The sequence below is a fragment of the Cryptomeria japonica genome, chromosome 3 (genome assembly GCF_030272615.1).
Source record: "Cryptomeria japonica chromosome 3, Sugi_1.0, whole genome shotgun sequence".
Taxonomy (NCBI): domain Eukaryota; kingdom Viridiplantae; phylum Streptophyta; class Pinopsida; order Cupressales; family Cupressaceae; genus Cryptomeria; species Cryptomeria japonica.
In genome coordinates, this window is record NC_081407.1 from 644,091,119 (window position 1) to 644,163,207 (window position 72,089).

Below are 72,089 nucleotides of genomic sequence, written 5' to 3' on the forward strand. Positions count from 1 at the left end.
CTATTTCTGCAACTGCTCACACTTTAACTCTCTTTGTCTATACTAAACAATGGTGCACTTACTTTAACACATCACATTTCCCATACACTTCACTACAAGAGATTTCTTTTGTTTCACAAATATATCTTTCTCATCTACTCCCATTGAATCATATTAGATTGCTCTTCCTACTGTTGTCTCTCTTTTTCAACAAGATATTATTCTCTGTCTACAAAATGATTTTAGATTGGTTGCATACATTAAATGTATTTTATCTCTCTCCAGGTCAATCAGTACATAGATTACTAAACTTAGTAGTCTGAATCTTCTCTTCTTGAATATGGTCTGTAGTAGATTGGATTTGATCTTTTAAATCAACTAACTCTACTCTATTTTCTACCCCTTGAGGTTATGTTCAATTCACTTTTTATGACAGGGTTGCTATTTCTAGAAAACCTAATATGTACTACAAATTTGATCCTACCTTTGTTGAGCATCTCGATCTCATCCACAAACTACAAAAGGTTTGCCATTAATGAGATTAATATCCTCTTATCGATCTACCTAGACAGATATGATGACTATATGATCCACCTTCACCGACTATAGTAGATTTGATTTGTTCTATCTACCAAGGAGCCATATGTCCTCTTATTCGTCATCTGGTTCAGATGGTCAAGGTCAGTCAAGATCCATAGGGACAATCAGGTGGTAGAAATCAGTCAGTTTCCATGTTGTGACTAACCTTCGTGTTATGCAGTCTGCAAAAAAATGTTCATCGCTATAGCTAACCTGAAGTTGGTTTCTCAAAGCTCCTTCGGTATAGCTTTAACTATCAGGTTATCATCTTGTCTCTATTCCACCTTCAAAACTTATCCCGATGACCACTTGATGCCTTTGACCCCTCTCATCGACAGAGTTATTCCAATGAAAAACTCACCTATGATTTCACTTGTCACCATAGGCTATCCCGAACAAGGAACCTCTAAGCTAATCAACCATATATCAGAATAAGCATAACTATTGGCATAAGAAAATCATGTTAGATCGATAGTATTAAGTCATTTCGATAATCATACTGTCAACTCACCTTTATCAAAAGAGGCATCCCGATACTCAAACTCCGCAGTGACAGACTTCATCGGTATAGCTATTTTGAAATGAACATCCATTAGAACAACTAACACTATTGGCATAGAAATACTGTTTCAATCCGCCTTCAATAGCTACTCTAATACACTTCTTCGGTCTCCTTCTAGGCATAGCTATTTCTACACAAAGATATCAGAATATTTTACACTATCGGCATAACACAAACTCATTATGCCACCTTTGTCAGCTAACCCGATAAGTGGCTTTGCCTTTGTTTTCAGCATTGTTATTTGATAAGATCACTTCACCTACATAACACTTGATTGGTATAGCTATTCTCATCTAAAACCTGCAACACTTGTTTCTCTACACTCTTCAATTTGCAACCTCTCTAGCATCCACTCTGCAATACTTATTGACATCATTGATAATAATGCCAACAATCTCCCCCTTTGGCATTGATGTCAACACTTAGTAGCAACGTACACAGGCATCTCTTTTTCACATGGGCATTGATGTCAACACAAAGCAACAAAGTACATGAGAAAATATTTTTCACACAGGTAGAGGCAACCTTTTTTCTCCCCCTTTGACAACAATGGCAAAGGGACTTGCAAACAAGATGTTTTCTCTTTCTTCCCCAAAGATGTTTGGCCTTCACAAGGCCTGGCAATTGTTGTGTGTTGTAAATTTCATTAGATGAATCATTATTACAATATAAACAGCAGTGTTAAAACTACTCATAAAAATTTTAGAACTCCCCCTGAGACAAACATGAGGTTCAAGGAAGAAAAAGTAGTAAAACAGCATGCTCCCCTCAAACCACAGAACTCAGCAATACATTTAAGTGTTGAAAGAAGGTGGAACAACACTCAAATTATATCTTAGATACTCAAATGTATCCTTTGGAAGAGGCTTTGTGAAAATGTTAGCAACCTGCTCTCTTGTGGGAATAAATTCAACATTTACCTCCTTCTCTTCAACCTTCTCCCTAAGAAAAGGATATTTGATTGCAATGTGCTTTATCCTTGAGAGCATGATAGGGTTCTTGGAAATTTTAATGGCACTTGAATTGTCACACATAATAGCAATAAGATCTGAATACCTGAATGTGCTTTCAAGTCTGTTTCATCCACAAAACCTGTGGACAACATGTAGCAGCAATCATGTACTCTACTTTAGTCATAGACAAAGAAATAGAATCTTGCTTCTTGTTGTTCCATGAAACCAACCTCTCTCCAAAGAAGAAATCTCCACCACTAGTGCTCTTTCTGTCATCTATGCATCCTACCCAATCAACAGCAGCATATCCTTGCAAAGTGAAATCTCCTTTCTTTGGATACCACAAGTCATGAGTAAGTGTTCCTTGCAGATACCTGAAGATTCTTCTAACTGCATTGACATGAGATTGCTTAGGGGTTTCTTGAAATCTTGCAACCATGCATATTGCTTGAACTATATTAAGCCTTGAAGCTGTAAGATACAATAGGCTTCCAATCATGGATTTGTATAAGGTCTGATCCACACTAGGTGACTCGTCATCTTTTCTTAACTTCCATCTGGTCATTATGGAGGTACTAACAGGTTTGTTGTCTTACATCTAAAATTTCTTCAACATGTTTTTTGCATACTTGGTTTGTGATAAAAATATTCATTTATATAACTGAGAGATCTACAAACCAAGGAAATATGGCAGCTCTCCAAGCATTGACATTCCAAACTCTGACTATATCTGATCAGCAAATATTTTGCATGGAACATCTTTGTTTCCTCCAAAGATGGTGTCATCTACATATTCTACAACTTTGATCATGTGGTCTCCATCTACCTTGATATATAAGTTGTCAGCATTTCCTTTTCTAAAACCTTGATGATAGAGGTACTTATCCAACCTAGAATACCATTCTCTAGGTGCCTGCTTTAGACCATACAAAGCTTTTCTCAATCTGCATATGCAAAATTCTCATCTTCATGTAGTTAAAATCCTTCAGGTTGCTCAATATAGACTTTTTCTTCAAGATTCCCATTCAAGAATGCATATTTGACATCCATTTGATATACTTTATATCCTTTATGGCCTGAGAATGCCAAGAAGATCCTTATGGCTTCAAGCCTTGCAAGTAGTGCAAATGTTTCTTCAAAATATATTCCCTCTACTTGAGCATACCCCTTGCATACAAGCCTTGCTTTGTTATTTATTACTTTGCCTTCTTCATTCATCTTATTCCTATAGACCCATTTTTTCCCAATGACATTTTTGTCTACAAGTCTAGGGACCGATTCCCATGTTTTTCTCTTTTCTATCTGCTACAACTCTTCTTCCATAGCCTTTATCTATTTTTCACTCTTGTTGGCCTCAACATATGTCCTGGGTTCCTCTTAGTCATGAGGCAAAAGTTTACTTGTTCATTATTTCTTTCAAGTCTTCATCTAGTTTGTACACCCTCATTTTTGTTGCCTATGATCTTCTCTTCAGGGTGGTTCTTTTGCACATATCAATTTGGAGTTTTGTTGGGTACTTCTTGTTCACTTTCAGATTGCTCTTCATCTTCAACATGTGGCTCTTCAATCTAATTTGTTATTCTATGTTTTCCTTTATGTTGATCTTCATCCACTCTTGCATGTACACTCTCAATTACCTTCTTTATTCTTTTGTTGAAACACTTGTAGGCCTTGTTGTGAGTTGAGTATCCCAAGAAGATACTTCATCACTTCTTGAACCAAAGCTTCCTAATCCATCTTCATCTCTTTTGATGAAGTATTTGTTGCCAAACACCTTGAAGTATTTAACTAAGGGTTTCCTATCATACCATAACTCATAAGGTGTCATTTTGTTGTTCACAAAAAAATTGCACTTTGTTTAGTGTATATGCAGTAGTGTGAATTGCCTCTTTCCAATAAACATTAGATAGATTGGCTCCATTCAGCATTGTCCTTGCCATCTCTTTGATTGTTCTATTTTTCCTCTCCACAACACCATTTTGTTGTGGTGTTCTAGGAGCTGAAAATTATCTTCTAATTCCATGCCTTTCATAGTAGTCTCCAAAGTCATTTGATGTGAATTCACCTCCATAATTTGATCTTGAACACTTCAGCTTGTATCCACTTTCTTTCTCACCCATCCTCCTAAAAATTTTGAATCTTTCAAAAGTTTTTGATTTGTCTTGAAAGAAGGTGACCTATGTCATCCTTGAGAAATCATCTATGAGCAACATGAAGTATCTTTCTCCATTGAGGGCTCTTGTTATTGTAGTCCCACACAAATCTATATGCACAAGTTCTAAAGGCCTTGTGGTAGAATATTCTTTTGTTTTGAATCTGACCTTGGTTTGTTTTCCTCTTTGACATTCATCATAGAAAATGCTTGCTAGTTTGATAATCTAAGGTATGTGCCTAACATACCCTCTCTTGCTTACTTTAACAAGATTATCAAAATTGATGTGACTGATAGTTCTGATACTTAATATAAGTATAGATCCAATAGCCAACAAGATGAGAGGGGGGGGGTGAATCATACAAACTTAATCATCCATAAAAACATCAAATTCAACCTCGGTAACATATATCAATCATATAATCAAAAACTGTCAAACATGCAAACTCAAAAGCATATAAACAATATAAACCTCATAACACCAGATTTAACGTGGAAACCCAAATAGGAAAAAACCACTATGGGATTTCGGACCCACTAAGAAATATACTCTTCTAGAGTATGCTCGGTTAAAAGCAAATCCTGTTAAAGATTACAAAACACATTGCTAGATGTGACCCGGTTAAAGGATTTCCCTCAGATCTATTATGACCTTCACTTTGTTAGAAGTGACCTTGTCAAAGGATTTCAAACACTCAATCAGAATGTCACCTTGTTAGAGGATTTACATATAAGACTGTTAATTCCACTCGGTTAAGAGATTTCCTGTCACTTTCACAAAATAACAGTAATACAATCTATCTGCAACTTCACATCTAAAATGCTAAAGCAGATTCCTATTTGTTCAATACAATCTAGACATAGAACTAATCTTGTCTATCTGATGGGCATCAATACTCTATTATTCTAATAGATCTTCAAGCTTATGTGCTCAGTAATCACTATGTAGCATCCCTGTGCATACACTTGCTCGCATTCATTGTTTATCAACAGTTCCTTATTTATAAACAATCTTCTAACCACTTAATCTCCTTGATCATATTTCCCATGATCAATCATAGCCATCAGATCTTCAATCTTGTCCAGGTTCATTGTATCTTTCGATCTGAAAGTGTTTTACCCCACCTTGGAACTTGCACATTCACCTTGGAACTTGTGTTAGGGTAATGCGGTTTAATTTGAGTTGTAGATCTTCTTGCTGACTTTCCATTGTCGTAGATTCGTTAACAAACTTCTTCTACGGCTTGCCAATCATTGATCCACTCCAGCTCATCAGCATCTTTCATTAAATATCACATGTAAACATTTAATGCATTTTGTTATAGGTCGGTTACAACTCGGTGAATACTAAACTTTACTCGGTAGACATTTTGTCTTCATTAACCGACTGTGACAACCTTAGGGTTTACCGACTAGGTTCCTTAGGGTTTACTGACTAGGGTCTTTGCTTGATAACATAGTATAGTATTAACCTTTGCATTTTACAACATATGTATGATGTTAAAACAATCTAAAACATCAAGATCTCATCATTGCCTGACTCGGTAGAGTTTCCCATTGAATAACTTATCCCCTTATTCATCATATTCTTTCCTATGTCTTTACCAACTTCTTTATAATCTTCATATCATATTTCTTAAGATATGGCAACATCATACTAAATTAGAAAATCAATTTCTTGACATCAATGACAAAATAATAATATCAAGATAGTAAAACATCTTTAATCAGTTATGTCCATAATCATCAACAACCTTCTCAATATCCTTGAAATATTGCCAACAATCTCCCCCTTTGGCATTGATGGCAAAACCACTTGATTTAACCTTTAAAAAAAAAAAAAATTGGATTGTTGTGATTCTGAAATGCTGAAATGCTCTCCCCCATACATCAGACTTCTCTTCTGTTTTCAGTCTTTACTTCAATCTATAGTCTTCTCTTAGTCTTCTCAAGTCTTCTCCCCTTTTGGTAGATCTTCTCCTTCTAGTTTCTTCTTCTTGTCAGTCTTCTCAGGTCTTCTCCCCTTTTGGTAGATCTTCTCCTTCTAGTTTCTTCTTCTTGGTCTTCTCCCCCTTTGACAACAATGCCAAAAAGAATAGAACTAAAACATAATTTCTTGTTGTAAGAAGTTATTTCCTACTGTTGTGTATCAACTGAGTCTCGGTTAGAGCATTTGTTTACAATTCCTATTCCCTGTATCATTTTCTATATTATCCCAGTATATTTCTAGTACACTTTCAGAAAAACATTCTAAAGTGTATCACTCTAGCATCAACTCCCCAAAAGATATTCAATAGAGTCATCGAAGTGATGCTTTCACCGAACTCGGTCAGTGAGTAAAAGATAGGGGTAGGACTCCTAACTTACTTCTGAGATATTCAAAAGTGTCCTTTGGTAGTGGCTTGGTGAAGATATCAGCTATTTGTTCCTTTGTGTTAACATATTCCAACACCACTTTCTTCTCTTGAGCTTCTTCTCTAAGATAATGATATTTGATAGATATGTGCTTTGTCTTAGAGTGCATAACAGGGTTCTTTGAAATATTAATCACACTAGTATTGTCACAGAATATAGTTACTGGCTCAGTAACTTTCTCATTTATACCTTCCAACAATTGTTTGATCCATGCAATGTTGGTACAATTCAGTGATGCAGCAACATATTCAGCTTCGGCTATTGACTGAGAAACACATCCTTGTTTCTAGCTAAGCCAACTCACTAGTCTTTCTCTTAAGAAGAAAACTCCTCCACTTGTGCTTTTTCTGTCATCAATGTTGCCTGCCCAATCAGCATCAGTATAAACTTTTAAATCAAAATCATTTCCTTTCTGATATACTAAGCCATAATCTTTAGTGCCTTTCAAGTATCTAAAAATTATTTTGATTGTTGTCATGTGTATTTCCTTAGGATCTGCAGAGAATCTTGCAACAATACCTACTGCATGTGCTATATCTGGCCTGCTGTGAACAACATATTGTAGTTTTCCAATCATGGATCGGTAGATCTTTGATAGTTTGCAATTTGTAGTCATAGGAGTACTTACTGGCTTTGAATCCTCCATCCAAATTTCTTCAAGGTTTCCTTTATGTATTTGGATTGAGTAATGAAAATTTCATTTTTCATTTGCAGTATCTGTAAGCCTATAAAATACTTTATCTCATCGATTAATGACATCTCAAATTCTTTGCTCATTTCATTTCCAAAGTTCTTGCATAAAGAGTCATTTACACAAAATATAATATCATCAACAAATATGGCTGAGATTAGTATTCCATTTTCATCATTCTTCATGTACATGTCACTTGTCCTTATAAAACCAATCTTAATCAAATAAGAGTGCAATCTTTCATACCATGCTCTAGGTGCTTGTTTCAGACCATATAAAGCTTTGTTCAATTTACATACTTGATCTTTATTATTGTCTTCAACAAATCCTTCAGGTTGTTCAATGACAACTTCTTCTAATATTCCATTCAGAAATGCAGATTTGACATCCATTTGATACTTTGAAGTTTTTGAAAGCAGCATATGCCAACAATGTTCTAACTCCTTCAAGTTTAGCAACAGGTGCAAAAGTCTCACCATAATCAATTCCTTCTTCTTGGGCATAACCTTTGCAAACCAATCTTGCTTTGTTTCGAATGACCTCACCTTTCTCATTTAGCTTGTTTCTGAAGATCCACTTTGTACCGATTACATTTTTGTCCTTCGGTCTTGGAACCAATGTCCATGTGTCATTCTTCTTGATTTGATCAATTTCTTCAGTCATAGCATTTATCCAATCTTCACTGTTGAATGCCTCTTTTACTATTCTTGGTTCAAATTCAGATATCACACGTGTTCTGTCTTAGTTTGTTTCTTGTCATCACTGGATCATCTTTATCTCCTATAATCTGACTTGGTGCATGGTGTCTTCTAACATATTTGGCTAATACAGGCTCGGTAGGCTCTGTATGATCCTCTTCATCACTCGGTAACTGGATATCTTCCTCATTTCCTTCAACAGTTATCTCGGTAGGACTTCTCGGTTGCACATATTTCATCATAGTCTTTTAGTTCTTTGGAATTCCTTTCATCAATTCTTTCTACAATTTCATCAATTTTCACATTTGCACTTTCTACTATTTTGTTAGATGATTTGATCAGACATTTAAATGCTTTGCTTCTAGAAGAATATCCTAGAAATGTTCCTTCTTCACTTTTCTAATCAAACTTGCCATTTCTATCATCTTTATGAACATAGCATTTACTTCCAAAGATCTTAAAATAGCTTACATTAGGTTTCTTCCCATACCATATTTCATAAGGTGTCTTCAAAGTACCTTTCTTCAATAGAACTCGGTTCAAGGTGTAAACAGTTGTGCTTATTGCTTCTCTCCAAAATGTTTGTGGAACCTTCTTCTCAATCATCAGTGTTCTAGCACAATCCACAATAGATCTGTTTCTTCTTTCAGCTATTCCATTCTATTGTGGAGTTCTTGGTGCAAAGACTTGTCTTTTAATACCATGATCATTACAAAATACGTTGAACTCATCAGATGTGAACTCTCCTCCTCTATCTGATCTAAGACATTTCAGTTGTCTTCCTATTTCATTTTCAACTCTAGCCTTGTACCACTTAAACATTTGAAAAGCTTCATTTGAAAAGCTTCTGATTTTTCTTTTAAAAACATTACTAACATCATCCTTGAATAATCATCCACAAATAATATGAAATACTTATCACCATAATAACTTTGAACTTTCATAGGACCACAAAGATCAGTGTGCACAAGATCTAATATTCCCTTAGAAGTGTAGGACTTACTTGTAAAGCTAGATCTTGTCATCTTACCCATCTGGCATCCTTGGCACATAGCATTCTCAGGTTTTTCAAGACTAGGTAGACCTCTTACTCTGTGCTTCTTACTTATCTTGATCAGATTATCAAAATTAACATGACAAAACCTTTTATGCCATAACCAGGTGTTATCAATCTTTGCATGCAAACACTTGTTGTGAGTAGAGTCGAGGTGAAATGTATTACCTTTTGTTTGTGTCCCAATAGTAGCTAACTTTCCATTCTTGTCATGAACTTTGACAATTCCTTTCTGAAATTCTATTCGATAACTTGTGTTGTTTAGCTGTGCTACACTCAACAAATTATATTTCAAACCTTCAACCCAATAAACATCATTGCATCTTGCTTTATCAAGAAGTGTTATGGATCCTTTACCTCTTACCGGACATGATGCATCATTACCAAATCTAACATAGCCTCCATCATAATCTTCTAACATAACAAACTTGTGTTTATCTCCTATCATATGATGTGAGAATCCACTATCTATAATCCAAGAATCATTAGTGTTTATGTGAGATATTAGGGCTTTTTCTTCATACCTTTCTTCATCTGATCCATCCTTGATGGCCACATAAACAACTTCCTCTGTATCAGTCTCATCTGATTTATCATCTTCAGATTCCTCATCGGCAATTAAGCATGTCTTTCTATCTCTTCCTCTGAAGTCTCGGTGTCCTCTGTAATGATTATCTTTTTGTCTGTCATCTCGGTAATCTCTCTTTTCAGTGAAATCTTTGTCAGGATAGTTAGAAGCCATATGTCCAATCTTATCACAATTGAAACATTTCAAAGGTAGTTTCCTTTATACTTACCTTTGCCTCTCGATAACCTTTGGCCAATAGTGCTTCAAACTCTTCTTGCTTTCTGATTTCTTCATATAGTTTATGTACCTCCTCCATGGTCTTCTGAAATCTTTCACTTGCTCCACTTTGATCTCCTTCAGAGTACTTATACTTTCTCTCATTGTAATTATTAGATTCATTCAGATGAAAAGAACTAAATGCATATTCAACTTTATTTACCGATGACCCACTGTTATCAAAATTACTTAACTCAAATGCATGTAGCTTACTAATAGTAGCATCCAAGGAAACTGGCATATTAGGTACAAACCTCAATTCATTGATTGCAGAGACTCGGATTGCATAGGCTGGTAGAAGGATTCTTAACAATTTACTTGTCACATCCTTTTCTTCAATAGTTCCTCCTGCTCCTTTGATTTGATTTACAATCTCCTTTAGTCTTGTACTGTACTGGGTTATGTTCTCACCTTCATTCATCCTCATAGATTCAAGTTGTCATCTTAGACTATCAACTTTTGCTCTTTGAACATGTTCATCTCCTCCATATATAGATATGAGCTTAGTCCACATTGCCTTTGCATCATTGTAGCCTTCTAGATCATTAAACTCAGAATCGGTCAATGCAGATGTTATTTCAATCATTGCTTGAATATGTTCTTGCTTCGCCTTTATCTCTTCCATAGTCAATGGATAGGTGCTCGGTGCAACAAAATCATTCTCCAGATAGTATAAAGCATATTATCCAACTCCTAATAGATGTAGCTTCATCCTTTTCTTCCATGTAGAGAAACTTGACTTATTCAGCTTGGGTGCATCCCTCTTATACATCTTTGGATCTTTAACTCAAGTGTCTTTAAACTTTCCTTTCGGAGTCCAAAGCTTTGATACCAATTGATAGTTTTGATACTTAATATAAGTACAGATCCAGTAGCCAACAAGATGAGAGGGGGGGTGAATCATACAAACTTAATCATCCATAAAAACATCAGATTCAACCTCGGTAACATATATCAGTCATATAATCAAAAATTGTCAAACATGCAAACTCAAAAGCATATGAACAATATAAACCTCATAACATCAGATTTAATGTGGAAACCCAAATAGGGAAAAACCACTATGGGATTTCGGACCCACTAATAAATATACTCTTCTAGAGTATGCTTGGTTAAAAGCAAATCCTGTTAAAGATTACAAAACACATTGCTAGATGTGACCCGGTTAAGGGATTTCCCTCAGATTTGTTAGTATCTTCACTTTGTTAGAAGTGACCTTGTCAAAGGATTTCAAACACTCAATCAGAATGTCACCTTGTTAGAGGATTTACATATAAGACTGTTAAGTCCACTCGGTTAAGAGATTTCCTGTCACTTTCACAAAATAATAGTAATACAATCTATCTGCAACTTCATATCTAAAATGCTAAAGAAGATTCCTATTTGTTCAATACAATCTAGACATAGAACTAATCTTGTCTATCTACTGGGCATCAATACTCTGTTATTCTAATAGATCTTCAAGCTTATGTGCTCGGTAATCACTATGTAGCATCTATGTGCATACACTTGCCCACATTCATTGTTTATCAACGGTTCCTTATTTATAAACAATCTTCTAACCGCTTAATCTCCTTGATCACATTTCCCATGATCAATCATAGCCATCAGATCTTCAATCTTGTCCAGGTTCATTGTATCTTTCGATCTGAAAGCATTTTACCCTGCCTCGGAACTTGCACATTCACCTTGGAACTTGTGTTAGGGTAATGCAATTTAATCTGAGCTGTAGATCTTCTTGCTGACTTTCCATTGTCTAAGATTCGTTAACAAACTTCTTCTATGACTTGCCAATCATTGATCTGCTCCAACTCATCAGCATCTTTCATTAAATATCACATGTAAACATTTAATACATTCTGTTATAGCTCGGTTACAACTCAATGAATACTAAACTTTACTCAGTAGACATTTTGTCTTCATTAACTGACTACGACAACCTTAGGGTTTACCGACTAGGTTCCTTAGGGTTTACCAACTAGGTTATTTGCTTGATAACATAGTATAGTATTAACCTTTACATTTTACAACATATGTATGATGTTAAAACAATCTAAAACATCAAGATCTCATCATTGCTTAACTCGGTAGAGTTGCCCATTGAATAACTTATCCCCTTATTCATCATATTCTTTCCTATGTCTTTACCGACTTCTTTATAATCTTCATATCATATTTATTAAGATATGGCAACATCATACTAAATTAGAAAATCAATTTCTTGACATCAATGACAAAATAATAATATCAAGATAGTAAAACATCTTTAATCAGTTATGTCCATAATCATCAACAACCTTCTCAATGTCCTTGAAATATTGCCAACAATGACTCATAGCTAGCTCTCATCAACTTGTCCCATCATACATTGAGACTCAAAGAAATCCTTAAGATTATATACATTTCCATCTGTCTTTTTTCCTCCAGCAACAAGCTGTCTATTTCCTTCTTTTCTGATTCAGTATCATTTTGAATCAAATGTAAACATGTATCATTTGTCACACATTTTGACTCACATTGAGAATATTTTGTTTCAAACCTTCCACATAATATACATCATGAGCTTTTAGTTTGCCATCAATGTTTAGTGAACCTTTTCCCTTGATTTTGGTTGATGAGTTATCTCCAAACCTCATAGAACCACCATTCCAGTCTTCAAGCTTTATAAACTTTTTCTTATCACTAGTTATGTGGTTGGAGCAACCACTGTCCACCACCCACAAGTTTTTCCTTTCAACGTGTAGATCAGTTTGAACAATCAGACTTGACTCGGCCTTATCTTTATCCTTCTCCACGCATACTTGTTTTGATTCTTGCTTCTTCTTTACTGTCATATTTTGATCTGATTATATCTTTGGTTCCAAAGGTGACATTTTCTTCTTTTTCTTAGTTTTTCTAATTTTACAATGCTTTGCTATATGCCCAAGGTTTTGACAATGATAACATTTGACATTTCTATTGAATGATAAACTTAAGGGACTATCATAGGACTAAAAACTATATCTTCCACATTCATAACTTCTATTACCAATACCGTTACAATGGTAACAAATAAAATTTGCATCTCTAAAAGCATCAAAAGGATTTCTACTTTCATAACTAGGAGGGGACTTATGAATAAGTCTACATTCTGCAATTATATGACCATAAGTATTGCATTTATAATAGTAGCCATGGAACTGAGGTATATACCAATCATTGTTGAAGTTATTTCTCATTGGTCTCCTTGGAGCAACATAACTCAGTCTTCTTGAGCTCTTCCTCATATCCTTGACTCTTGTGAAACCTCCATCATCCATCTTGGTTTTTCCTTTTGGATCAGCATATTGGTTCCTTGACTGATTCTTTGTAGCAACAGCATATGTCTTCTTCTCGTTGGGCTTGCTAACTGTAAAGGTTTGTTTGACTTCACTTTAACTTGAAGAAGTGAAGAGTATTTCCTTGTCTGATGAATCTTTATTGTTAGAACGTTGACCAACCTCAAATCAAACACCCTTTCTGTCTTTGGAGTGATTTTTCTTGCACAACATTTTATGCAAAGCATTAGTGTTTCCCTCATACTTAATCCTCATGTTTAGTTCATCTTTCTTCTTTTCTGAGACTCGCAATCTCTTCCTCCAACTTTTGATACTCTTTATCCTTTCTTTCTAAATCTGACTTCGTTACTTCATACATCCTCTTTGCTTCTTCCAACTGAATCTTTAAATTAAAAATTGTTTTCTTTGATTCCTCAAGAGATTTTTTTAATAGATCTTGTTCTTTAGCAGCAACATTCTTGTACTTTAATATTATTTTCTTACTTTCCTAAGTTCCTCTAGTGCACTCACAAGTTCGCCTTCAAGGTTTACTTCATCTTCTATTTCATCTTCTTCATCATCAACAATATGTTCATCAGATAATTCTCATTGTGCCATAAATATATTAACTTTTCCTTCACCTTCATCGCAGCAATTTTCAGACACACTTTCTTCATCAGAGGCATCATCTTCAAAATTGTAAAAACTGCTCTCATTCTTAAAATTTCTTCTCCTTGGCATATAATAATTCTTCATCTTTTATTTTCCAAAAGACTTCATGTTTTTCTTTCCATCTTTATTATTTTCTCCATAAGGACATTTAGATGCAAAATGTTCAATCTTGCCACATTTGAAAGGCATCTTACCTTTGTACTTTCCTGAGCCTCTTTTGAGTTTCCTAACAAAGTTTTCTACAGCAGCATCTGAGTCATTATCATCTTCATTTGTACCTTGTTCCCTTCCTTTATGTGTGGTATTGATGGTAGCTTCTCTCTTTGAAGGTTCAACACTTATTTTTCTCATTTCACAAGCTGATAAGGAGTTGAATAATTCATCCATAGAGAAATTTTTTTAAGTCTTTAGCTTCCTTAATAGCTGAGACCTTTGTGTCATACTTTGAGGTTAATGATCTCATAACCTTCTTGAGAGTAACTTCATCTTTGACTTCTTCTTTGAGTCCTCTTATAGCACTCACAGTCTCATCCAGTCATTTTTTATAATCAGCTAGCTTCTCTTCTTCTTTCATTTTTTAGATTTTCAAAATGAGCTCTTAGATTCTGCAGTTTGGCTTCTTCCATTTTGGTATCTCCTTCATCCACACACTACAGCTTGTCCCATGTTTATTTTGCTAATGTGCAATGCATGATTTTGACAAACTCTATATCTGACAAACCACTTAAGATTGCATTCTTAGCTTTGGCATTGTTCTCATATTCCATTTTAACATCAGGATGGGTTGGAGGAACTTGAGGAATAGTATATCCATTTTTAACAAACATCCAGACATCAAATCCTAGGGAAGATAAGTAGGTTTTCATTCTTCTACTCTAGAAGGCATAGTTGGTATCATCAAAGATAGGTGCTTTAGAGGAGGATTCATTCCTAGCCATTGTGTTAACCAAAATCTACCCAAGATAGAGAAATCTTTTACTATAGGGGAACCTAGGGCTCTGATACCAATTGAAGAACATAAATGGACACTGAGAGGGGGATGAATCAGTGTATTTTAAAAAAATTTAAGTTCAGTGTGCAGATTCAAACATAAACATACACACACAAGAGCATATCACATAACACCAGATGTACGAGGAAAACCTCAGTGAGAATAGTTGTTGGAGTCTACTACTCCAATCCAACCTCACAAGTAAATAGCAGTTTACAAGATGCTTTAGAGCACCAACCCAAGGAGCACCAACCTTTGATATTTTTAGCAGCAACTCAAGGAGCACCAACCCCTAGTTTTATGAGCACTTACCCCTGCTCTGAGCACCCACTCAGAGAAAATATAATAAGATTCAGGTTTACAATGATAAAGCCAGGTTACAAATGAATTTTTTAACATTGCAGAATTTTCATATCTTGAGAATGACTCTCTTTGTTTTTTAGGATTACACTTTATGATTTCTCTACAAATAGTTCTTTGTTCTTCTTCTCTGCTCTATACTCTTTTGTCTTCTTTACTCTGCCTCAGCTTTACCTATCTTGGACTACTCTTAGTCCTCAATCTTCTATTGTTACAACAACCCTCACTACTTTGTTTTTGTAAGTGCTCGCACTCTAACTCTCTCTATCTATACTAAACAGCAGTGCACTTCACTTCAACACATCACTACAAGAGATGTCTCTTGTTTCACAAATATATATTTCTCATCTGCTCCCATCTAATCATATCAGATTGTTATACCTTTTGTCGGCTCTCTTTTTCAACAAGATCTTATTCTATGTCTACATAATGATTTCAAACTGGTAGCATACATTAAATGTGTTTTATCTATCTTTAGGTCGATCAGTACATATATAACTAAACTTAGTAATTTGAATCTTCCCTTCTTGAATACGGTCTACGGTAGATTGGATTTGATCTTTTCAATCGACTAACCCTACTTTATTTTCTACCCTTTGGGGTTATGTTCGATTCACTTTCTATCACAATGTTGCTATTTTTAGCAAACTTGATATGTACTGCAAATTTGATCCTGACTCTGTCAAACATCTCGAGCTCATCAACAGACTGCAAAAGGTTCGCAATTAATGAGATTATTGTCCTCTTATCGATTGACCCAGACATATATGATGACTATATGATCCACCTTCACCGACTACAAGAGATCTGATTTGTTCTATCCACCAAGGAGTCACATGTCCTCTTATTCTTCATCTAGTTCAGATGGTCAAGGTTATTCAAGATCCATATGGACAATCAGGTTGCATAGATAAGTCAGTTTCCATGTTGTGACTAACCTTTGTGTTATGCGATCTGCAAAAAAATGTTCATCACTATAGCTAACCCGAAGTCGGTTTCTCAAAGCTCCATCTATATAGCTTTAATTATCGAGTTATCATCTTATCTTTATTTCGCCTTCAAAACTTATCCTGACAACCACTTGATGTCTTTGATCCCTCTCATCTCTTGTCATTTTGCTTATTGTTCTTGTTTTATGTAATGCCCCGCCAATAACCCTAAAGGAAAACAACACAACTAGGCAACTAAAGGGTGAAATAATTATTATTTTTTTAAGATTAAGTGCATTAAGTATAACAATAGCACGTTTAATAACACAGTGGAAGTCTAACACATGATTTCCTAAGGGTTACCAACGAAGATTAATTCGTAGATTATATTAACACCATGTTTAATCCAATTGTTCATTTAATTAGGTAAATTAAATGCTTGAGATTTAAAACTACACATACATCTAAATTTCATAATGAAAGAACCAAAGTATTCCAATGCATTTATTTTTCCATATTTTATTTATACATAAGATCAAAGCAACTAAATTAACATACATTCCACTGACATAATATTACAATATCCATAAATACATGGCTTCCAATAATACCACGGATTACAAAGTTACAATATCAAGGTTACATAAAAGTTTGATACAATGACCACAAGGTCTCAACTGAACAAAGATCACGAACAAGAGCTAGTACATGAACCACGAACCAAGAAACACCAACGAAGCCTTTCCTCGCCTGAAGATACAATCCAGAACATCCAATGGAAAGTGGCACTACCACCCGACCATGTGATCCCGAAATGGAACCACCCCACCGTGCTAGGAGATAGTAGAAAACCCTCAAGCAAGCAAAATAAGACAAGTACGAAAGAACTACATGACTCCACAAACATCCATGTGGCTCAACTCACAAACACTAGTGACTCTAAGGAGAGAGTGTCATCGCATAGCTTACGGTGGTTACCATGGTAGGCCTCCATAGATCTCGGTCCCCATCCTGGGTTATCTTGGTAACCTCTCTCGAACCTCCGGCTCCATCTAAGTCTCATGCGGACCCTACCAATCCTTTCACGAAGACAAGGTGGTAAGTTTGTCATTCTAGGCCTTCTCGCAACATTATGAGCCCTGTAGTAGCACTCACCTATGCATGAGGTACATTATCTTAATTAATATTTATTCTACCCACCCCCTAATCAATTATTAGGTTATCACTTTTTAACTAACTTTCAAGGGGTAATTTTGCCATCCACTTCGAGTGCGGCCCCCGCTCGGAAGCCACTCTCTCATAGGACACTAACAAGAAAGGTCTCTCTATGAGAACTCTATGGTGAAACAGACAATCATATCTAATCCTGACAAACCACAGGTGAAGGATACTCAATCACTAACCCAAGATTGACCATTTGGACAAAACACACAATGGCTCACATCAACAAAGTTACACAACAACACCTAACCAAGGAGATATAATAACATATGACATAATGACAACTCAGCCAGAATTACAATGAAATTAAGCTTGACTGCAAACACCAATTACACAAGATCCTAATATAAGCAATCTTTTCTTAAAATAACCAAAAGCATAAATAACTTGCAATTAAAGATTTTCCAAGAAAATAAGAAAATACAACTATATTAATACAAAGAAATCAACGTTGTCATTTGTTCAATAAAGTTAAATAAAATCACATAAAAATTAACCCCCTAATTATATGTTCATGATTAATTTACAAATAAACCCGAATAGATTATATCAATAATCTAAATTAAATTTCAAATTAAAAACTATATATAATAATATAATATAATTACATAAATATATATATTCTACAAATATATTATTATATAATTATATCGCATTAAAATATATAATAAAAAGAAGATTTAATTTTGAAATATCTTTCATTTCCAAAATAACATAATTAAAACCACAGAAAATTATATATATATATATATATATTATTATATTATTATATTATTATATTATTATATTATTATTATTATTATATTATTATTATTATTTTATTTTATTATTATTATTATATATATTATTATTATTATTATTATTATTATTATTATTATTATTTTATTTTTATTTTTATTTTTATTATTTTTTAATTTAATTTAATTTAATATATATATATATATATATATATATATATATATAACATACAATAACCTAAAAACCAGTAAATTCTATTTTCAACCAAAATTTATTTCCAATCAAATTAAATTAATACATAATTTCTCCAAAATAATATAATAAAACAATTTCCTTTAACTTTTAATAACACAATAAATTTAATTAATGATTAAATTTATTTCTAAAATAACTAAATAATTCCACAGAGATACACAAATATTAAAAAGGACTGCCATAGCCAAGTATCGAAACAAAAATCAAACAAAAGGGAATGATTTATCTGGTAAATCTCATTCCTCCCAAATATTGCAATTTCCATGCACAATAAAAATCTTGGCAAAATTTGCCATAATAACTTTTTCAAATCTTCTCAAAATTTTAATCTAAAAACACCCGAAAAATAACTTTTTTCCATAAACCAAAAATTAACTTCAGGAATGGACTTTAGCCAAGAACAAGAAATAATCAGATATGATTTTAGATTTGACAAACATCTTAACACACACAGCATTCAGAAAGAAGAAAGAAATAAAATATTTTCTTTAAAACAAACAATTAAACGAAGCCACCCAACCTGGTATAGCTTTCGGGGAAGAAATTTGTAGAAGAGAACCAATCCTTCAACAAGCTTCCAAACCTATGTCTCCCTAAAATAAAGACCTATTCCCCCTTTTAAAATAAAATTTTAGGTTGAATATATTTTTCCCAAAAACCTAAATTTAGTAATAAAAACAATTTTCTTTTATTTTCTAATTTCCTAACAAAGGATAAGTTAACATGCAATAATTAAAAATCATTTTTTCTTTCTTTTCTTTTCTCAAGCAAATTAATTAATTTTCTAAATAAAGAAATGAAAGCAATACTTTAATTCTAAATAATTATTTTATTCATTTATTTATTTATTTATTCTTTTATTTATTTATTTTTTTATTCATTCTTTTATTCTTTTATTTATTTAAAATTCTAGGAAACAATAAATGAAATTAATCTAATTTATTTTTCACTAAAATTTAAATAAAATATATTTCCAATATCATGCAGCTTACAACTTAATTTAATAATTTATTTTTAATTAATTAAATTTATAATCTCAATGCATTAAATCCATAATTCAAAAATACCAACTATGAGATAACTCCATAAATTTAATTAATTAATTAAATACACTAAAACACACAAACTGAACAAACCTCAAGAAAATACTCATAAAAAGATCAAACGACAAAATACGAAGGCCGAACAAACCGATAGGACGACCAACTGACAACACTCACACGAGTGTAACTGAATAAAAATAGGGTCAACTACTACCTCCTCCACTTCCATCGAAAAATATAAGGCACACTCAGACCTATGAAGCCAGGTGGAGACGATACCCCGTACCTACCCAGTACTTGTACTTGCAATATCCTGCATCACCGAACCACACATGCATATATATAATATAGAAAACATGGCATACACACTGATGAAAGAGAATCGTGACGTTCCCTGTCTCAGCGAAATGAGTGAAGGAAAATCATCCCCTTGCATCCAATACACTTGCAGAAACACAACATATAATTTCACATTGCATAGATAAAGTAAAGTGTCAATACATAGCAATAATCCATAAAATGTCATAAATCACAAGTATTGAATTACTACAAACAAATTATGCATCTCATATCTAGATAAAGCATGAAATAATGTCATATAAGTCTGAATAACACATCATGGTAATGTATCCACTGAAAGTAAACAATAATAAAATATGAGTCTAATGAGTTCACACGAGGAAAGGTACTACATTTTCATTGTTCTTCATTGAGAGAAGTAAATAGTTCAATTGTTGTGAGGGAATAGGCTAGTTGCTATTATTGAATGCTTGGGAATTTTTATGCTAGTGGATAAGTTGTGAAGCTAGCATAATTGGAGGAAGGAATCGACATTGTGTGGTAGCTATATTATAGGCATGAGGATTCTTCCTTTCTTTTATATTGAGATATTATATGATATCGTGTGAGCTTATTTTAAGGAATGTCCAAAATTTTGTTACTTGTAGTATATGCATTCTTGTGTGATAGAAACTTGTTAATCTTTATGAGTATATTTATGTATGTGATAGCTAAGTTATTACTATTCTATGCTATGTTTCCAAGTATATAGGAATGATTGAATTGGTTAATCCTACGGTTAGGTCAATCTGTGGATGGAAATAACCTAGACAGTCATTCTATTATTAACTCATGGGATTGATATGGGTTTAATAAAAATTATCAGTTTACCAAATAGAGCAATGAAGTGGGTGGACATACAACTCTCACTCGAAGTACTGGGTGATGAATTCTTTGGCCAAAGTAGAGTAGGTTGCCATTGTCTACATTGTCAGTTCATTGTTATCCAAGTTTATATACTAGACAAGAAACATCGTACATGTAGGTTGTAGCCAATGTATGGTAGCTCTAGTTATGTAGGACACAACACTGCTCATAATGCTAATATTATTGTGAGGTCACCAAATCAAACTCTTCATCGAAGGGTCGAGCCACTTTAGTTAGAAGAGGCACGAGGGACTGTAAAGTCTTGGTTGGGTGGAAAAGTGCTTGAGTGATGCTCTTCCTCACGCAATTGACAGCTGATATTTGAGGATGTATGTCAGCAAGGACATCTGGACCATTTGTATTACTTATGTATCATTAAGCTCATAGAAGCTTTTATGTATTCAAATATTCCTAAAGTAAATGAAAACTTGAAGAGGGAAATGTAAATACTTTCATATGTTTATTAATATGATATTGTACATATTTTATGATGCAATGAAAATTTGAAATGAGTTTTATTTCAAATATGCACCTTGATAATTGATATGAAAGTTGGAAAAAAAATTATTAATGCATTTCCTTCACTTGTAGGTTAAAACTTTGTAAATCAAAAGGGTAGAACAATGGGCATGTTACAACCTCTTTTGAATTACAAGTCTATAAGAAAGGGGTATCATTTATCTTCTTCTTCTGTGTTCTTATTGTTGATGCCTTGGGATACCTGCCTCAAAAGTCTAATCAGATGAAGCTTATCGAAGGCATATCCATTCCTAGAGGCAAGGTGGTTATCAATTCTCACTTTGTTGATGATAGCATGTGTTTATTCAAAATTTCAAAAAAGAACTTGGCAATACCTTGAACATCCTAAATATGTATTGTGTTGTTTCTAGTTCTCAATTAGCTCATAAAAATAAATTTTTAATGTCCCAAAATTGTTCTATTCCTCAGTGGATATCTAAGGAGTGAAGACTTATTGAACACAGGGAGATAACAAGATATTTGGGCATTCCTTTTGGTTTAGGGGTCTCTCTTTATGAAATGTGGGGATGGTTTTTAAATATACTAAAAAGTAAATTGTTCGACTGGGGTAACTTTTTTTCTTTAGCAAAGAAGATTCAAGTGGCTACCAGGATCCTCATTGTTTCTAATGTTTATTTTGCATCTTGTTGGATGTCTACCAAGAAAGGATGTGAATAATTGAATAAAGTAATTCAAAAAAAAATTGGTCTAAGTGGAATGGTAATATTGGTTTTATTGCATCTTCTGGGTCCCATTGCATTCAACCAAGAGCTAGAGGTGGTCTTGGGCTCATAGACCCCAAAACTCAAGGACTTTGCCTTGTGGTAAAATGGATTATTCAAGCTTCTAGCAGAGATGAACCATGGAAAATTTAATTTGTCATTGATTCATGGAAGCTTCAATAAAAAAGAAGTGGAAATAAGTTGATTTGTTAGATAAAATGTTAATGTCTCATTTATTTAAATTAGAGCATATTTTCCTCTTTGTCTATTTGGAAAGATTGGCAACAAGTTTGTTATTTTCTAGATTGGAATAACTCTTCCTTGTAGCCTGGTTTCAATTTGCCTCAGCCTCAATTTGGTGGAATAGATTGATTAGTTATCATAATCAGTCACTTGCTCTTAGTTTCCCAAGACATGCTTACCATCTTTTTAAAAAAGGAGTTCACAAATTCAAAGACATTTGGGTTTTTAACACATTTGATCGGGCTTCTTGGCAACATATCAAATAGAAGCATGGTTTGAGTGAGAAATTTAAATATTTTTGAATCTTTGTGCAATAATTAGTCCCTCTTGATCTCTCTATGAAGTTGTGTACTTCTAGAGAATGTAAGTTTTTCAAAGATTGGAAATGCATATCATTTAGCCCATTCAACTATTTTCCTTTGAAGAAGATGAAAGGAATTTGGGTATCCCATAAAACCCTTCCAAGATCAATATGCACATCTAGCATCCAATGCAAACACACACTACTATGTCATAGAGCAGAATCTAGCACAATTTATTTCCCACATTAACCCTTAGAGGAAAGTGATTACAATTTATGACCTTGCTAGATCGAACAACAATTTCAACAGCATGCACAAATTAAGATTCAACAACACAAAATCATAAAACAGAAGAAAAAGCCAGAAGAATAGAAAACCTATTTGTTGTGGGGAAAACCATTTCAAGTAGAAAACCCCACACTCCAAAACTAAAGAGCCATTGTATTATCCAACAACAAAATATAGTTACAATACAATCTTCAGGCTCTAAGCCTTTACATGGAGATTTACATTCTTCTCCATCCTGAAGAAAATTCAATTGTTTAACTGCTATGAAATGAAATCCTCTCTTACAACAACAATCTCCCAAAATGCGTCCACATTTAATGTGTCTCTGAAAGTAATTAGAAACTTCCTTTTGCATAACTCTTGCATAAATAATATTTAAATACAAATATTATTTATTCCACAAATACAAGTTGTCCAAGATGAGATAAACAAGCCTTTTGCTAATTTAAAACTTTCCATTTCTCCAAGCCTATTTGGGTGGAAGATTTGGTCTGACTGAAAATCTTTCCAAATCCATATAAAGAATAGGAAGCAATTGTCACATGTCACTTCGGCTAAATTTTGAGGAGCTCCTAAGAACTTTAATTCTTTGAAGTTCACCCATTGTGACAAGTGTCACAATTTCCTTCTCTCCTCGAAAGCTTGTTGCACCCAGCTTGCCATCAAGCCACGCAACTAAACTTTGCACTTTGGAACCTTAATATATTTCATTAAATAAATAAAATCAGCACACAGAACCATTTAATAAATTAAATAATTATCCTCGAGACTCCTAAGGTTGAGGCACCTTAATCCCAATAGAAGGTATATTCTCAAATTCTCCCTTGTCAACCTCTTACTCCTCATCTTAATCATAAATGGAAATACATATTCAACTCCAAAATTTGGATTAAAATGAGTTCTCAAATATGTAAGTCAAAAGTTGATTTTGATATGCAAATGTTGGCCTAGAAATTTTACATTGCAAGCTACCCATCAAGGATAGATTGAAATGTATAATGGTTCAGTTAGCCAAATGCCCTTTTTGCCAATGTGTTGAGAATATGAGACACATTTTGGAACTGCATAACTATATTTTATATTAAAAGCAACAAAACAAGGATGTTGACCCTATACAAAGATAAGCCAAAAAGGCTGCAAACAACTAGTCAAGAACAAAACTTTCACAACAAAGGCCAAAATAGACCATTTACAACATATTAGCAGAAAAGCTAAAAGCCTACATCAAAGGTGGGTAGAAAAATTACCCACAACCCAAGGAAGAGTTTGGGGAGGGAGAAGAATGATATCTCCTCCATTAACAACCAACGGTCCAAGCAATACCATCATTTGGAACACCATCACAAGGGAGACCAAGGGGGGGGAACCCCATTGTGAGATTGTCAGCACCACAAGCAAGAAGTTTACAAGGCAACAAAACTCCATCAAAGGTTGGAAAAGAGCAGAAGCAACAAACAAAGAAGGTTCCACAATTCCAAAGGGGGCCACACCAGTAGCAAGAGACAAACCATCATCTCGAGAAAAATCATCAACATGATGTGAAGTCATTACATAAAGAATTAAAAGCTAAGATAGTTAGGTGATCACCATTAGCGTCCTTCCACCAAATGTCAACACCTTTATGCCTTGAGAGAATAATTTGTGACCAAGTGATCGATAGAGAAACAACTACGACATCGAAAGGGAAGGCCCTCATAATCTAATGATTGAGTCCATGGCCTATTCCTAACCATGAGAACCACATCCCCAAGAAAAGGCATGGAGATGTCTATATTGATCATAATGCGAGCAAAAGCAAAAAGACCCATTAAGAAAGTGGTATCATCTACATTCAAGAAGTGGCTGATATAGGTTCTAATGGCTTCAAAACAAGAATCTTCTCAAAAATGAAGGGGGAGATTAGGAAGATGAACCCACACCGAACGCACATTAAATGGTTCAATAAGAGGGTTAAAGGAGGTTGTCCATGGTTTGGCCAAGAGAGAGTGGATACCCCAAACTCACGACTTACTCAAAAACAAATCACAACCAGTGGAAAAATGAAAGAAGCAATGAAAAAACCCTTAACGCAAGGGAAAAGCTCAATGTTACCCAAAACTAAGGGCTTCCAAGAATCCATCACCCATCGACAAAGATACGAGAGAGAAAGCCAAAGACCAACGAACCGACACACCAAACCACAACGTTGGTTGAAGTCCACATTTTCCACATCTTGGCCACAGACCACAATAGGGGAGGTCTTGGCACAAACAAGAGGACAAGATTTCCCCTTAGGAGGAAGGGCAGTAGTAGATCTAGCAACAAGAGAAAAGCTTCGTCCACAAGATTTCCCCCTGGGAATTGTATATTTGTTAAGAAGCAATTAGCAACTATGTTAAAAAAACTTCCTTCCATTTTTTATCATGAGCTAAATTAGAAAGAATTTATTTTTTGTTTTGACATGCATAACAATATTATTGCTAACTCTATTAGACAAGTCATTTTAAAGCATATTTGAAAGGTTAGATGTTTTGTAGTGTTTTCTAAAAACTTTCATGAGATAATTGGCACTTTAAGGTTTTACTCTGAGTCTTTTCTCCATGTGGCTTTTTTGTTTTCACAACTCCTATGTAGAAGAATATGAAACTTATGGATCAGCTTCAGCAAATTAACGAACAAGTGATACATTTTCAATCTGTCAATGTAAAGTAGTTCAATATGTATGAAGTGAACATCTCTCCCAACGATCTAGTGGCTGCTTTATACTCTTGATTAGACAATACTTAATTTCCTTTAGCTAAATATGAATAGCTTTCATTCTTTGTAATCTACATTGATTCAAAATTTAAACAAAAACATAAATTAAATAAAGAAAAACAAATAAAAATGTGTTATCTTAGATTCTAGGTATTTTACCATCTGCTGCGTTATCGGAGGCTTCACTCCACTTGATGGAACTATTCAGTGCAAGGCAGAAGGACTTCTGAGGATTGTTTATTGGAACTTGGAACAAGATAATAAGTAAATGTAAGAGTAAAACTCAAAGAAAGCAAGAGGGAAGACTTCTAAATATCTTATTGTAATTAGAAATGATTATGTATTAGACCATAACCTAAATAGATGTGTAAACATTATGTCTGACTAAATCTGACATTCCAAAGTTATGAACAAAAATACAATAGTAACTCATAATCGGCAACAAAACCCAAAATTTATGATTATATCACATATACTAAAAACTAAAATAAGACGTGCAATGTTGATGAACACTCTTCAAAGCTTCTCAAGCTAGAATTGAAATATTATTTAATTCTAAACAAAATTACTCCTCACAACATAAAAGACAAAAAGACATGAATGATCAATGAAACATTTGCTTCTTAGGCTAGAATTGAAATATTATTTCAATTCTAATCAAAACTTTATTGATTCTTGCTCAATCAAGATAAAAGACAAAGACATGTATGATCCAGAACTACATGTTTTTTGAATGATAATGCAGACTTCAAATCTATCACATGCTTTAATTCCCTACCTTTCAATCAGATTATATGTGTAATATAAAACTGAGCTCCTCATATAATGATGATCTAGACCCTTTCAAAATAAGAAATGTAGAAATTCAAAAATTGAAAATATAGCAATAATTCATAAAACTAAGCTCCTCATATATGATGATATTGACCATATTCCAAAATGACAAATTAAAAAGTCCAAAAATTGAAAACAAGACAGTTCATTACAATAGTTAATGTTACCATTGCTTATAGAATATGACAATGAAATGGTATATGTATTAGAATATGCTAATGAGATGGAATATGCATGCTAATGAGATAAGAATGTGCACGCTAATGAGATGAGCAGCGCATGTACGTGTTAATAAAGGTCAACACAATCAAATATTGGGATGGTTTGTTTGCATCATGTTAACACTATCAATTCAATTAAAATACATACAAAATTTAAATAAAAAATAACAATATACACTTTTTCTTAATTAAATAATTAATTTAAGTTTCATTCATATATGAATTTCCATCAAGTATCTTTAAAGTCCACCTACATAACAAAGGCTAGTGTAACTCTTTATTTTAATCAATTTCTTTTTGGAGAGTTTTATGTCAAATCCAAATTATCTTAAATATCCATTTTATCAAAATCATCCACAAAACTGGATGCCTAATCTTAACCTATCTCTTATGATATTAGGTAGAGATGATATTAGGTACTTTGTTGATCCCTAATGTTAACAACTTTGATTAAATTTGAATTGATTTTGATTGAGGTTGCATAGAATGGTGTGGATGTGTGAATAATTCATGTGTCCCAAGGAAAATAAACTTGGACACAGAGACCAATTATTACCCATTATCTAAATGTGAGGTGGAAATATAAAAAAATTAAAAAAATCAAGTCACCAAGCACGGCCAAAGATAGGCTGAGCGTCAATTTCAATCACATCCTATATCTGGCTTGTTTGTTTGATTTGGCAATTACCAGTAGTCCCAATGTACCATAATTTTACAATAATATCCTCGATAAACAAAAATATTCAACTCCCTCCCAAAGCAGCTTTAAGACGTGACGCCAAAATAAATTTTTTTTACATTCACCAGAAGAAATGATGAAGATGGAAGAAGCATACAGTGCATAAGACATAGACTGTGGACTTCTGATAATGACATGCACGATCAGTACTCATTTGTAAATAAAAAATTTCATAGTGTAAGACTACCAAGTTCTAGTATTATGTATATTTTTACAACATGCCAAGAAAATCTCAGTCTAATCAGGTGGATTCATTCAGCTCCAACCCACAAGCGGCTGTATCTACCTGCCCTCAAAGGAAAGCCCAAGCTCTGCAAGCAACCATGCTATATAAAACACTTTTCCACACATGATATTATCACCAACATATTAAAGATAAATGAGCTTACACCATAACCTGGCAACCCTCAAATAATACCTGAGCTTTAACAACTGGAATCCTTCTCACAGCATAGAATGCCTCGTTCAAACGAACAGCTTGGAACATCAGTTGAGTGATTCTCTGACAAGAAAAAAAATTACCCATATGAAATACCTCGATCATTGCTCATAATACAAAAATTTATCGCCTGAAAAAATTAAAAAATGGTTCAAATTTCACGAGGCTTCTTAGCTACTGTGGTCAAAGCAGCTTTGATGTTTCACTTGTTTTGTTAACTTATTTTGCTCCCTTTGAAACTCTTCCATTGCATGTTTGATATGATAAGCATCATAATATTCATCAGAAAAACAAAATAAATATAGGAAAAATAAGAAAAAGAGACTTATATTGTACTGATAATTTCTCTGTGCAGGTGGCGAGTTAAGGAAGCAGCTATGCAGCCATATATATGCATAGAAAAGCGCATTAGGAGATGGGCCTCTTATATATCTGACTATTTATATGACTGCATAGCCAGTTCCACTAATTAAATTGGGATGGGTTCGCATTAAAAGGAAAGGTTTATGAAATTGAATCCCTCATCTGACTAGATAAAACCGAGTAAAAAAATGCATCAAATGTCAATTCATTTTCTCTGTTTTACAAATCTACCATAAGAACACAGCTACAACCCCAGCCATTCACATTTTTGTACAACTTAATGCAGATTACATCCTTATACTAAACATATGGTTTCTTCAATCTTGTCATACATGTTTTTCGGTTGATTTTTTTTGGCTTTTAAATTTATTCGGTTAATCATATGATTCAACGTAAACAAAACATACATTTTAGAGGAAAGACCGTCTATTACCTGTCATTTTCACTTGCAGAAATATATTGATGAGAGTTTGAGTTTAGATGCTTCATGGCTCAAAGCACTAAGCTAGAAACAGAAAGACCATCGGCTGACTTGCAACCAGGTAGGCCTCATCTATAAAGATTAAGGAATTGTTCAAATTGAGCTTTAATTGTACTAGTAAAGGCTATCTTAGGGAGAAGTCACAATTGTTCAATTTCCAGTATCCCTTCTCATCCTTTTGTCAAAAGACCTGTTTACAATCCCTGCAAAAACTATTCGAATATAAAAAACATTAAGCAGAAATGAGAAACATGCAGGGATATGTCAAAATTAGCACAGGAGGATGTTTGGTGATTTCTTTTTTAGCACAAGAAAAAAGGAGCCAACATACCAATTGTATTTAGTTTTCCATTTGAATGGCAAGATGACTTACAAGTCTCGCCTATGGTTTATACTGATAGGCAAACTCAAAATGGACAAACTGTCAAGACAGGATACAAGATTGCATTGCATTGTGTGGAAATGGGGACAAGGCAACAACAGATTGAATTCCATTGAAAATTCTATTGAGCATTCAGATCCTCTTGGAAAGGTTTATATTGATAAGCAAACTCAAAGTGGACAAACTATCAAGATAGGATCTGAGAATGCCTTGGATTGAACTCCATTGGAAGTTCTATCAAACATTCAGATCAATTTAGAATGAACTCCATTGAAATTTATGTTATGCATTCAGATCCTCTGAATTCAACTAAATTTATATACCAATGGTATGTGGAAAGTTTAGATGCAAGTATGCTGTTCTTTACAGTGACCATCACCACTTTAAGAACCGTAGCTGAATATAATCAAAAAAATTCTATGCTGCCTAGTGTAATTCACACTTACGAAAAAAAACATTCTAGTTAGAGAGAATGCAAACTAGACTCTGTTCCATGAACCATTCAAACCCCTCAGCCTGCCCTGCCTATTTAATTTCTTTGGAACTGTGTTCATATTCCTATTTATGTGAGTTCCTAAACGTTGAACTAGCCGTATTTCTATTTATGTGAGTTTCTATTTATTTAATTTCTTTCTCTTATGCATGTTTCCTTCTATATATTTTCAGTATGTCTTGGTTAAGTTGAATCTGATAATCATGACAGTAAACTACAACCCCGATTGTTCACATGGAACCTTCAGATATTTGCACTGCATTATTACCAGTAAAACTGACACATAATGTACTACACACCTCAAAGATAAGAATTTACAAAGCTTAGATCAAGTTAGTTTTACTTGGATCCACTAATTTATATTAGGCACAATATGCTAACACTTCTGATTATACTTGTTCTTCTGTAATCATACCATGATCAACTTTATAAGTATGATGAAACTTAAAACAGACCATTCTGTACCAGAGCCAATTTGGATCCTTAAATAAGCCACCCATTCACTATATGAATCGGTTATGCTAAACTGGACTTCATTAGTTAAGAACCCATCCTAACATCTACCAAACTTGACCAAAACTGGCCTCTTGTGATTTCTCCCCTTTATTAAATAACCTGTAGCATCCAGATCTCTATTTAGTAATAAGATCTAAGCTTCTCCACTTACTGAAAACGAGAGAAGGTACTCAGATCATGCAGAGCGCACTAGGATTCCATACTTGCTCAATAGGTTGAGTCCTCACAGAGGAATTGGAATAATGACATGTTCCAGGGAAGTTCAATGTTCGCTACAAGGGAAGCACAAGAAGCCCGCAGGCTAGGCTAAAGTTAAATTTTGTTCTTTCCCAAATAAGTAGATATATCAATGTTTGTTCCTTACATCCTGATGATGGATCACACCCTCTGATCCGAATTGTTGAAGCTCAGAAAACTTCCACAATCAAATGCTGTTTCATCAGGGAGTGTACACCATCAAATCCAGAAAGAAACAGCATTAAGTAGATATGTGCCAAACCGATATACAAGACATCAGTCATGGAAAACCACAGAGATATACCAAGCCAGAAACTAAAACCGAACTACACCAATTCAACTGTGGGGGAACTGAATCAAAGGCCTCTCCAAAGTCTACAAAGAAAAGGAGACCTAAAAGCTCCTTGATTATGGTTCCATTAGCCTGTGTCTATTTAAACCAACGAATCAACAAACTGGGTTTAGAGCAATGAAAAACAAGTGCTCCTATAGATACTGACAGGACAAACAATTACCCACAATCAAAAGGATTCACTGTACACACAATCAAAAACACCATCAAAAAGTAGAAATAACTTCACCTTATCATCGGCGTTAACCTGAATTCCAAGCTTCTTGTTCTGGCTCCTAACGCGGTACCATCTTCGCCCAAGTATAACAAACCCCATAACGGCGGCCACCATAGCAATCGACCAAAGCGTCCCCACATGGCTGACTTTAGTCTTCCAGACATCCACGGGAGCTCTCCACCATTCAGTAAAGCTGCAGTAAGGTTCAACAGGTCCCGAGTTCGATTCCGCTATCCCTTCCAAAACCCTATCTTCCACCTCTTCCACCACAAGCCCTTCCTCCTCCGAAGACCTAGATTCGTCCACACTTTCCTCTTCAGCGTCCCGCGGCGTGCCAGGATCAACCCATTCTGGAGAGCTTTGAACCGGAGACATCAACTCCTCCTCTTCCTCCCTCTCCACGGCCGTAGGAAGGGGAATCCGCTCCGGGTGGGCAAAATAATTGGGATCAATCAACCCACCAGAATCGATCTCGAGACCTTCATCATCATATGCGGGAGAAAAGCTGTGCGGCGGATGCACCACCTCCCAGCTCTCCTCCCCGTCGCCGCCGCCGCCGCCGTAACTGGACATGGAACCCTAAGCACAATACCAGAATGTTCCAGTCGTCTTGTGGGCATTAAAAAAGCTGAACTTTCTGCTTATGCAACTTCAGATAGCGTGAATCTCAATAAATTATGAAACCACTTGCCCCCCATGTGGTTGGATGCGGATATAATTGATATTTGTGGGTGATTGACAGATTTTGGGGACAGCATTATTTGAACACGTCTTCCCGGGCTGAGCATTCACCGCCGTGAGTGCCGCCAAAACAATTGATAACCCACCTGTATTTTCCACCGCCTTAGATATTGTGTCTTTGCGTGTTAATCACAGGGCTTGCGCGTAGGACCCCCGTGACCACCTTTCTGCTTTATTATTTGCTTCGCCTTCCCACACTTTTCAACGTGCATAACAACAAAAGGAGTGGACGAGGTGTACAAGACAAAGACAGATTTGTGGTTTTCCAGGTGGTTTTCCAGGTTTGTAGGATGATCTATTCAAAGACTTCCAACAGAGATAAGAATCTATGAGCTAATTTTTAACTGTTGCAGAATCCATTGAGCTTGTTCTGCAACTGCTTCACCGCTGTTTCTGCTGCAATTGTGGTCTCTTTGTGGCTTATCGTTTTTCTCGTACTAGGATTTCAAATGCAAGGCTTCGAGACATCAATTTGGCTGAGGATTTGAATTTGTGATCTTTCTTTCAGAATGTATAAATTTTCTATTATTTTAGTTGTGCAGGAAAATATTTACAGTATAGAAAAACTATTTAAACAAACAGCTTACCTAACTATGACCTAACTACAATTTTCTAATAAGAAATGTGAAAGTTTTAATTATTAAAAATTAGATTGGAGAGGATGATGGTATGTTTTTTTTATAGTTATGTGATGTTTAGATACAATAGAATTGTTTTCACAAAATAAATTGATCTAAATGAAAACCTAGTTAATGTTTTAAGAAGATAGGAAAGGTTTTAGGGTAATCTAAATGAGATACATAGTTGATGTGTTAAGAAGATAGGGAAGGTTTTAGGATAATCTACATGAAATTGCGAGTTCATGGTGGCATTAAATTTAAGGGAATATAAAGGTGTCACGTCATAAGGTTGTAATAGTAATTAATACAAAAAAATTGTAGTGCCATTTCATATGTGGATAGTTAAATTAAGAGAATGGAAAGGTGTCATGTTTAGAAGGTTGTAAATGGTAATGAATATAAAGTATAGAAAGTGGAGAGGGAATATAGTGAGATCTCATATCTACTTAGTCAAGATAAATAAGATCATAATTTGGGTTGTTGAGTACAAAAGATTGATGGGGTTGCTTTGTATTGAAGGTAGAACATAAAAATCAGTGTGTTGGATTTAAAAAAACGGTTGTTTACAATGAGAGTGGATCCCACATGTAAATAATCAATCTATCAACACTAGTGCACAAGCATTTTTAAAAGAGAAGTATTGATGGGTATATTATCCATCACATGAGATATTCATTCAAACTTTATATATTTATAAGAGAAAATAAATCATTTATTTCAATAATTAAACCAAGTAATAAACAAGTATTTTAGATAAATGAGTTAATATTGGAAAATAATTAAATATTAGATTTATAGACACCTAAATATTTCTCCAATGTGCCTAGCCCCTATTACCTAATCAAGTCCATCACCTAATCCTAATCAACTAAATGCATCACCTAAGACAAGTCCCCTTAACTTAAGGTCTTGCACACTTAATTAAATAATCATATTATTTAATTGATATTTCTTCATCTTAATCATTTAAAGCATTATTTTCTTCATCATCCTGATTTTGTAATTGATCACAGAGTTCTTTCATTTTGGCTTGTGCAAATGACAACCTCTCTTGTAGAGTAAAGATGAATTCCTTCGCAGATCTCAGCTCATCTTGCAGCTTCATGTTCTTCAACCTTTCAGTATCATAGTCTTCAAGTGCAACTTGAAGCTCTTTCCTCAAACTCATCTCCATAGATTCTGGATACGGGATCTTCCTCAAGTTGTTAGACTTATTCTAAGGCACCAAGCTCTGATACCAATTGTTGGAATCCAAGAACACTAAGAGGGGGGGATGAATCAATGTTCTCCCGGAATGATTAATTTTAACCTTATTCACACAACTTAGCAACTAGTATGCATAAAAGCAGTTAACAACAAGTAATAATGCAACCACAAAGATGAACACCATAACACTACAGATTTATATATGGAAAACCTCAATGAGGAAAAACCACAGTGGGATTGGAGACCCGCAATATCTATCCACTAATCAGATGAATAAATATTACATAAAAGGGGTATGCACATGTAGGAAGGCCAACAGCCTAAAGTGCGATGCTCATCACAAAAGGAGTCTCACTGACTACAGAAAACTTCGGACTACAATCTGGAATGAAGAGTGAACTACTATAATAGCATCTCCTGTGCTTGAGTACAATTCTAGTTAAGCTCAATACTGAAGGTCTTAAACCTCTTACACAAACCCAATTCGATCACCTATGATCGACCAAATCCTTTGCATATGATTACAACTTTATTCGCACACAGATAATCACATCACCATCCATCCCATCCTCTGATCTACAAAGATATCTTACATCATATTTATACCAACCCAGGACCTAAACAATTAGGTCGGCCACCTAAAAGATAATACAATAAATTCATTACATAAACCCACAAACCAATGATAAACCAAGTCGGCCTAAGACCAAAACAACATTATCCAAATAATAAAGCCAATCAGTAATGCATTGGGAGCATCCACCAACACGTTACATAAACCAAACCATAACCTAGCAGAATAAGACTGGACCTAAAATAGGTCGCCATAAGCCCAATGAAATACCACCGATCAATTGGAAAACGAACATGATAACCATTAGCATCTTGAGAACCTTCTAGAAGTCACACCAACACCACTTATTGAATTCATCAAAAGGTCTTCAACGAAGCAGTGCCTGTAAAACCCTTATCAGTAACCAAAAGGCTTACTAGAACATATGATAGCTTTCGGATCACCAAATCTCGAACCAACTAAATGTGACACGCATCTAGACCACATGAATGACCAAACCAAACCAATTCCACCAATCAGAACATATCCCTGGTATGTTCATCACAATCCAACCACTCTATCGAAACCCGGTAGATAGCCAAACAAGCTAGTGTTGACATCAATGACAAACATCAATGCAACACATAATCAATTCCTCCAAATTAACAACACTTACACATGGCTAAAGTAATTAAATAATATTAATATCTAATTATGACTATAAATTTCTCAACCAATTCCAAGAATAAAGGTCACCTAAGAAATACTTGTCCTAATGGTTCTTTTATTCTCTCCTCCAAATCCAAGAATATAGAGCACCTAGATGCACATGTCCCTTATTTCCCTCATGGTTGCAATCACTTACTGAATTTAGTAAGTGTAGCTTAGCCATTCACAATCCAACACACGTCCATCTCAACCCTGTATTCTCCCTTAGATCTTAGGGAAACCTTCTCAAGCATTCTCCACCATTGATTTCACCATCAAATCTCTCAACTATCCATTGGCCCTTCTAAAAATTTATAAATTAAGGAACTCCCTCACCCATTCCATGACTCATCAACTCTATGTTAAGTATATGTTATTGAATCAAGTAGTCTTCAAGCAAAGGATAATCCACATACCAACTATCAATGGAGCAATTCAAATCACAATAGAGTTTATGGTAACATTTGAGTTAATTTTTGGTGTTATTATGTTGTTTTGAGTTCCATTATAAGCTATATCTATAGGTATCACATTGTCGTGGTGAAATAGAAATTCAGTGTTTTGTATTTGCTTCCATTTAACTTTAAAAATTGCAATATATTTTGATGAGTATTAGGGAAACATGCCCTTATCTAACTCCATTTTGTCCATTTGTGTTTTATTGTGATTTTTAAGTAACTAGTTTTGCAAGCTTCTAAAAGGATTTCAAGTATCAAATTTTTACAAGTGTTCCTAAGAGCAACATAGAATGCACAATTGCATTCAGAGAAGCCAAGAGACAACGGTTATCATATAACAAAGTTTTGCACTGAAAAAAATTAGGTGTTTTGTAGAGGTGTTCAAGGTTGTATCAATATGAAATTATATGATCATACAATCCATATTATGTGGGTTGTTGTATGATTGCACTAAAATAATAGAGGTAGGAATTATACATACTATAGTTCATGATATATACATAGAGGCTTTGATATATACACTTTACATTTTACAAGGCATATACTCATAAATTTGCAAGGTAATATACTCATGCTCTCAAAGGTAGCAATAAAAAGAAGTATATACATAAAAATACATCAATGTGTATTCATAGTTTGGGTTTGGCATATACACATGCCCACAGAGTGTATATACATTTAAAGCTCACATTAATGGAATTAAATTGTGCTTTTAATAGTTTATTAAAAACCACTAAATTTAATTTAATATCCATTGCAAATTTCATATTTTTAATTATGTTATGAATTATTTTAAATATAGAAGTTTTATACCTAGTTTGTTGTTGTTTCAAATCCATGTCATAAATCTTTCCAAAACAAATTTGGGGGTTAATTGCAATTTAAACCAATTTTCATTTTTCTAAAATTTGCCTAATTAAAATTGTTCTAAAAATATTTTCAAAGACATGTTTTAATTTTCATTAATTTGTTTTAAAATCCACTAAGTTCATTTGAATTTTTTGGAATTAAATGGCTAAGTTTGTTTGAAATCTCTAGAAAAATCTATAAGGGTATTTTGTTTAAACTATTTTCTAACATACTTTTAAGTCTGCAAGGTTTAAAATTTGACTAGAAAACTCATTTTAACAATCTTTTGAAATTTGAATGGAAGCACTTTTTAAAAAATGTTCTATAAGCTTTCAAATATATCATTTGGCAAGGCCCTTAAGTTTGCAAGTTGAGGAGGCTTTTTAAAATCCATTTGCAACTATTAGAGGCACGCTCATATTGAGGACTGAGAGTTTCATGACAATAACCCCTAGTCATGTGAGAACACTAGCCTATAGTCCTATTCAAGCCCATGTGGGCTTAAATTTAGCCCTTTGACTATCACCCCCTATACCCATCCACGGTCACATGGTTGATCAAGGTTCATTCAATAAGGGGTTAAGCCTAGCCTCCCTCCATTTGAACTTCCCAAAAAGAATATGTTAGTCAAATGCTTATAAATTTCCCATTCTTATTGGATTTTCAATTTTTATAGTTGTTGGAAAGCTATCTTGAAGATGCACATGGCAATGAAGAAAGAATTTGATTTTTTTCTCTAGATTTAAGGTCCTTTTCGTTTGTTTGAGCCCCATATCCTTTAAACTACTAACTTGGTAGTTTCATGATGTTGATTGAACAATTTGTATAGACATTTTCCTTTTCTATGTTCTTTGTCTATTCTATTTGTTTTCATGTCAAAAATTAGGTTAAAAAATCACCTATACATTTTGATTTGGATTAACATTTTGCTTGTGTATTTTAAACCCTAAGAAACACTTATGTGTGTTCTTCTCTAGCACCTTTGGGTGATCTTGAGGATAAAAAATAAGTTTTATCTTATTTTGGTTTTTAGAGGGGTTACTTGGAGATTTCATCACCTCAAGGGACAACCTTAACTCCAATGATCCAGTGAAGTATAAATAATAGGGAGTAAATCAAAAGGCATGCCTCTTGGAAGTTGTAACTTCATCATTTGGGCTAACCCCTAAGAAATAATTATACCTTGGGGATGTGTAGGAGAAGGGTGGTTACTCTCTTCTCCTAGCTATTTGACATTTATTTACTTTCAAATTCATGGATTAGGCCTCACATGCCCTTTTGGCATATGAAGGTTTCCTTAGATAATCATTGGATAACCTAGTTTGAGACATTCTATTTATTTTTTAGTGTGGTGCAAGGGATGCATATTGTACCTTGCAGTTACTCACAATGCATTTCCCTATAATGAGATATAATTAGCCAAGGTAACACCCTTAGCCACCTTTGGTACCTTGGGATGGGATGTGTACATGACTACCCCTCTCTATCGATTCACAAGTGGATAATATTAATGGATTAATTTATATTGTGGACCCACACTAGGAGGCACGCCTTTTATTAAATAAATTTAGGCATGGTATCATGTCTTCTTGTTTGTGTGTTGTAAATGCCAAGTGATTATTTGTAAACATTTTACATCGAGTTTGAGTCAAGTCTAGTTTTGAATTCTTTTTTCTTAATGCTAATAGATTTCCATAATCCATGAGATTAATATGAGTTGCTTCTGGATTATATTGTGTAAGTGTTTTTTTCATCAAAAACACTCACACAATGTAATTTAGAAGCAAATCCTATTATTATTTTTCCTTGTTTAAAAACACATTTTTTATTTGTATCCTTGAACCATAAACATTGAATCAATCTTAGGATAACCATTACTTCAAAAATTAGTGCCAAGCCATTTTTCCTTGTTCATAGTCATTTTAAGTCACATCCAAGATAATATTAAGATCTATTCTTGATCATTACATTATCACCAATCTTCTAGCCATATCATCCTCATAGTCCACACCCATCATTGTTAAAAGTAATCCTTAGACATAGTTTAAAGTATCACCTTTGGATCCTCAAATCAAATCATCACTTTAGTCAACCCTTTGGGACCTTTCAAACATCTTAGCCCGCTCATTGTCTAATCCTTGGAAACTCTGTAGCAATCCGTAAATTCCAAAGTCTCAGTCAAACCAAATAATTATTAAGATCCAAGCATGCATAACTTACACTTTATATCCAAGTTTAGCAAATCCAATCCATATAGTCCACTTAATCAATTTTTTCATCTTTGGGATTACTCATTATCCATTCATGTTGTCCATCAAAGTTCAATATCATCCTTTACATTTAACCTTAGGTTATCAATAATTTTTGGGAGTTGGCTCTCTTTATTGACATGCAACCACCACAAATCTAAATGATCTAAAATCTAAAAAATCCTAAAGCTAAAATTTCAAGGACCTAACAAAAATGATGGACCTATATCCCACACAAGAAAAGTCAAAACTCATAATCAAAGCAAGGCAAAAGATCATAATCAAGGGAAAAGAAAACACCATGAGCCCTTTAGATCGAATCATTTTCCCAAATCAAGTCAAGTATAATCACTATAATGGCAATGTCCATCAACTAAGATGTGATACATATGATGATGACTATCATTGTGCTAATAAAATATGATCTTTATGAAGATGAGGATGGTTTGATCAACCAACCTAAATATGACCCTTACAATGATAATGATAGCATTGACCAAGAAACCATCAATAAGATCCTTATGAACTGTATTGACATAGATTCCATACACCCCACCATTAACTTGTTAGTAGCAACCAAGAAGGAAGACTGAGGGAGGGGGGGGGGGGAGGGGGTAAATCAGTCTTCACTAGAATATCAAACTTAATCACAAAACATAAATCTGATAAACTGCAGTAATAAGACAAATAAGAAAATTGAAAACATAACACACAACACCAATATTTTAACATGGAAAACTCGGTTAAGTGAAAAACCACTGTGGGAACCTACCCATAGTAAGATGATACTTTGCAGTAGTATGTGAAAATATTACAATGGGGAATACACATGCATTCAGGCACACTGCCTAGAGCTCACTACTCAAAAGATAATGGCTCGGAAGGCTACAACCCTCAGGGAAGTCTCACTGACTTACAATAAGATTCAGACTACAATCCGGAAGAAATGAACTAAAAGAATAACATCTCCAAATTCCTGATCACAGTTCTGGTTAAGCACAAATATCTGCCCTACAACACAAATCCCTTCTTAATCTCAACACTGAAGGATAGATCACTTTTTCGCACATAAACCTCTCTCTAATAATGCAAACATAACATCGACATCTAAATTACATGATAATATCTCCTATATATACAATTCATCAACCTTGACAACAAGGCCAGCTAAAACCTCAACCCTCAATTACAAAATTGCATCACACAATATAAAGATCGACCACCAGACCAATATAATGATTTACATAGCATATCATGGACCTAAAATAAATTCCCAAATTCTTGACTCCACCGGATATCACATCAAGATCAACCGCAACACGCTACACCACCAGGAAAATCGCATAACATGAAAATCATCACTGGTTGATAGAGACTACCCAAAACTCGCACAACGATCAATACAAATCATCAAAAAAAATGGGAAATGACTAGGAAACACCAACAAGCATATTAGAATCATCAGGAACAACTGCACCAACACCACTTATCAAATCTTCATCAGTCAATGTTTGAAACTCAAGAAACAACAACTGTCACGAAGAAAGATAACTTGCGGGGCACCAAATCATGATCCATATAAAATGAAGATACACAAGACCATCTCAAATGATATTCCAAAATCTTAGCATAAGATCTAATCACACCGGAATATACCAGAGGATATACCGAACTTTACAAAATAGTGATCAACAAAACATCACAAAACGGATCATATGATCTTCCCAATCTGCAATCACCAGAGCAATACACAAGAATATTTTGACATCAATGACAACAACATATCCTAGCAGCAACAATAACCAATAGTATCCAACAATCTCCCCCTTTGGCACTGATGGCAACATATGAATGTGAAAAACAATCAATACAAAGAAAGAAGATATCTCCAACAAACTCTAGCAAACTCCCCCTAAGATCAGGACATATAAAGCAATTTTTCACATGATCTCTCTCTCCCTTTGACAACAATGCCAAAGATTTCAAAATGGAAAACCAAACTCACTCTCCCCCCTTAGAATATGAAACATGAATCTCTCTCCCTAAAACATAGACTGCTCTAGCAAAGGAGCAACACCAACACACCAATCTGGATAAAGAGATAAAGCTCTCAAATCTACCAGATTGATGCAACTCAATGCATCTAGTTCTCACTAGGAAGGGTGGATACCCCTAACTTGTCTCTCAAATAGACAAATGTATCTGCAGGCAAAGGCTTAGTAAAAATATGAGCTATTTGTTCCTTTGTAGATACATACTCCAGCTTCACCTTCTCTTCATTGACTTGCTCTCTCAAGTAATGATATTTGATTGACACATACTTAGTCTTTGAATGTTGCACCAGAGTCTTTGACATGTTAATAGCACTGGAATTACCAAAATATATAACAATAGGCTCATCATAAATAACTTTGATATCCTTCAACATTTACTTCATCCAAACCACCTGAGTGCAATTACTATTAGCAACAATGTACTCAGCTTCAACAGTAGATAAGGACACTGAATCTTGTTTCTTACTAGCCCATGAAACCAACTTCTTACCTAAAAATAATGCTCCACTATTAGTGCTCTTCCGATCATCAACATCACCAGCCTAGTCTACATCAATGTAGGCACATAGCATGAAATCATCATTCTTCGGATACCATAACCCATAATCCATAGTTCCCTTCAAGTATCTGAATATCCTCTTCACAACAGTGACATGACTCTCTTTTGGAATAAATTGATATCCAATAGTCATGTACACAACATGCATAATGTTCGGCCTAGTCTGAGTAAGATATAACAGTCCACCAACCATATATATATACAAACTTTGATTAGCTTTCAGAGATTCATCATTCTTAGACAATTTACAACCAGTCACCATAGGAGTTCCAACAGATTTGGAGTCATCTAACCCAAACTTCTTCAGCAATTCCTTCACATAATTGGTTTGAGATATGAATATACCTTTTCCAGTCTATGAAATCTACAAACCTAAGAAAAAATTCATCTCACCAATCATAGACATCTCAAAAAAAATTTGCATATCACCGTCAAACTTCATGCTCAGGTCATCATCACATCCAAAGATAATATCATCAACAAAGACTTCAACAATCAGGATGTTATCATTCTCTATCTTAAATTATAGATTACTATCAACAACACCTTTACTAAATCCTAATTTCAACAAATATTTATCTATTCTAGCACAGGCTCTAGGGGCTTGCTTCAATTCATAAAGAGCTTTCTTCAGCTTACATACCATGTCTCCATCATCTGATAGTGAAAATCCATCAGGTTGCTCAATGTATACTTCTTCCTCAAGATCACCATTCAAAAAGGTAGATTTGACATCCATCTGATATTCCTTGAAATATTTATAAGTAGCATAAGCAAGCAATAGTCTAACAGCATCAAGTTTGGCAACCAGAGGAAAAGTCTCCTCATAATCAATTCCTTCTTTATGAGAATATCCTTTGCAAACCAGTCTAGCTTTATTTCTGACAACTTCATCGGCTTCATTCAGTTTGTTCTTGAGTACCCATTTAGTACCAATAACATCCTTATCCTTAGGTCTAGGCACAAGTTCCCAAGTATTATTATTTTCAATTTGATCTAGTTCTTCTTTCATGGCTCTCATCTAATTTTCAACTTTACAGGCTTCACCAACATCTTTAGGTTCAACTTTAGAAATCAAACATACTTCTTCAGCAGCTAACCTTCTCCTAGTCATTGCACCTTTATTCTTATCACCAATAATATGATTTTCAGAACGATTCAGTCTTACATACCTCTGAGTCTTCCAATTTTTCTGATTATCAGGTTCTTGCACCTCTTCACCAGTAGCAACAACATCTAGATTAATTATCTCTACCAGATCATTCTTCTTAGGCTCTTATGTCTGAATAGGAGCTAAAACAATATATTATCCATCATCATAACCACATGCTCTGATCTCTTTTCCAAGGTTCTCATCCACCTTCACATTTGCACTCTCCACTATCTTTCTCAGTCTCTTGTTGTAGCACCGATAGGCTTTTCTCTTTGTAGAATATCCCAAGAAAATTCCTTCATCACTTCTAGCATCAAATTTTCTTATATCCTCATCTCTCTTGATATAACATTTGCTACCAAATACTTTGAAATATCTCACAGTAGGAACATGACCAAACCATAGCTCATAGGGGGTCACATTATGAACTTTGTTGAATGTGTAAACAATAGTGCTAATGGATTCTATCCAATAGACCTTCAAAACATTTCCTTCAATCAACATAGTCCTTGCAACATCCAAGACATATTTGTTCTTCCTTTCAACAACTCCATTCTGCTGAGGGGTTCTAGGAGCAGATAATTGTCTTCTAATCCCACGCTTCTCATAGAATGAATTCAACTCACCAAAATAGAATTATCCACCTCTATCAGATCTCAGACACTTCAATTTCAATCCAGACTCAGTCTCTTTGCTTTGAATATCTTGAATTCAAGTCTAATGCTTCTGATTTGTCCTTCAAAAAGACAACGCACATCATCCTAGAATAATCATCAATTAGTAGCATAAAATATCTATCACCCAACACACTTCTAATATTTGTAGGTCCACATAGGTTCGTATGCATAATATCTAGCAATCCATTAGATGTATACTGTTTTCTCTTGAAAGAAACTTGTGTTTGCTTACCAAACTTACATTCCTTACATACCGGATTAGCAGGCTTAACAATCTTAGGTATATCTCTAACAACTTGTGTAGAATTGATCTTAATCATTGAATACAAATTTACATGACACATTCTCCTATGCCACAACCAACTCTCATCAATCTGAGCAATCAAACAACTTTTCTCACCAACATTCAAATAAAAAATGTTACCTTCAGTCTTAGTTCTAGATGCAATCTCTATACTAGAGGTATTTAGGATCTTGCATTTTCCATCCTTGAATTGTAGATCATAACCTTTATCAACCATCTGTCCAACACTCAAAAGATTATGCTTCAAAACTTAAACATACAAGACATCATTAGTGTTATGCTTACCATCAAAAGAAATAGAACCTCTCCCATGGATCACACAGGCTTTGTCATCTCCAAATCTCACTATTCCACCATCATATCTTTCCATACTGACAAATTTTCTTTTATCACCAGTCATATGATGTGAATAACCACTGTCAATTATCCATTCATCTTTCACTTCAACCTTAGAAACTAAGGCTTTCTCCTCAATAGTACAACTAGTGTAATCAACAGGTACAGGTCCATCTTCCTTAATGGCAAGGAATACAACTTCATCTTTGTTCACTCCAACAATAGGAATAATAACTATAGTTAACGTCTCAACTCGAAGTTTGGACATTCACTCTGAAGTTACTATCTCCATAACTGAAATTCATTTGATTGTCAACCCAGGGACATATTACTTGAAATGGGTCTGCACTATATATGCACTAAGTTCCTACGATAGCTATCTTGCATTACTGGAGCAACTAAAATCTATTTGGGAAAAGCAAGCAAGAATTAAAACATCTGAATGGCTACAGGGAAACTCTTCTTTAACATAAAACTCACTCAAAGAAATGCTAACTAAGCCCAAAGTTGTCAAACAGGAATTACTTTGTTTTCTTTGGCTATAGGAACAATCAATGGATCTGTTTCTAGTGGTTGCAGGAACAGTCAATTCCATGATGTCTACTGTAGCAGAAAAAGAAAACTAAACTTAACAAAGGCATGGGAACACTCACCAAGTGGGCCCCCTTAGATGAGTGTATCCAGGCTTCCAAAATAACTCTAAGTGCTTAGAATAACATAACTTTATTAATTGTTTCTCAAAAGTCGATACATTATTTACAATGAAAGGAAACTCAAACACTTTGTAACTTTATTTCTAAATCTCCTACTCTTTTTTCCTCTCTTTCTTTCCAACCTTAGAGAAGAGACGAAGACACTTATTTAAAAGAAAACAACAACTTCCTACAATTAAGATCACACTGATGAGAAGAGGCAGATAGCATTCATGAAGGAGAATAATCAGAGTCAAGTCACTAGAAATGTGGATCTACACCAAACCACAACCAAGAATATAGCGTGGTGGTATTACAAGATTGATGCCCACTAAAGTCAGACATAAATGAGTCTCATGTGCTCTAATACTCCTCTGCCATTCCTCGTGCTCATTATCCTCTTCACTGATTTGAACTTTTAGTCACCCCCTTGAATATCTCTAACCGCCTTCGATGTGACAGGACAACCTTCTCCGCAACATCTCATTTATTCCTACAATTGAAAAGAGAGAACATACAAGCATATACATATCTATCTTAATTAATCATAACACCTATTCATTTCACACATGGTATCACCTATGACAATCCATATGGCAACAGGAACAAATCACATGGCTGCAGGAATAACTAGCATGGCAATAGGAATAAATGGCAAAGACAAAACTCTATTTAATGGGTTCAGTTATCATCTGAAATGCATATAGTCAAACTTTAATACATCATTACCATCCCATTATACAAATTAAAACATGACAAAAACTTATGAGTTCTAGGAATAAAAGGAGCTAATATCTTAGCTCATCATGCCCCCCAACTTAGTGTCTTATTGATCCTCCATCAAGAGGAAAGTTTTTGATTCAGGCACTAATTCTCAAGTCACCAATTTAGTTCCTTGACATGTCCCTCTTGAAGCCAAATTCCAATAAAATCCCTTCATCTTTTCTAGTCTGGCCCACCTGGCTTCTTTTGTAGCTGCCTCATAGGGTTTGTCTGTAATCCTTCACCCCAACAATGGCCATATGAGGATAGGGGGCTGGAAGATCAAGGGTAGCCGGTCATTATTTTTCATCCTACCAAAATGGATGTATTTAGGGGCTTCGACAATGAATTAATTTCACCTTGTTTCAAGTCCTTTGGCAGATTATTCCAACACTAAATCAAACAGTCAACTGCAGTTGCACTTTCATTTTTAATCAAGTGTTCATATGCTTGGAATATTTCCTCCCTCATTGCTAATACTTGACTCCTTACATCTGGCCTTGCTAATAACTTCTACCAATCATAATAAAGAACCCATGGGTCCTTGGCTTCAATCCTAAGTGGCAATGGACAATCAAATTCAAGATTTCTATATGCTTTGGCTTGAGTTCCCATGCTAATTTCATTTTGCACCCATGACATTAATGTTTTTATGTGGATATGACCGATGTATAAGGGATTCCACTCACTATCAGAAGTCACAACATAGTTATGCAAATAGAATTCACACAATAAATTTTTAACAGTTGTTGGAGAGGTTTGATAAGCATTATAAAATTACTCTGGGGTGTCTAAAGAAGGGATAAGGTCTCTAATAATACGGTTTATCTTAAAACTTAAATACTGCTCTTTTAGATGCAAAGCATAAACCCTTGGTGGAGCCCCATATTGCATCAATTCAGGGACCATACTGGTAATTGTGTCAAACTTAGCCTCCAATTCTTCAACCTGATTATCCCTCTTTTCAATTTCCCTCTGTTGCTTATCAACAATTCCATGTAACCTAGCCCTCTCTATCTCCCACTACCTATAAAATGTTAATGCAATAGACAAACTACTGAGAGATGATGGAGGTCTGATAGCTACTACCTTAGGGTGTGAAATTTCTTCAATAGATTCTTCAAATTGTTCTGCCACATATACCAGACTTGAAAGTCTATTAGCACCATGTTCTTCTTGGAATTTAACCTCTGTTGGACTCCCACGTTCCTCTTTTGATGTTTCTACTGAAATGACCTCCATTCCATTTCCTATTGGACAAACTTTCTATGTACTATGCTGAGTCCTTCTTACATATACTTTTAGAGTAGTTGCAAGAACATTTTTTACTAGAGGCATTGCTGCAAGAGTATTTCCCTTCGACTTACGCCTCCCGGCTGCATGAGAAACCTATGTTGCTTGAGGTTGAACCATAGTTTCTTCTTCTACATCAATTGTCTCTACTTCTTGCCCTTTTCTTTTAGAAGATGTCGCTCCTCCTTGGAAAAGAGTGGAGGGTTGCTCAATGTTTGTTTCCGCCACCACATCTTCTACCATAGTCAAAGCTTCTTTGGCAACGGGAGGTTCATTTCCTGCAGAAATTCTAGGAGACGAGGGCTCTCCTATATCCTCCTCTTGGGCTATTAATTCCTCTGCAACAAAAGCATCTTCAACCCTAAATTGCAATATATCTTCAAATACCCCCCATGCCATTTGAGAAACATCCCTAAGAGAACGTTCTACTAACAATTTTATCAAACCATGATGACTGACAAGACGATTTCCATTCTTTCGTGTTTCTTTGGCACTTATGGAAATAAGGTGGTATAAAAAATTTGGTACATTTACCCTTCGACCATGCTGTAAATGACTAAGCAATTTGAGATACTCGTTTGGCTCCCTGCTTATCCACCGTCAGAGGTCCATATGTGGGGTGTGTAAATTCTGCTCTGGCGCTTCTTGCATCCTTGGATTCAGGAAACAACTCTCCTTCCTACAACAACCCAACAACTTCATCTATTCATTATTATGTAGCAATAACCCTCAATCCTTTGACAGAAGCTTCCCCTTGACTGAATGAATGCATGAACTCAGAAGCAATTTCTTCATTATAATCTGTTATTTTCAGAAAATAATCAATCCACCCATGCAACCAGAAATAATGCTCACACAGGGCATCCTGTAGCAACGTGTCATGGATTACTGGTTCATGGCAAATAGGATCTCCACCCATGACTATCTCAGCTCACAAAATAATTTCCACAGCTAAGAATGAGGGCTTGAAGTAATCTGCAGAACTAAAAATATTTGCTTGAAAATTCCTTATTTACTTCCAGTTTCGGCGACAGAATTCATTCCTCACTTGTACCAAAGAACATCTCATTAAAAATAATGATGTTAGGCAATCAAATCAAGTTACTGATAAGGATGGATAATTACTTAACTTCGAAATCGGACCATAAAGCACCCCCAACTTATTTTGACACATGTCCACACATGCGGAAAGGACAGAGGGAAGTGTATGCGAATTTGAAATAGGAAATAATCATAGTAAAATAATAAATGCATAATTAATAAAAAATAGGCTATGTACATACCTGCAGTCGTGCGAATAAATGTTGCATAGAATGGTTAGCCAAAAGAATGGTGAAATGAAATGATGTGAAGTGAATGAAATGATAGATAAAGAAATGAAGTGGGATGACATGGATGGAAAAATTATTAATGGAGAATAATATTTCCATAAGACATGGAAATATTTTTATGAAATGATGCTTGAAGAATTTATTGAGTGCTAGGAATGTTCCCTGCAGATGCTGCAGGAACCACACCTTGAATGCTTCCTTCAGTTGTTGTAGGAACTCCTCTAGTTGTTGCAGGAACTTCTCCAGTTACTGCAGGAACTAATATTTGATCTTGACTGGTAAATTGCTGCAGGAACTGTTATTTGGTTGTAGGCTTATGATACAGGCGTAGTCGATGACCATTTGCTAAAATCTTGAATTGGACTGGATCTATAAGTGTCAAACAAACTGCTCCATTTTTAAAAAATTCTTCTATCTCATATGGGCCTAACCATCTTGTTTGCAGCTTTCCCATAGTATCCTTATATCTAGAATCATACAACGATGCCCAGTGACCTGCTTGATATTTCTTCTCCTTTATGTACTTATCATGCCACTTAGCTCTCTGATTTTGAATAATTTCTATTTGTTGGACAACCATCTTTCTCAGCTCATCCAAAGCATTCCATTGGTGAATGCAGTCTCTTTGTGTTTCAGAAAGTGTCATATTCAATTGTAGAGTTGTTCTCAAAGTTTTGTGTTCAAACTCAATAGGCATCATTGTTGCTTTTCCATACACCATTTCAAAAGGTGTAAAGCCAATTGGTGTTTTCCATGTTGTTCTATATGCCCAAATGGCTTTAGAACGTCTTTGAGACCAATTTTTTTATGAACAACTACTGTTTTAGTAAGATGGCTTCTAGATCCCTATTTGTGACTTCTACTTGACCATTTGCTTGTGGATGGTATGGGGTAGACTTTATGTGCCTTATATTGTATTCATTAACCAATGTTGCAATCAATGTGGAAGTAAACTATGGTCCTTGGTCTGAAACAATTTCTCTTGGAACTCCATACCTAGTAAATATTTCTTCATAGAGAAATTCAGTCACTTTATTATCTCTTGCATGTGTCATAGCTCATGCTTCCACCCATTTGGTGACATAATCAGTATATACCAGAATATAAGATTTTCCATTAGAAGGAGGATCAATTGGTCCAACAAAATCTAATCCCCATTTATCAAATGGTGCTACTAATATTTGTGGATATAATGGCATCTCATCAGATCTAGTAGGCCTACCCATGCACTAACATCTATCACATTTCCTTGTGTATCATACTACATCCTTATATAATGTTGGCCAATAATATCTTGTGCTCAATATTTTAAGTGTTGTTCTTTTAGCAGCAAAATGTCCTCCACATGGCTCATCATGGCATGCATGAGATATATCATATGTTTCATCCTCTCTAACACATCTTCTCATGACTTGGTCAGGTTCAGTATAAAATAAACAATCAACAATCCATGAGAAGCTAAATATTTTCTCAACCAACAATCTTCTTTCTTTATGAGAGAAATGAATTGGAACTTTATTAGCAACTAAATAATTGGCAATATCAACATACCAGGGAGTGTGTGCTTTTATAAGGAATAAATGTTCATCTAGAAAAGCATCATCTATGGCTGCAGGATCATCCTGCAATTGAAGCCTAGAAAGATAATCTACAACCACATTGGACTTTCTTGGTTTATCAGCAACTGCAATATCAAATTCCTACATCAACAGTAGCCAACGAGCCAATATTCCTATAATTGAAGGTTTATTCATGAGATATCTGATTGCGGTATGATCAGTATGCACAAATATTGGATATCCTGTTATATAATGCCTAAATTTGTTGAGTGCATATGTAACTGCTAACATTTCTTTTTCAGTGACAGTGTAATTAAGCTCAGCCCCCTGCATGTTCTTGCTGATATAATAAATTGTACTCCCAAGTTATCAATTTTATGTCCCAAAACTACTCCTATGGCATAATCTGATGCATCTATATGAATTTGAAATGGTAAGGACTAGTTTGGACCCTTAAGAATTGGTGCTTGGGTTAATTCTTATTTGAGCTTCAAGAAAGATTCATTACATGAGGAAGTCCAATTAAATTCCATATCCTTGGCCAAAAGAGAATATAAAGGGCTTGCAATTTTGCTAAAATCTTTGATAAACCTTCTATAATATCCAACATGACCAAGAAAACTTTTGACATCTTTTTGCTTTATTGATGCAGTGATATTTTGAATGGCTTCTATTTTTGTTGGGTCAACTTGTATTCCATTTATAGAGATATGATGACCAAGAACTATACCTTCCTGCATCATCATGAAGCACTTTTCACTATTCAATGATAAATTGTATTCTTCACATCGCTGCAAAACTTTCTTCAGGTTCTTCAATGCTTCTTCAAATTTTGAACCATAGGTTGTAAAATGATCCATATAGGTTTCCATGTCTTGGGAAATATCTGAGAATATATGCTTATCACTGCTCTTGGAAAAGTAGCTAGAGCATTACATAATCCAAAAGGAAGAACAAAATATGCATATGTTCCCGAATGACAAGTAAATGTAGTCTTTTCTTGGTCCTCTGGGGCAATTTGAATCTGGTTGTAGCCACTGAATCCATCAAGAAATGAGAAGTACTACTTCCATGCTAAGGAGACTAATACTGATCCACAAATGGTAATGGAAAATGATCCTTTCTGGTTGCCAAGTTCAAAGCTCTATAATCCACACATACCCGCCATTTTCCTCCTTTCTTGGGAACTATCACTAAAGGTAGCACCCATTGACTATCCAAAATAGGATAGATAAATCCAAAATTTAATAATTTCTATAATTCTTCTTTAACTATTTTTCTTAATGCAGGATGGATTCTTCTCTGTAGCTATCTAAGTGGTCTACAATCTTCTTTTATGTAGATACAGTGGGTACAAACTATAGGATCAATTCCATGCATATCCTTGTAATCCCATGCAAAAGAATGTTTATGACATTTGAGCAATTCCACAAGTGCTACTCTTTGGGTTTCTGTGAGTTTACTGTTGATATTCAAATATTTGTTTGAATCAAATTCCACTTTGATAGTAAGATCAATCTGAGATACTTCAGAAAAATGAGAAGTACAAACTTCTTGTGGCAACAGAGTATGCAATATATCAGTGGCTGCAGGAAAGTCTGATTCTGAAATATTTGATACTAACTGTTGCTCTTGTCTTAACTCATTTGTCAGAATTTTATAGAGAATTGAGTCATCATCATGAAGTTGGGTGAATGGTGCTCTATTAATCATCATAAGGTGATTGACAGAGTCAACTTCTTCTTCAAATTCTTCTTCAAATTCTTCTCCCAAGTTAGGCCAAATGGCTTGTTGTTGATCAAATTGGGGCTGAGCAGGAGAATACAGAGCTAGAGTTTTGGTAGTATTTCCATCTGAGATAGTCATATCCTCCGATCAACATCCAATATATTCATCAATAGTAGCAAGCCAAGGTCTCCCCAAAATCACTGGATAACCTCCCAATGTGGCCTTAGGAGACAAGATCATAAAGTTTATAGGGTATTCCCAAGAATCCAAAGCAACAACTATATCTTCAATCATACCATCAGGTCAAACTATGGAACTCTCAGCAAGCTGTAAGATTGTAGGTGTAGGTCTGAGACTAGTTATTTCAAGCCACTGCATAATATCCCTTGTCATAACATTAATGGCTGCTCCCAAATCTATCAAAGCATTCTTTATCTGAGTGTCATTGATGACTATATTCACAACAGGGCTATCAAGATCAGCATACTTAGGAATTGAAATTTTTCCTAACATAATATCAGCCAATTGACCCATTACATGCACTGTTTGCGAACCTTTTTTCTTTCTACCAGGCTTCTTTAGACATGCTTCCCTAAGTGCCTTACTGTATACAGGGACATCCTTAATAGCTTGTAACAATGGAATTTTAACACATACGTGTTTCAGCTGATCTATAATATCAAAACTTTGTTTCTGTTCTGGAAGAATCTCTTTTGCTTGCAACCTCTAAGGAAATGGAGGTATTTGTTGATTTTGAGGTATTGGGATTGTCGGACTAGAGATTTCTTGTTCTTTTGGTATCTCAATTATAACTGGTGGGGACAGATTAGGAAAAGTTGTCCTAGATTTGAGGTGAATATCACTTATAGATAGAGAATAGGTTGGGTATTGATTAAGATCAGCTGAATAAACTTATTATTGTTGTTGATATTTGCTATTAGGATTCGACATTGGTTGAGTGGGCAACTGTGTGGGTTTAGGTGGAACAGTAGTGGTTGTAGGGGGAGGCATTATTGCAGGTGGTTGTGGCTACTGCATGGGTTGTTGATATCCAAAAGACTGATTTGTCCATGGCTGACCTCCCCTCCATTGAGGAGCAGGTTGCCAATTTCCTTGAAATTGTTGCCATGGTCCCTGAGGTGGAGACCAATTTCCTTGTGGTTGCTGCCATTGTGGATTTTGATTGGCAAAATGCTGCCCTTGGCCTTGAGGACCATACCAATTTGGGCAACTACCAAAATTTTGAGCATATGGAGATTGCCATTGATTATTTGGTGCATAGGAATTTCCACTATAACCAGAAAAAGAAAGTGGATCGGGAGGCATACCTTGTCTTGGAAAATTTGGCATTCTTTGAGAAACATAGAAAACTTGTTCATCATCACCTTGTATTGTCTTGAAATCTGGAACTTCAAGATTTGCAACCATTTTACATCTGCATTCTCTTTTCCTTTGTCTACAATGGGGACAAAATTTTGCAAGAATTGCATCAGCTTCCTTGTGCTTCTTCTTAGCTGAAAGTGTATCTAGTTGAGTAACCATATTGTTTATAATATCCTCCTTAAAGTCCTTCAACAAATGGCTAAGTTCCATTCTAGAAACTCCATTACCAGATGTTGATGAAGAAAATCCTAGCTTGAAATGCCTATTCTTCTTAGAAGCAGATCTGGAATACTTATGACAAATTTGTCCAATGTCATTCCATGTTGATTGTGTTATGTCACCTCCTCCCATAAGATCCAAAGCATCTGTACATTCATCACTGATTCCTTTTAAAAATATCTGCTTGAGAGAATCTTCATTTAGAGAGCTATGCTTGGACTTTTTGACACTGAATAGAAACCTCTCCAAATAATCTTCAAGACTCTCATCTTCTTTCTGTGTCATTTTAAAAATATCATCCCTATGGCGGTTAGTGCCTCTACAGTAATCCTTGTATTTCGTGAGAAACAATCGTTTCATCTCATCCCATGTAGTGATTGTGCTACTCCCTAGACTTCTAAACCATCTTAAAGATGATTCTTTCAAAGTGGTAGGAAATATTTTGAGTCTATGGGCATCTGTAGTATAATCAAAACTCCTACAAAGGAAATCAAACTCAAACAAGAATGTGTCTGGGTCCTCTGTCACTAATCCATAGAATTTAGGGAGAGAAGAAGCTGGAATGTTCTTGAGATTAGCATTATCATGATGATCAGAAATAGGGAACTCAAATGTTGGTGTCATAGGTGGAGGTGATTTGTTCCCATCAGGGGGTGGATTTCCTTGCATTGGGATTTTGGGAGAATTCACTAAATGAATTTCCTCTTCAAGAGGTCCAAAGAGAAAATAAAGGCTATTCTTAGGAAGCTCAAATTCAGGATGGTTCAATTTTTTTGGGATTTGATAAAGTGCAACAAAAGGATTTACATCTAGGGGGTCATATGGATCGATTCCTACATGATTAGGATGACTGGGAAGGAATCTACCTTGAGCATCTCTTCTTCGCCTATGCATGTAGGTTCATAAGAATTACTTTAAATGATCGGGGCTATCAAAAACAATTAAACTGAAAACTAAAAAGATAATAACCATAATAGGTTCTTAGTTTGACACCATCCCCGGAAACGACGCCAAAAATGTTCGCTCCAACAATAGGAATAATAACTATATTTAAAGTCTCAACCCAAAGTTTGGACATTCACTCTGTGAAGTTACTATCTCCATAACTAAAGTTCATTTGATTGTCAACCCAAGGATGTATTACTTGAAATGGGTCTGCACTAAGTTCCTGCGATAGCTATCCTGCATTACTGTAGCAACTAAAATCTATTTGGGAAAAGAAAGAAAGAATTAAAACAACTAAATGGCTACAGGGAAACTCTACATTAATATAAAACTCACTCAAATAAATTCTAACTAAGCCCAAAGATGTCAAACAAGAATTACTCTATTTTCTTTGGCTGCAGGAACAGTGAATGGATTTGTTTCTAGTGGCTACAGGAATAGTCAATGCCAGGACATCTACTGCAACAAAAAAATAAAACTAAATTTAAAAAAGGTACATGAACACTCACCAAGTGGGCCCCCTTAGATGAGTGTATCTAGGCTTCCAAAATAACTCTAAGTGCTTAGAATAATATAGCTTTATTAATTGTTTCTCAAAAGTCGATACATTATTCAGAATGAAAGGAAACTCAAACACTCTGTAACTTTATTTCTAAATCTTCTACTCTTTTTTCCTCTCTTTCTTTCCAACCTCAGAGAAGAGATGAAGGAACTTATTTAAAATAAAACAACAACTTCCTACAATTAAGATCACGCCGATGAGAAGAGGCGAATAACATTCATGAAGGAGAATAGTCGGAGTTAAGTCACTAGAAACGTGGATCTACACCAAACCACAACCAAGAATATAGCATGGTGGTATTACAAGATTGATACCCACTAAAGTCAGACATAAATGAGTCTTGAGCGCCCTGCTACTCCTCCGTCGTTCCTCACGCTCTTTATCCTCTTCGCTAATTTGAACTTTTAGTCACCCCCTTGAATATCTCTAACCGCCTTCAATGTGATAAGACAACCTTCTCCACAACATCTCATTTATTCCTACAATTGAAAAGAGAGAACATACAAGCATATACATATATATTTTAATTAATCATAACACCTATTCATTTCACACATGATATCGCCTATGGCAGTCTGTATGGCAACAAGAACAAATCACATGGCTGCAGGAATAACTGGCATGGCAAGAGGAATAAATGGCAAAGACAAAACATGATTTAATGGTTCAGTTAACATCTGTATATAGTCAAACTTTAATACATCATTACAATCCAATTATACAAATTAAAACGTGAAAAAAAATTATGAGTTCTAGGAATAAGGAGCTAATATCTCAGCTCATCGATCTCCTTCTAGTTCTTCATCTGTAATACCTTCATCAGCAACATAATAACAATTCTTCTAATTCCTATACTTCTGGTTAGGCTTGTAAGGCTTATCATACTTCTCATGCTTTTCATATCTATCATTCTTATCATGCTTATCAAACTTATTATGTTTGTCATACTTAGCCATTCTCTCCCGACATCTAGAAGAAAAATGTCCTATCTTTGTTGGCATTTTGGCATTAAGTTGTCATTGATGTCAATCGACATGATGGGTATTCACATGAATGAGAGCAGACATAATAAAGGCTTACTGGTAAGGCATAAAATGGTCTGAAGGATACTTGCCTATTTATGATGAAGAGGCAGAATGTTAAAATTCGTCACAAACTATTGGAGGAGAAGATGTGTTACCGGTATAGTGTGCACTACCAGTTAGCAGAAGAAGAAGACCTTACCGGTAAAGGCATGTACCAGTATGAGTTTGCTGAATGATCAAGTTTGAACCGACTATGTGTCGGTAAGCAGAGTGATTGACCACAGTGATGTCATGTGGAGCCAAGGTGGCAAATAGGCAGAGGTTGGTGAAACTATCCGTCGATATAAATGAAACAACCTCAAATCATGGGATTGTATCTGACCGTTACAGCTTGAGGAAGAAACAATGTTAGAGGAAGATCAGGGAGTAGTTGGCACCTAGATCAATGCAAAGGAAATCCGATTCAGGAAGACCTCAAAAAGGAAACAGCTAAAGCATTTTATGTGTCGATGGATTTCAAGGTAGGAGATCTTGTTTGAGATTGCTATTTTTAGGAAATATGCATTGGATAATGGAAAATGTGTACAAGTGCATCCTTGAAGGATAGGTGGTCTATCCAAGATAGGTTGGATTGGATCTCATGAAGATTGTGTTGGGAAGAGGAAACCCTAACCGCTCTGAAGTTTGAATTGCTTTCTAGCGGGAAATCATGATATAAAAGAGGAGAGCTTGAATCAGAGCGTGTTGATGCTGTGCAGAAGAGGAAGAGAAAAGAGAGAGTTATTAAAAGAGAAGAATTGATAGCCTCAGAAATAGTTGCAATGTATGTGAGCAAGCATACCGATGAGAGGATTCTATCGACATAACTATAGTTTTACATTTAAGCCAAACTGGAAAGGTGTGGCAGAGCAGGCAATATCCAAGTGTGACACAGTGTGTTGAGAGAACGTGAGAGTGAGGGAGAGAAAGATAATAGAGGCCTAGAATTAGAGAAAGTAATCTCACATCTGGTAGTGCGAGATTCAGTGGAGGAGAAAAGACTGTCAACCAAGAGTGAGTTATTTGATTGAAGAGTCGCAGAATTCATTTGCAACAAGAAGCCTTAATTGTATTCAATTAGTATTTCAATATATATCACCAAGTTGAAGCTTGGTGCAGGGGTTGGTGCCCTAAAAGTTCAGGGGTTGGTGCTCCTTGGGTTGGTGCCCTAAATCTTTGTAATTCAGTGTTTTACCTATGAGGCTAGATTGGAGCAGTAGTCTCCAGCAACTTTTCTCACCGAGGTTTTTCCCACATTGGGTTTTCCTCGTAAATATGGTGTTGAGAGATACATTTGTGTGAATGATCTCTTTGTCTTTCTTTCTTGTTCTATCGGTTTGATTGTTTAGTGTTCAAGTGAATAACTGATATTTTGAAGTTTATTTGAAATTCAAAAAGATTAGGAACCACTAATTCACCCCCCTCTCAGTGGTACTCTATGTTCAACACTTATTAAAAGAGAAACATTTCAAAGGAAACTTTCCATCATACTTACCGGCTCCTTTAGGCAATCTACGGGCAATTAATGCTTCAAGTTCATCCAACTCTCTTTCTTTCTCTTCCATCTCTCTTCTCTCTCTTTCATACCTAGATATTCTGCACTCATCAGGATCATATTTTTGCTTATTGGATATAGATGTAGATGCTCTGAATGCAGTCTCAGACTTTCCATGTGATTCTCCAAACTCACTTAGCTCAAATGCAGAAAGATTTCCAACTAACATATCTCTTGTTATCTATAGTCACACTCCGGATCTCATCAATAGCAGCAACCTTATGCTTATAAGCAGGAGGTAGAGATCTCAGCACCTTAGCAACAATTTCATCTTCCTCAATGGTTCCACCGGCACATCTGATACCTAGGACAAGGTCATTCACCTTAGCCATGAAAGAGTGTATGTTCTCATCATCTCCCATCTTCAACATCTGATATTTTCCTTTTAAACTCTACAACTTAGCAACCTTCACCTGTTAATCACCTTCATACAAAATCTCAAGCTTCACCCAAACCTCATGTGATGTCTGAAGTCCCATTATATTTGTCATCTCAGAATCGGTCGAGGCACTGAGAAATGCTTCCTTTGCTCTAATATTGTGTTCAACTTCCTTGATCTCATCAGGAGTAGTCGGTCCATTTGGAGGAATAGTATAGGCATTCTTTGTAATCTTCCAATAATCTTCAACAAGACATTTCAAGTGCACTTCCATCCAGTCCTTCAATATAGCATAGTTACTCCCATCAAATCTCGGATTGTCCTTCTTAAAGATAACAACTTGAGTTGCCATCTTGGATCTCCTCAAGTGATTAAGCTTCTACCAGAGGATATAGCTTTGATACCAATTGTTAGTACCAGCCAAGAAGGAAGACTGAGAGGGGGGGGGGGTGAATTAGTCTTCATCGGAATATCAAACTTAATCACAAAACATAGATTTGATAAAGTGCAGTAATAAGATAGATAAGCAAATTGAAAGCACAACACACAACACCAAGATTTTGACGTGGAAAACCCGGTTAAGGAAAAAACCACGATGGGAACCTACCCATAGTAAGATGATACTTTGCAGTAGTATGTGAAAATATTGCAATGGGGAATGCACATGCATTCAAGCACACTACCTAGAGCTCACTGACTTACAATAAGATTCAGACTACAATTCAGAAGAAATGAACTGAAAGAATAACATCTCCAAATGCCTGATCATAGTTTTGGTTAAGCACAAATCCTATGTCTACCATGCAACACTAATATCTTCTCAATCTCAACACTGAAGGATAGATCACTTGTTCACACATAAACCTCTCTCTGATAATGCAAACATAACATCAACATCTAAATTACATGACAATATCTCCTATATATATAATTCATGAACCTTAAGAACAAGGTCGGCTAAACCCTCAACCCTCAATTATAAAATTACATCACACGATACAAAGATCAACCACCAAACCAATATAATGATTTACATAGCATATCATGGACCTACAACAAATTTCCAAACACTCAACTCCATCAGAAATCTCTCCATGATCAACCGCAACACGCTACACCACTAGGAAAACTGAAGAACACGAAAATCATCACCGGTTGATAGAGACTACCAGAAACTCGCACAACAATCAATGCAGATCATCAAAACAAATAGGACACGCCTAGGAAACACCAACAAGCACATTAGAATAATCAAGACCAGCTGCACCAACACCACTTATCAAATCTTCATCGGTCAACGTCTGAAACTCAAGAAACAACAACTGTCACGAAGAAAGATAACTTGCGGAGCACCAAATCATAATCCATTTGAAATGAAGATACATGAAACCATCCCAAACGATATTCCAAAATCTTAGGACAAGATCTGATCACACCAAAATATACCGAACTCCACAAAACAATGATCAACAAATCAACACCACAAAATGGATCATAGGATCTTCCCAATCTGCAATCACCGGAGCAATACACAGGAATATGTTGACATCAATGACAACATACTCTAGCAGCAACAATAACCAACAAAATCCAACATAACCCCCATATCTTTGAAAATCAGTACCCCACTAATAATAACTACCTCATGAACCAAAATCAAACATCCATGACTCATTCTTATCCCACCTCTAGTAAGGAAAATGACATCCTAGACACATGTCACCTATATCCTCAGTCCATGTCATTTGAATCATCTTCACCTAAATCTTTTAAATCTACCTTTACGTCTTTCAAATTGTTGTCACCCAAGTCCTTTAATTTCTCCAAATCCTTTATAGGCTCTGCATCACCCTCAACCCAGTCCTTCAACCAACCCCATATAAAAATCCACTAATTCATGGAAGAATTGTTGGTCCCATTCATCTACTAGATAATTTGTCTAGATACTACTCACATGGGATAAACAGAAAAATTTAAACCAATAAATCCATGTCCATAACACCTATCAATGAGTCTCCTCCCACTATGCCTATCCTAGATCAAACACCATCGAGAACTACCATCTCCATGAGTTAACCTACATGATAAGTTAAGCATTAACACTTCATGAGGTTCATTAAACTCCTAAGATCCAAAATCCATAAGCACCATAAGGTCCAAAGGGGGTTCCCACTAGCCAAAGTATACTATTAAATGTGACATTAGGAGCTGCAATGTCACAAAATTGCGACCCTAGCAATTTACGACTACATTAGGGTCCTCACGCATGCGAACTCGAATCCTCTAGCCTGATTAGAGACCAGAGAGTGATCGGCTTGTGAAAAACGCTTCTTCCTTGGCCTCTACATCACTCTATCCACACTCTGCCCTGGAGACAGGGGTAGGACAGGGGCGTGGCACCCCTATCCCCCCTTGGACAAGGGCGTGGTGCCCTTGTCCTCCTAGGATAGGGGCGTGGTGCCCTTGTCCCTGCCCTATTTTGGGGCAGGACCTTTCCTGTGCAAGCATTGTGGGTTGTGCAGTGAGCGGGAAATCTCCCCGATGTCGGCTTGTGACGAAATTCAAATCATTCAAACATGTATTTAAGGGGAATTCATCCTCTCATTTGCAGAAGTTGAAGTTCAATTAGTGGGAGAGATTCAAGTTGCATAAGCGATCAAGCATTCTTTTCTAGCATTGAGCATTCTCAAGTCTCCCTTCAAGGCTAGGTGTTGCATTCAAGTCAAGGATTCAACCATTGAGGAGGAGATTGATTCCAATAGTAAATTCCACACAAACATTTCTATCAACAGTTCTACTACAACCTCCCTTGAGATGATTTACAATTCATTCTTTCATTTACATCTACTTGCAAGTGCTTTCTTTCATTACTTGGTTAATTCCACAACTGGGGTTTGACCTAAAGGCAAACCCCCAATCCCAACACATTTTCCTCTCTTTTCTATGTGTACGTTGCAAGTGCGCAACTGTACTTTCATATTTGGGCTTCATTTGTAGAGGCAGAAAAACCCTTTTCATTTTGTGGATTTTTCGAAGGACAGTGTACATTCTCGCCACGGTCTGAATAACTTTTCGTCAAATTTGTAGGGCGACTTCGTCTCGACATTTTACTACCAAATCCAGGTGCACAACTTCATCCCATATTCAGATCTCAAGTTATAATCGATTCTTTGTCACTTTTGCACTACATAATTCAATCAATTTCATTTCCTTTCCAAATCAAATAAACGGGAATAAGGGGATCATCATAACATCCTTAATTCATTAAGAATTCAATCTATCATCTTTGTGTGGAGATTGGATCTAGTGAATTACCCCTCATTTCCCTAATGTAATGGTGAAAAGTGCTTGAAGGATAATCAATAGTGAAACTCTCATCTCTCTTTGAGGGAAAGGGTTAGTTTTCCTATTGATCTATCACTCATCATTTTCCCACCATCACAGGAACATATATCAAAACCCTAATCAATATAGAGAATATCAAAGAAAAGAAAAGTGTATCCATCTTGTCTAAAAAGAAATCAAGGCTATTTCAAGAGCTTGCTCTAAATTATAACACAACAAGCTCCAACATGAATCAAGACCAAGTTACCAAGAAAATCCCCAATGATGATCATGATATTCATGTTAATCCAATCTTTGATCAAGATCCTATAGATGATTATGAAACCCATGAAAATTCAAGCTCTAATCAAGATCCTATCTATGAATATGACATCCAAAATCTAAATCTTTGTTCAAGATCCTCCCATTGATCAATAAATCCTATCTATGAACATGACTGTGAAATCAAAGATGACTATATCCATAGTCTTATAACTTCCATTCCCCAAGATGAGACATTTGCTTCCCTTGGACACATAAATAGTCAAGAAAATGATATGGATCCCAACAAACATGAGGATTTATGAGACAAGATTGTTCACATCGAGCTTATCATTGATCAGATACCACATATGTAAATAAGGAGAAAACACAATCATCCTATGTGTTGGGTTTAAGAACCTTCATATGGTTTGGCGTTCTTACATAAGAGAAATAGAGCTCTCTTCTAAGTCATGGTTGTCGAATGATGAATTTGCATCCTATTTAAGAAGAAAAAAAGATTCTATGGAAATAATAAAAATTCGAAGCATGGGCTGCAATGATAAAGGGTTAGGCATTCATGAGCAAGGTATTCTAGAACCAATTTCAATATATAAAAATGATGGATACCAAGGTCTTGGACACACATCTCCACACAAGAAGTATAATCACGACAACAAAATGGTAGTTGGGGACAACTCATCCAATAAAAGCATCAAACTATAGGCCATTCATTACTCTCCTAAAAGTACAAGACCTTTGGCATCCCAAGGGATGAGACCGATATCAATGCCTTAGATGACTTAAGTAAAATAGATATCTCTTAATCCGATTTTCAAATATCTGATTATAGATCACTATTTGAACCAAAACCCTAAAAAAGAATAAAAGAATTTAATCCATAGATGAATATATGTTTATCCTCACTACCTCATATGGTATCTCCTTTTTATTAAGGAAACGACTATCCAACCCTTAGAATGCACCGAGATATCAATACCCTTTATACATATATTGCAATAGATATTTGATACATCCTAAATAGTCATTTCCCTTTATTAACAGTAGATTATGCCGGGGTCCCACAGGGTAGAGGACCTTTCCTGCTTTCTGTTGTCTTCTCTCCTTTCCTTTCCGTGTCCATGCCACTTTTTCAAATATATAATACGATTGGAACAGCTAAGATATACAAGACAAATTGCTCTCAATGCGTCCCCGGAAGCTTGGTGGAACTTAGTAAAATATTTAATGCCCAAGCATAAACATCCACATTTATATCACCCCACACCAATTCCTCCTTTTGATTGCATTGAATAATGAGTGGCTGTCCTTGTTTCGTTCAATTGTTTTCTCAATTCAGTGAATTGTTATGAAATGGATAAGACTGGATATTCTTGGGCCACTTCAGAAACCACTAGAACAAGTCACCGTTGCACGTTAAGCGCCAGCATGGTTATAAATCATAAGTGGGTCCAATGGATGAATGATCTAACAAGCCAACACAATGTATTATTCTATTCCTTACAGTACTGCTTTGAAATTTTCAGTGAGATAAGGACCAGGCACTTACCATCAATGACGTCTATTGCCCACTATGGCTGCAATGAAAGCTAAGTATTTGTCTGGTTATTCAGGCACGCTTGCATTATGCATTTGTTTGGTCATATGTAAATGTTTGTTTATGAATCTTCCTTCTTGTTCTAAGAATTTGGTAAGTCAATCTGAGGCACTTGGTCTGTATACTCTTAATCTTGTTGTTTAGTTGACAAATTATGTGTATAAGGGCAATGAGTACCCATAGAATTTCTGTCATTGAAGCTTTAAGTCAATTGATTTCATGGTGGAAAGAGAGTTTGTCAACACTTGGTTTATGACAAATTATATGGTGAGTGAAATTATCTTGTAAATTACAAGAAGCATGACTCGTGAACAGATGTATCAGAGAAAGTGGGTCAATAAAGCAATGGAAGGAATGGCCCTTCCATGGAGACTTAAAACTTATTTTACGCATTAATGGGTAGGAGAGAGGACCCAATAGGTGGGCAGACTTTAATCATGGTTGGCTGTGTTGATTTGAAGCCATTGTATGATGAAACTGGTAATTGGATCCATAGGTTTAATTATAGTAGTTTGTTGTGTTGATTTGGAGTCATTGTATGTTAAATCCATAGGTTTAATTATGGTTGGTTGTGTTGATTTAGAGTCATTGTATGTTAAAATTAGTAAGTGGATTTATAGATTTAACAATTATTCTAAAAATGAAATTCTAAAATTGATTAGATATGTCTTTTATTTATTAATTTTCAAGTATCATTTTTTTTATTTCTATTATATTAAAGGATGTCTTGTTTTATTTAATATGATTAAATTTTTATTATATTACATATTAAGATGAATATAAGTCACTTTTTCTTTGTACATTATATGTCGAGGTGAACCAACAAGTTTCTTATGATTATTTTAAACATATTTTGATGATGATCTTCCTCTTGTTTTTGTAGGATTACATATTGTTACGACAATAATTCTATAGGGTGCAGAGCAAGTTTCTTACGATTATTTTAAACATATTTTGATGATGATCTTCCTCTTGTTTTTGTAGGATTACATATTGTTACGACAATAATTCTATAGGGTGCAGAGTGTATGAGTAGTTGATTTGTGGCTACTTTAACTCTTAATTAAATTATATAGTTATTAATATAGTCTTTCATAGGTAGCTAAGTCAAATCAGGTGGTATCCAATGCATAAGCATAGTATATATAATAAGTAGTGTTTTAATTGAAGACTGTTGGAGGTATTCCTCTTGAAGTGTTTTATGAGGTTGTCCTATCAAAGTATTATATTATTTACATCAAGTATTTGCAACATATTTCTTACAATACTCTTCTATTGCAAGTTGTTTAATTACAAGTTGTTTAGAGCATGATATTGGCAACTCAAGGAAAATAAACAAGACAAAAATGGGGAGCACACAAAGTGCTTTTATTTTTGTTAGAAAAATATAATACATCATCTAATGTGTTCCACCTAAAATATTGAATTTTTTAAAGTACTTCAAAAATCACTTTGATAGAAAACTAGCAATCACACCTTAGTGTGCAGTGGGTACACTGAAGAGGTGTGGAAGGTTAATTAGGGAAAAATTTGGTCTATTTTTTACATATAGTCGTGTATAGTACACGAGGTCAATTGGTAGGGCATTTATAAAATGATGTTGTTTGTGCAACAAAGGTCCTAATGAAGAAGTAATAGCTTCAAATCAACTATATATTCAACTCTATAGAGATCCAAACATGACTAAAAAAAACTTTGAAGCATGAAGGTAATCAAGGTCCATTACCAACATGCAAAATGATGTAAACTGATCAAATGTAGAAATATTAATGAAATTTATGTTTGTTATTTTTTAAACTTTTAAGAAAAATAATTGACATTTTTTTATATATTCAAAGATAGATTTTTTATTGCTAAAAAATGCTGAAAAATTAGGGGTTCTAGTCGGCATCACCAAAAAAAATGAAAACGAACTTATTTTTTTTTATTTTAATTTTCCAAATAAAGGACATATATATGCAGTGCTAAAAAATATATTAAATTTTGATGTCTATTTTTCTTGTGATAATATTTTTAAGTCCAACATAGCTAAATTTGGTAGTTTTCATTCAATGCCACCTTTTGTCTACTAAATTTATCATTATCAGAAAAAACAAAAAAATAATACCCTTTTGGAGAAGATTCTCTCATCTAGTGAAATATATATTTTTAATTTTTTTAATATCATTTAATATATATTTTTAATTTCAAATCAACCTATTTTTGAACTTAGAAAACCTACTTGCAATGGAAAAAATAATAAAATATTAAAAAAATTATATGTATAGACTCCTAACTTCGAGCTCTACAAAAGGGTATTTTTTAAATTTTTGTAAGAAAATATTCTGCTTGAAGAAGAATAGAGCAAAAGTGAAAAGTTTCATAAATACAAACAAAATGGTGATTTTGCTGCCACATCACCTAACACATAGGCTAGTTCGGTCGAACTATTTTAAATTATTTTGAATAAGTTTGATTGAACTTTTGGTGCCATCTAGGCACCACAACCATGCCAATGGGCACCACCATGGCAAGAAAATAGTTAGGTCGAACTTAGTTCGATCGGACTACACCAGTTAGCCCAAAGGGTGACACAACTTTGTGCTTTTTCCCAAAATGCAATAAATCATACCAATTTTCTTGTGTTATATTACGTGTCTCAATTATAGTAATAAATGAATTGTTTAGTTTAGTAAAATTAAACAAATGTTTAAACTAACAAGGCCTAAACAAAATATATATGATGGTCAACATTCAAGATGGTGAAGGATCTGGACCACCAGAGTCTCTAGTGACTAAACTAGATTGACTCCTTCTCATGATGCAAGAAACTCATACCAGACTACAAAAGTTGGAGTAACAGGTAGAGGGTAGAAATAAAAACAGAGATGAGGAGAAAGAGTTTCAATACATAGACAATTATACTAGATAGGAGAACACTACCTAGAGTGATCATGGGGGGGGGGGGGGGGATCCCATACACAAACTAGAAAAAGGGAACATGTGTCCAACATCATTACTGATGACATGAAAGAGGTCATCTCACCTAAGTATGACAGTTCAATGTCAAGAGACACTTTCGAGGCATGGATAACCAAAATGGATAAGTATTTTGAGATATGTGACTATACTAAGAACATGAAAGTGTTGAACACCCAACATAACTAAGAGAGGTGGGTGTATCGGTCTGAAACTTCAAAATAGATTATTAATAAATAATATTAAGTTACGTAGAAATATCACATTAACCATCACCACATAAGCATCAACCATCAACACATGAGTGTCAGATTTATGTGGAAAACCTAAATAGGGAAAAACCACAATGATAATCTAACTCACAATATGAATAGAAACGTTTACAATGTTTTAGGGTTAATGCCAAGGAGCACCAATATTAACCATCAAAACATAAGCATCAACCATCAACACATGAGTGTCAGATTTACGTGGAAAACCCAAACAAGGAAAAACCACAATGAGAATCTAACTCACAATATGAATAGAAATGTTTACAACATTTTAGGCTTAATGACAAGGAGGACTTCATAACTAAGGTGAACAACCTTAGGCAAGATACAAAGAGGTCTTTCTCAACTGAAGATCACTTCTTCAAGACAAGATACAAAATACTATCGAAGGACTCGTTGTCAGTCAACAATGAATGAAATAGCTGAATTGAAATTGAGAAGGATTCTCCTAAACATGAAATTATCCTTGAATAATAGGATCAACTAACCAACATCATGGAAACCATCTCCGATGATCTTCAATGACACAACACATTGTCTTGCAGAATATATCACCTTAAATGCTCTTCTCAAACTAACTTTGCACATTCACAAATTCAAATCATTCACATAAACTTCTCACCCAATTCACTTCTAATCCACACATCTTAAATATGAGATACAACATTGAAATCCTAATTAAGGGTCAGTGAAAATAGAATAAGCAATATTACACAAAATAAGCCACCTAGACCTAAAATACTTAAATTGGTCCACTTGAGGAGAAAGAGGGAACCAAAAAATATTAAAATACATCCTTCTATGATTGATCCAACAATCCACACATGCTAACATATACTCCAAAGTCGATACCAAACATAACGCGTAAAAATAACAACTAGTCAACCATACAACCTCTTTCGATGCAAAATACTCAATGTGGATCTCCACACACCATGGTGAGACCCAAAATAACATCTTTCATCACATATCCAGACTAAAATAATATGATCCCCTAAATTGCAACACAATTAGCAACATATCCGAAGGGCACCAAAAGCTTTTTGGACCATCTTGAATACAAGATGACACAACCAACACCAAAAACATTAACTACAACACAAAACATAATTTCACAACAACCAAGAGCATATCCAAACCAACATCCGTCCAGATAACTAGGTTTGACATTAATGAAAAACATACAAGCTCATGCTACCAACAATCTCCCCCTTTGTCATTGATGGCAACACCAATACAATCCTTTTCTAGACAATGCCAACACATCACTTAATCATAATTTAATCTTGCAAAAACTCTCTCCCCACAATCTCACAATAAATCTCTCCCCCTTTGATAACAATGACAAAGGGCACTCCAAATCATACTTACCAACTCACACCACTACTCCCCTTGAGAGTGGCAACAACATCAACCTAGGAGACAAGGATAAGCACAAAGTCTCCCCCTAAAAAGATTCACCACTAAAAATGCATCTAGTTGGAAAAAGGAGGGGAAATAACCCCTAACTTCTGCCTGAGATACTCAAAAGTATCATTCACCAAAGCCTTAGTAAAAATATCTACTACCTATTTTATTGTAGAAACACATTCCAGTCTAACTTATTTCTTTGCAACCTTCTCTTTTAAGAAATGATAATGGATTTAGATATGTTTAGTTCTTGAATGCATAATTAGATTCTTTCAAATGTTTATAACACTGGTATTATCACACATAATAGAAATAGCTTCATCTTATACCACTTTAATATCCTTAAGGATCTGCTTCATCCACAAAACTTGAGTACAACAAGATGTTGCAACAATATATTTTGCTTTTGTAGTGGATAAAAAAACTAATTCTTGTTTCTTACTCATCAATCTGTCTCCCAAAAATAATGCACCACCACTAGTAATACTTTCCCTATCATCAATACTTCTGACCTAATCAACATCCACATATGCTTTCAACATGAAATCTCCATCCTTCTTGTACCATAGGCCAAAATCCTAAGTTCATTTTATATATCTAAAAATCCTCTTCATTTCTTGATCATGAGTTTTCTTCATGTTAAAGTTGTGAAATGCAACCTCACATAGCCTAGTGAACACCTACATGCAAATAATCTATCATAACAATGGAAGATTCACACAAAACACAAGAGTTTCTTTGAAACCCTAGAACAAAATAATGCAATAATGATAATCAGTGTACAAATTACAAAGGGATCAATCCTTATAAAAGGAAAGAAAAACCTAAATATTAAAACCCTAAAAAACAATTAATAATTAATAATGAATTAATTATTAATGTGCCTAAGTTTAGCTTCCTAAATTTAGCTTAAATTAAAATAAAGTAAAAGGCGACTTAATTAATAAATTAATATGATTTAATTAATTAATTAAATAACTTTATTACTCTAACACCCCCCCCCCCTTAAGATGAAGTTAGGAAGAAGCTAAAAAAACTAAGGACTAGATGTATGAAAGCAAAAAATGGGTCTCGACAACAAAGTCTGATGAGGAACCCAAGTACAATGAAATCTTTGTAAAGTGGAGAAAAGGAGAAAACCCTGCGGGAACAAAACTCCTCTCCAAGAAGAGAAACACAAGTGAAGGACTAAGAAACCTCCAAACAAGAATGTTCCAAAAGATAGGAACAAAATACGAGCATGAAGAATCATTAAAGCATGAAGAAGCTACAAACACTGTCATAGTAACTACTATGATGCTGAAATAGGAACCTCCTCTAAAACAAAAGATGATCAAGATCAAGAAGACATGAATCTACATGAGTTCCCTCAATGACACTACTCAAATCCGAATCAGGTGGCAAACATAGGCAAAATATCTAGAACCCAAAGATATAGATGACACAAGTACCAATAGTCTAAAGAACTAATCAAGTGAAAAATGGAAGGTCGCCTCCAAAAAAAGGAATATAATAGTGTCCATATGGTAAGTGCTCCATCTCACCAAAATGCATGGGTAACTAGCTGTTGCATCTGCCTAGTACATAGGAACAAATATTGAAAACATAGCTCACTCCAATGCGAAACCAAGGAAGCGTTAGCACCAACCGTAGAAACCTCCCCATAATGATGACAAGGGAGAGGTATGGCAAGTACACTGAATCTGAAAACCATAATGTAGTGCATGAAGAAGAATGAAGAACATTTGATCATGCAAACATGAAAGTACAAGAAAAAACAAAGGGTGTGCAAACCAAGGCACACACACATGACAAAGGTATGAAGGAAAAACAAAGGCAAACATCAAACTCCCATGGAACTTTATATCATAATACGAGTACAATAAGGCACAAAAATGATGTGCAAGATCTCATAATACATGTGCAATACAGAGGCACTGGTCTCAGTGCATTTACAAAAGCTCGTGCATGAAGCAAGTCTGCCACGTGAAGATGTGAAGGGCCCACCAAAAAAAATTCTACAAATCATGAAGGGATGGAATGAAAATAGTAAACCATGCCCATGCAAAAATAGATCCAACAAGGACATAGAACCTAGGCAAAATACCGAGGAGCCATAGGTGCAAACAAAAAATAACCCAAATAACTCTGCATGCCGCTTATGTAACTGTGACTCTCCAAGAAGTGAGATGTCATTGCTTGATCCAACATGATCCCACTCAACAAGCATGAAATGAGCTAAAAAATCTCACAATACATATCCCAATGGAAGTAGAAGCCATCGACTAGAAAACATGCATCAGAAGATCAAGTGTATCTAATCTCCTTGCTACAGGAAAAAAAGGCGGCCCATGCAAGAAGTAGTCACCAAAATGAAAGAGAGCACTCCATGTATAAGATGAAAGCAAAAAATGTTTTGACAAAAAATAGAAGCTCCCACCAAAGACATACAAATTGCCTTAAAATAGAAGTCGCAAAACATGCAAAGGAGGGGTCATTGCATGTGGGGAGGTAGAATACAACAAAATAACATTGACAAAACTACCAATCGACCAAGCAAAGTCACTCTTCCTTGCATGCAAGAAACAACACAACAATAAAGATGTCGATTCTAACCAGCAAGATCCCATGCAAATAATATTGCAACCAAACATACAACTTGCATAATATTTGGTCTATAAGTAGTAAGATATAACAATTCTCCAATCATAGTTTTGTACTTCTTTTGATCAACATTCGGAGATGTATCATCTTTGCCTAATTTGCATCCAAGAGATAAAGGGGTAGTAATAGATTTATAATTCTCCATATCAAACTTCTTTAACATACTTAGCTTGGGAAATAAAGATTCCATTATCCAACTGAGTGACTTGAAGACCAAGAAAGAATGACATCTCTCCAAACATAGACATCTTAAATTCTTTCTACATTTCTTCTGCAAATTATTTACTCAAGGCATCACTTCCTTCAAAGATATTTTCATCAAAATAAATAACAACAATAAAAAACTTAATGCCTCCAACATTAAAATAAAGATTACTATTTGTGGTTCCTTTTTTCTAAAGTTTTGTTGTAACAAATATTTGTCTAGTCTTTCATATCATGCTCTAGGTGCTTGTTTGAGTCCATACAATACCTTCTTTAATCTACAAACCATGTTTGGATCTTCTGACAATCTATATCCATTTGGTTGTTCAATGTATACTTCTTCTAAGTTCTCCATTTATAAATGTTGACTTAACATCCATCAAATATACTCTAAAGTTCTTGTAGGCGGAAAAAAAAGAAACATTCTAATAGCTTCCATCTTAGCAATTGCAACAAAAAATTCTTCAAAATTAATACCTTCTACCTGAGAATAGCCTTTACTACCAATATTGCCTTATTCCTTGTGACTTGTCCTTGTTAATTCAATTTGTTCTAGAACACCCACTTAATTCCTATCACATTTTTATCCACTGATCTAGGTACCAGCTCCCAAGTTTGATTCTTCTATATATGATTCAATTTTTCTTCCATTTATTTTACCCAACTTTCTTCTTTGCCTACTTCTTCATATGAATTAGGTTCAATTCAAGTGAAAGGAAACAACAATTAGTTTATTTATTTACCTCTGTAATACTTATTGTCTAAACTCCTTTGTTCTTGTCTCCGATTATCTAATCTTTCGAAAAATCTCTCTACACATATTTTGGGATCTTGATTCTTTTCTCTGGTTCTTCTTTATCTTCTTCAGATTCATTTGATTTTTCTTTGTTGTTTCCTTCTTGATCTATCTTTTCTTCTACATCAACAAGAATAATCTCAAATTTGTTCTTTTGAATAGGTTTAGGGGCAGTTTGATCCCATACCTTGCATACTTTCACATTTGTACTCTCCACCATTTTGTTTAATCTCTTATTGTAATACCAGTAAGCTTTACTATTTTTAGCATATCCCAAAAACATTCCTTCATCTTCTCTGGTATCAAAATTTATGATGTCATTCTCATGTCTTCCGATACAACACTTAGTCCCAAAGATTCTAAAATATTTCATAGTAGGTGGTCTTCCATACCACAACTCATAAGGTATCTTAGTATGATTTATTCTTATCTGAACCCTGTTAAGAATGTTAACAACAGTATGCATAGCTTCTTTCTAGTACACATTAGCCAATTTAGCTTCTTTCATCATAGCTCTAGCCATCTCAATAATAGTTCTTTTCTTCCTTTCTACCATACCATTCTACTGAGGAGTTCTCATAGCATAAATATGTCTCCTAACATTAATACTTTTGGCCTAAAATTCCGACAGAGAAGGTATATTGTGACCAAATTTGAATTTTTTTGAAAAATTTCTCGTATTCGTCGGAATTCTGACGATAATTCAATATTTAGTTTCGACGGAGAAGGAATTGGCAATGAAATTTATGTTTTTTTAAGAAAAAGTGCCCGTGTTCGTCGAAATTCTGATGACCCCGGGCATTACTTAAAAAAAACAACAAAAGACCAAGACATTTGATAAACATTATTCTCACCTCTTCGTCCCATCGACCTCTGTGATCACAAAAAAAATGGGGCAAATTGACAGAAAATAGAACTCAACCATTCTCATGTTGTCGCCCCCAGTAGCGTAATAATGGGCAGGTTTGGCTTAAAAATCACACACTAAGCTCTGACTGAGCTTAGGTGGTTGTGGGCCCAATACTTTCATTTAACCATACATTCCCATCCATTCCGTTCAAATTAATAGTTGTTAACATTCGAATTCAAATTATTCCTACCCATAAGTCTTACTGTATGGAACAAATAGGTTTCCATCCATAGCGGTGTTTATTTCCAGCGTACTCCCTACCTGTGCCAATATGAGAGCTTTTGGACAAGTGGACATCCATCAAACCATAATAGAAGGGCTTATTACCGTTGAACATTCTCTGGGAGATTTTATTACAGTTAGAAATGCTTTGATAAACATTTATGTCAAAATGTGGAACCATCGATGAGACACGTGAACCATTTGACCGAATGCCTCCAAGCAATGTCGGCTCATGAAATGCTATGATTGCAGGATATGCACAAAACGAGTTTACTAAAAAGTGTCCAGATGCTTTCAACAAATGCAATTAGCAAGTGTAAAGCTCTGTCAACATCCCCCAACCTATGTGAAAATGGGAGCTTTGGAATAGGGTGTGGATGTCCATCACAAGATAAACAATAGAGGAATTTTATTAGTTGGTGTAGCTGCAATTGCCCTGGCAGTCATGTATGCAAAATGTGTGAGATGAGATAAGGCATGCCAACTATTTGACAGAATGCCTCAGAGAAATTGCTCCCATAGAACACCTGATTACATGATATGAACATAATGGGTTTGTGGGAAAGGCTTTAGAGACTTTCAATTAAATGCGATTGTTAGGTATAAAGCTCTACTAGTATCCTCCTAGCCTGTGCTAAATTGGAAGTTTTGGAACAAGGTATGGACATCTATCATAGGATAAATAATAGAGGAATTTTATCACATGTTGTAGCTGCAATTGCTAGGGTAAATATTTTAAATATGTTTTATATCATAGATAATTGTAGTTAAAATTCACTGTGCCAACTA

At 35.0% G+C, this 72,089-nt stretch overlaps 2 protein-coding genes across 2 annotated transcripts; both read right to left on the reverse strand.

Moving 5' to 3' along the window:
• Nucleotides 1-2,188: 2,188 nt before the first annotated feature.
• On the reverse strand, nucleotides 2,189-2,638 carry LOC131874298 (secreted RxLR effector protein 161-like). Its single transcript, XM_059217597.1, has one exon. It carries the CDS (start codon nucleotides 2,636-2,638, stop codon nucleotides 2,189-2,191), a length of 450 nt encoding a protein of 149 aa, XP_059073580.1.
• Nucleotides 2,639-27,133: 24,495 nt separating this feature from the next.
• LOC131057066 (uncharacterized) lies at nucleotides 27,134-32,001 on the reverse strand. Its single transcript, XM_057991259.2, has 3 exons — nucleotides 30,735-32,001; nucleotides 27,661-27,744; nucleotides 27,134-27,553 (listed from the first exon to the last, which is right to left on the reverse strand). Exons 1-3 carry the CDS (start codon nucleotides 31,293-31,295, stop codon nucleotides 27,494-27,496), a joined length of 705 nt encoding a protein of 234 aa, XP_057847242.2. The 5' UTR covers nucleotides 31,296-32,001; the 3' UTR covers nucleotides 27,134-27,493.
• Nucleotides 32,002-72,089: the final 40,088 nt, after the last annotated feature.

What these genes read in the sequence shown, in the direction of transcription:
- LOC131874298 (XM_059217597.1), bottom strand. Translation starts at nt 2,638, where the DNA reads ATGACCAGATGGAAGTTAAGAAAAGATGACGAGTCACCTAGTGTGGAT.
- LOC131057066 (XM_057991259.2), bottom strand. Translation starts at nt 31,295, where the DNA reads ATGTCCAGTTACGGCGGCGGCGGCGGCGACGGGGAGGAGAGCTGGGAG. An exon ending in AGGTTAACGCCGATGATAAG is followed by an intron (nt 27,745 to 30,734) that starts GTGAAGTTATTT and finishes TTTTCTTGTCAG; the next exon opens with AGAATCACTCAACTGATGTT. An exon ending in TTCCAGTTGTTAAAGCTCAG is followed by an intron (nt 27,554 to 27,660) that starts GTATTATTTGAG and finishes GGTTGCTTGCAG; the next exon opens with AGCTTGGGCTTTCCTTTGAG.